The sequence below is a fragment of the Bos indicus x Bos taurus genome, chromosome 20 (assembly GCF_003369695.1).
Source record: "Bos indicus x Bos taurus breed Angus x Brahman F1 hybrid chromosome 20, Bos_hybrid_MaternalHap_v2.0, whole genome shotgun sequence".
NCBI classification, from domain to species: Eukaryota; Metazoa; Chordata; class Mammalia; order Artiodactyla; family Bovidae; genus Bos; species Bos indicus x Bos taurus.
In genome coordinates, this window is record NC_040095.1 from 54,453,498 (window position 1) to 54,525,586 (window position 72,089).

The following is a 72,089-nucleotide window of genomic DNA, read 5'->3' on the forward strand; positions in this document are numbered from 1 at the left end:
CGCATGAGAGTGAAAAGTGGAAGTGAGGTCGCTCAGTCATGTCCAACTCTTAGTGACCCCACGGACTGTAGCCCACGAGGCTCGTCCATCCATGGGATTTTCCAGGCAAGAGTACTGGAGTGGGGTGCCATTGCCTTCTCCGAATTTACTGTGTTACATGATGTTATTAAGCTTCATCTTCCAAGTTGCAGAATCTAAGTATATTTAAAGCATCTAATTTTTTTAAATGGTTGATATTTTCAGCACCAAAAATTTCATTACTTTACTTGGGTGCAAGTATGAAAGAACCCCTTTTTTTTCTGTATAAGTGATAGTGTTAAATCACTCTTTCATTTGCTGTGTTAGGTTCATATGACATACACATACATACATGTACCTCAATACTTGAATGAATATAATCATTGTCTTTAATATTTTTAAATGTTGTTATATCCCTGATGTACTCTTGTATTAACATAAAGCACTTGAAGTAAATGAGTTAAAAATAGAGAAAAATCAGAAATTTATTTTTAATACCTGTCTTTGTTAACTATTCTATAGCTAATGAAAATATGGACATTTGTATAAGGTAAATATTTTCCCATGAAATATTACTTATCTCGAGAATATATTGAAAACAATGAAAAAGGAATAAAAAAGATACTGGAAATCCATTTCTTATAGAGGATTGATCAATTGTATATTTTATGAATCAGAACAATACAGCAGCAATTTCAAGACTACACAGTATTATCCAATATCCTCCAGAATATTATTAAATTCAGTACAAACAGAAAAATGAAGGATAACTAGCTTTCCTAAAAAACATTTATGATCAGGAAAAAATATATAAAAAATATTCTTGTCCTTCATTTTTAAATCATCAAGCTGATTCATTTTAATTTACTAGATCACAGTATCCTTTATTAGTTTGACTCTGAAAATTTTACTCTTTGTTGAATCACTTTACAGAAGACTGATTATCTGGATATTCATCTTAAGCAAAGCTGCCAGATAAGACACAAGACATCCAAGTAAATTTTAATTTCAAATTAAATAACAAAAAGGAACAATATAAAAAGTACAAAAGTATGCCAAATATTGAATTGAATGTACTAATATTGACATTTATTGTTCATCTTAAAAGTAAATGTAACTAGGTATCTCATACTGTTATTTCTTAAATTTGCAGTCCAATCTTAAAAGAATGCTTAGAATTAATAGGTATTTGCTTAGACATTTCCCTATAGATACAATATAACATTTTCATCATGTCTAATTAGAATATTTGATGCTTGCCATAGTATACCTGTTAAGACTTTTTCTCAAGATGCTGTCTCAGATCCAGCCATTCAAGGCAGAGCAAGTTACGTTTTCTTCTGCTGTGACTTTAAAAATGTGCTATGAGATGTTTAAAATTCAGAAATAAGAAAGACAATATTCTCATGAGTATAGGTGTTTGGATCTGTGAGATTATTAGGTTGTACTTTGTCAAAAAAATTGTCAAATAATCTGTCATAAAATAGGGACTAAGAAAATTACAATTTGAAAATAAATAGATGAAGCTGCCAGAGTTCTGGTATTTCAGACATAAAAGATTAATCAAAATGAAGCCTAGTATTCTAATAGCACTGGGGGGAAAGTAGGGAGAGAGGCAAGCAAATGTTTGTGTCTTAATATGTTTAAAATAGGTATCTCACACTGAACTCTCCCTCAGGATATCTCTGCAAGTTCAATGATTCATTCATCTATTCTTTAATATTTTTGAAGTAACTACTCTATTTCAGACTTTGGGTTCGTTTTTTTTTTTTTTTTTTTAAAGAAGACAAGATAGTCCTGGCCCTCCTAGTGTTGCAGGTCAGTTCAGCCTCTCATTCGTGTCCGACTCTTTATGACCCCATGGACTGCAGCACACCAGGCTTCCCAGTCCATCACCAACTCCTGGAGCTTGCTCAAACTCACATCCATCGAGTTGGTGATACCATCCAACCATTTCATCCTCTGTCATCCCCTTCTCCTCCTGCCTTCAATCTTTCCCAGCATCAGGGTCTTTTCCAATCAGTCAGTTCTTCTTATTTATAAGGTGGCCAAAGTATTGGAGTTACAGCTTCAGCATCAGTCCTTCCAAAGAACACCCAGGACTGATTTCCTTTAGAATGGACTGGTTGGATCTCCTTGCAGTCCAAGGGGCTCTCAAGGGTCTTCTCCAACATCACAGTTCAAAAGCATCAATTCTTGGGTGCTCAGCTTTCTTTATAGTCCAACTCTCACATCCATACATGATTACTGGAAAAACCATAGCTTTGACTACACGGACCTTTGTCAGCAAAGTAATGTCTCTGATTTTTAATATGTTGTCTAGGTTGGTCTTATAGGATTTACCATCAGAATTAGAAGAGAGATTACTGAACAAGTAATTATAATAAGAGTATAGAAACAAGTAGACTTTTGTAAAAAGATAATTATTTTAAATTATAAAATCCTACTCTTTTTTGTTATTTTTTTTGCATAATTTCTCTCCCTCCATCTGCTAATTTTCTTTGAAATTACAGTTTAATAAAAGCAAGAAAAGGAAAAAGATAATTGTTATTTCTCTTAATTCACTATAAGATGTGAAAGGAAATGTTTGTTCAGAGAAAAGCAGACTTTCTAAATTTCCATTTTTCCTGATGTATTAAAAGCCATGATGGGTAGTGTCCAAGAAGGCCTTCCTGTTCCCCTCAGACTAAACTATCTATCAGCTTCTTCCTGACAGCAGGTCCTCTGACCTCTCTTTTCTTAGAGCATTTACTTCAAAAAGTATGTAATAAAAATCCCTTTGAGATGTAAATCTTGGTAAAAACCTTCTTGTCAGATTTACAGTCCAGGAGCATCTCTCAAGAGAACTTTCTCTTTAAAATACAATATTCAAGGAAGATAGAGTCTCTGGCTACCAGTGTCTATGGGAAGATAAGAGCTAATGTCTCTGGGTATCTTGCCACAACTTGTAAAGCTACCTCCTGTCATGAAGAAAGTTTTCCTTTTCCTTTTTTTGGAGGAGTGGCAATCAACAAATTAACTGACACTGACGACCTTTGAAGTTTATCATCCCAGCTCTTAAAAACTCTCTAGCCCTTTCTTTCAGACCGAGCTGTTTTGAATCCTGGCCTCTCACTCCTATTGAAATAGTCTTGAATAAACTATTCTGGTATTGTTGCTTTGACAGTGGGCTCAGAAGAGTCACAGAATATGATATGAACAAATATTCCACCAGTAAGAAAGAGAACACACACTTGGAAAGAAAAACATTGAAAGCAGTTGAAAATAAATTGAGAAAAGTTTTATTCAATCACATTGTTGCTAAAAATTAATAGAAAGTTATTGGTGCTCCACTTTCCACTTGGAGTTCTGGTAGAAAGGCGTTTCACTGACTGTCACCATGGGATGAAATGCCAGTGTGCTGTACACAGCAGACCCTTGAAAAACACAGGTTTGAACCGTAAGTCCACTTGTACACAGATTTTTTCATTAAATGCACTTTGTAGTACTACTCTCTTCAAGGTTGGTTGAATCTGTGGGCATAGAACAGCTGATATGATAGCACTAGGATTTGAAGGACTAATAATACTCAGGGCCAAGTATAAGTTGTAAGCAGATTCTCAGTCACACAGGTAATGTCACTTACCTCTGCATTGTTCAATGGCTAACTTTATACGCAGAAAGGGAGCATGAAATAGTTAACCCCTACACATATTATTGCTCCCACAGAGTCAAACTTATCTGTTCTAACAGAAAAGATATCTTAAAAGTTTTATTCTCCTCTCTGAGCTTCCCAGGTGGCTCAGTGGTAAAGAATCCGCCTGCTATGCAGGACACACAGGAAATGTGGGTTCAATCCCTGGGTTGGGAAGATTTCCTGGAAGAAGAGATGGCAACCCACTCCAGTATTCTTTCCTGGAAATTTCCTTGGACAGAGGAGCCTGGTGATCTACAGTCCATGGAGTGGCAGAATTGGACATGACTGAGTGACTGAGCACACAGTACATCTTCTTTCAAGAAATCTAAGTTGGTACTTGAGAACCAGTATGTTGGCTAGGGATACATCACAGAATGGGATGAGAGAATTTGTTGAGTGAGAAAAACGTGTTATTGAGGTCTGAACTTCAGAAGCCAGTAGTGACATAACCTTGATTTACTTTCCTGTTTCCTATGAACAGAAAATGAAAAGCAAATCACACCAGCCCTAATGCTTTAGCAAAATTATACTGAAGCTCAGGACTCCAGACACTGGAGGAGCTGACATTGGATTGAAGTCCCAGATATTTTTGTTATAAAGAAAGGTAAAGTGGATTTCATAGCCAAGTTTGATTTTAAGTAGCTAACTGTGTCTGCACACAGAGAATAAATAGGAGCATAACCAAGTAGAAGATGTGGAGAAAGAAGAGAACACTGCTTAGGGAATATAACAAGGCTATTGCAGCAAAATGAGGGGAGATATTTATGGGTGTCCAGTTCTTGCCTGGAGAATCCCAGGGACGGGGGAGCCTGGTGGGCTGCCGTCTCTGGGGTCGCACAGAGTCGGACACGACTGAAGCGACTTAGCAGTGGTATTTATGGTGGACATAAATGATGTTTACAAGACTCAGTGGCTGATTTTATTGAGCTTGACATGCATGTGTGCTAAGTCATTCAGTCATGTCCAACTCCATAGGATCCTATGGACTGTAGGCCTGCAGGCTCCTCTGTCCAAGAGATTCTCCAGGCAAGACTACTGGAGTGGGTTGTCACACCCTCCTCCAGGGGATCTTCCAGAGCCAAAGAACCTGCATCTCTTAGATTTCCTGTGATGGCAGGTTCTTTACCACCAGCACCTAGGAAGTCTATTGCATATATGAATGTAAAAAGTGAAAGCAAAAGTGTTAGTCCCTCGTCTTAAGGTAAGCTTCAAAAACGAGTTTCAATGCCATTCTCCCAATTCTTCCCACCCTCTCCCTCTCCCACAAAGCTAATACAATTATGTGGAGTTTGAAAATAAAATAAAATTAATTAAAATTTAAAAAAAAAAATGAGTTTCAGGTTCTTGGCATTGGCAACTTATGGAAAGGCAAAAGTTATTCACTAAAACTGGAACACTGAAGATAGTTTTAGTCATGTTCATACTGAAGAATTTGCAAGGCGTGTAAGTAGATACTAATTAGGCATTTGGATACTTGAGTATAACTTATGGCTTGTGGTTTTTTAAAGAAGAAACTACACACATGTTCACTCCAATTTTTTTAAGTTAAATAACCATGATTTTTTTCCAAAGCACAATGCTAAACATGAGGATACCAGAAAATGTATATTTCATATGAGTCAAGGATTTCCAGAGAAAGTAGGAAGTAAAAATTTATATCAGGTATGCCCCTCAATTCACTTATGAAATGAAAATAGTTGACCATTGATATTGTTGAACAACTGTTATTGTTGAAGGCTAAAAATCAATCAAGTTACACAAAGTAAGTTAAAAATTAGAATTAAATGAGTATAAAAATATTAATGCTTAAGGATAAAAAATAGGAGCATGCATATGATACTAAATAAAGGCCAGATATATAAATAGAAAAGTAATATAGTGTCATTGAACCCAAGGAGAGTATTTCAAGAATATAGTCATCAGATGTATCCATATTTTCAATATATCAAGTAGAATAAAACTAATTATAAGTCAATTAACTTTAAATAGGAAGAATTTTAAATATGAAGAATTTATCTGAGATGTCATTCAAAGGAGTTTTATTTCAATAGTAAGCCAGAGATTAATAAACAGCAGAGTGGGTGTAAAAAGTGATGAAATACTTTGTGGTAAACTCATTCAAGAAGAATAGCTTTGGAGCTGAGAAGCAGAAGTTAATAGATGTAATGGATAAGTATCAAATGAATTTAGAGGAGGGTATCAGACAATTGAACAAACCAAAAGCAGAATGAAAAACTACTCCGAGATAAGGATTTGGAAGGTGATTGAGAGAGTGCAGTTTCTGATAGAGCTAATGCCAATGAGATCCAGAATACAAGACAAATTAAATCACCTTGAAGATTTTACAGTTAGTTGACCCAGTTGAAAAGGAGAAATGCAGGAGAAACTGAGCATAAAGAAATCTTTGTTCTCAAGTTGGATGCCAGGAGGTTGAGAACAGTCTCAGCCTATGCCTTCTAATTTCTTTGTGGCTTATCAGACAACATCATTGAAAAAAGAGTTGGTGAGAGAGGAGGATCACTCTATTGTAAAACTTAAGAATGTTTGAGGGCTTCCCTGGTGGCTCAGACAGTAAAGAATCTACCTGCAATACAGGAGACCCAGGTTTGATCCTTGGGCTGGGAAGATCCCCTGGAGAAGGAAATGGCAACTCACTCCAGTATCTTGTCTGGAAAATCGCATGGACAGAGAAGTCTGGTGGGCTACAGTCCAGGGGTTCCCAAGAGCTAGATATGCCTGAGCCACTAAAACACACACAGGCATGTTTGAAATGGCTCATATGGACAAAGGGAGAGAACTCTGCCTATGGAATGTCACAAAGCTATTGGCCATCATTACTCAACTGTGGTTTGTGTGTGTGTGTGTGTGTGTTGTTTTGTGTTTGTCACTCCAATTTTTGAAAATTAAACAACCATGATTTTTTTCAAAGTACAATGCTAAACATAAGTATACCAGAATCTGTAAATTTTGTTATGAGCCAACGATTTCCACTAAGCAGGCCACAGGGCTGGAAAAGGTCAGTTTTCATTCCAATCCCAAAGAAAGGCAATGCCAAAGAATGTTCAGATTCTGCACAATTTCACTCATCTCACATCCTAGCAAAGTAATGCACAAAATTCTCCAAGCCAGGCTTCAATAGTACGTGAACCATGAACGGTGAAATGCCAGATGCTTAAGCTGGATTTAGAAAAGGCAGAGGAACCAGAGATCAAATTGCCAACATCCATTGGATCATTGAAAAGCAAGAGTTCCAGAAAAACAATTACTTCTGCATTTTTGACTATGCCAAAGCCTTTGACTGTGTGGATCACAACAAACTGTGGAAAATTCTGAAAAAGACGGGAATACCAGACCACCTGACCTGCCTCTTGAGAAATCTGTATGCAGATCAGGAAGCAACAGTTAGAACTGGACATGAAACAACAGACTGGTTCCAAATAGGGAAAGGAGTATGTCAAAGCTGTATATTGTCACCCTGCTAACTTGACTTATATGCAGAATACATCCTGCAAAATGTCAGGCTGGATGAAACACAAACTGGAATCAAGATTGTTGGGAGAAATATCAATAACCTCAGATATGCAGATGACACCATCCTTATGGCTGAAACTGAAGAAGAACTAAAGAGCCTCTTGATGAAAGTGAAAGAGGAGAGTGAAAAACTTGGCTTAAAGCTCAACATTCAAAAAACTAAGATCATGGCATCCAGTAGCATCACTTCATGGGAAATAGATGGGGAAACTATGGAAACTTTATTTTTTGGGGCTCCAAAATCACTGAAGATGGTGATTGTAGCCATGAAATTAAAAGACTCTTACTCCTTGGAAGGAAAGTTATGGCCAACCTAGACAGCATATTCAAAAGCAGAAACATTACTTTGTCAACAAAGGTCCATCTAGTCAAGGTTATGATTTTTCCAGTAGTCATGTATGGATGTGAGAGTTGGACTATAAGGAAAGCTGAGCACCAAAGAATTGATGCTTTTGAACTGTGGTGTTGGAGAAGACCCTTGAGAGTCCCTTGGATTGCAAGATCAAACTAGTCAAAATTGTTGCAGGTTTGAGCATTGAGATGATGTTCAAAATTGACTTTTTGAAAATGCGTTTTCAGTTAGGTATCCATCATGGATGCTTGCAATCTTGCTTATGACATGTTCATATACCCCCAAAATGTAGAAGCTATATTAAAGTAATTTTAGTACTGACAAATTAAGATGCTTCAGTTGAAAATTTTAGAAGTTTATGATTAGGGATCATTATTTTAATTGATTTTAATTTACTTAAATAGATTTTGTCAAAAATTTATGAATCTATTACACATTTAGTAATGACAAATTTACGAAAGGCAATTACTCTAACTAAGCTTATTACTATATCATTAAGAAGCTACTTATGAAATCTCATGGTAAAGCCAAGCATGTTAGCATTTAGCCACCTCCTTTGGACGGCTGAGTATATTTGATAACTTGATTTGACACAAACTCAAGACTTGCACTTTATTATTTCAAAGCTACTAGAGTTATTCTGAAAAATACTGATCTTCTGACTATCAACTAATAGGAGTTAAATGAGATTGAATTAATGGCTTTACATAGATTTTAAGCTTTGAAACATCTTCTTTCTCATCTTCTCAACTTAGTATCTTATATCTCAAATTTCACTATGTCAATTATCAAGATATTTGAAATACCTGCTAGCACTACTGTTAAGAAAGGTGGAATATATGAGCATGTGATTTAACTTTTTAAGTACAATTATATATATACATGGATATATTATATACAATATATAAATAAGCATCTGTATATTTTAGCTTAAATTGCTCTACTCCAAATGCCAAGTTAAAAAATATAGTAAAAGGCAATCAATTTTGACCAAATCTTGATGCAATATGATTTAATAATAATGTTTAGAAACATCACAGCCTGAAATAAATTCATGATACATGAAAAAGCTATATAAGAGGAAAAAAAAATCTGTATACATATGCATATCTGTAAGATGCTTGGCGGAGAAGGCAATGGCACCCCACTCCAGTACTCTTGCCTGGAAAATCCCATGGATGGAGGAGCCTGGTAGGCTGTAGTCCATGGGGTCGCTAAGAGTCAGACACGACTGAGTGACTTCACTTTCACTTTTCCCTTTCATGCATTGGAAAAGGAAATGGCAACCCACTCCAGTGTTCTTGCCTGGAGAATCCCAGGGACAGGGGAGCCTGATGGGCTGCCGTCTCTGGGGTCGCACAGAGTCAGACACGACTGAAGCGACTTAGCAGCAAGATGCTTGGAAAATGAGGGGAATTTATATAACACTGAAATGACCACCCTGTTCCAAGTAGCATCAGTGACTCACAGCCTTGCTTTCAGAATGACAAACTTATCTGATGTCATAGGCATCCTCATTTTGCAACTGATAAAACTCATTTAGCTTTAAAAAAAGCTTCCAATTTTTTTTTTTTTTTTCAGATCCAGAAATCAGACCCTCAGTCATGTCTGACTCTTTGTGACTCCATGGACTGTGTATTCATGGCCTGAATTGATTCTTGTAATAACCCTGACAACAAAAGTTCTTAAAGTCTGATTTTCTAGATAAAGAAAGCGAGCCTGCACAGCGAATGACTTCTGTAAGATCAAAATCATTGCATTCTTTTTCTTTTCTGAGATTCAACTTATGCTAATATTTACAGATTCTAACTTAATTTTCCAGTTATTTTAAGTGTACATTGCTGTGTTAAATAAATAATGTAATGACTTTACAAAAAAAAACATGTATTTTGTTAGGTGAAGATACGGAGGTTTAAGAGATACAATTTTTTTTTTTAATTTACATGCATTTCTGAAATCTGGATGCATAAATGTGTGACACTCTGCTTAAAATCTGGAGACACATGACTGTATGACTCTTCATCATTGTCGGAATACTACCTTATAATTGTATTAAATTTGATTGACTTAAATTTCCCCAATCTATTATGCCAAGTTGCTCCTGTAAGTGCCAACAGAGAACTATATAACAAGATTCAAAATTTTCTTGTCTCTATTAGTGAGTATGTAGCTTTGTTTACCGGAGAAGGCAATGGCACCCAGCTCCAGTACTCTTGCCTGGAAAATCCCATGGATGGAGGAGCCTGGTGGGCTGCAGTCCATGTTGTCGCTAAGAGTCGGACACGACTGAGTGACTTCACTTTCACTTTTCCCTTTCACGCGTTGGAGAAGGAAATGGCAACCCACTCCAGTGTTCTTGCCTGGAGAATCCCAGGCACGGGGCTGTGTGATGGGTTGTGATCTATGGGGTCGCACAGAGCCAGACACGACTGAAGTGACTTAGCAGCAGCAGCAGCTTTGTTTACAATTGCTATTATTTGTCATATGGATTTCTTCCATTGTGGAAATTTTCCCAGTGACAGGGCATGTGTATTCACTCTTGAAAATTATCTAGACGATCAAGTTCATACAATTTGTTTAAGAATATTTAGCTGAAAGTGAATAAGGCTTGAGTTTCAAACCCAGTGCTAGGATTCTTGATACTCAGTCTCATCAAATCCACTGGGTAGAACCCTATCAAATTCTTTACAGTGTCCCTCATTATTTCCAAGGTCATTCATGCTTATCTAACAGACATGCAGCCTGATAACAGACCAACGGGATATATGAGACTGAAAACAAGAAAAGAGCTGTATTAGCAGATATTTAAGATACAGGCATTGATCCCAAATGTAAAACATTTTCCATGTATAAAAGGCAGCGCTGATCCAGGGCCTTCTCTGGTGAGCTCTGAAGTTGGTTAATCACACTAATTGGGTGCCACTTGATGACATTCATTTCTGATCACCATCATGAGCACCGTCATAAGCGGAATTTTATAAAGCTCACTAGTGAATGCCTGTGTCATCACATCTTAGGAGGCTTTATTTCCTTGTATTCTTTTGGTTTGATGATATGTTGTTCCTTATACTGAAAGAAAACCTTTCAAGAATAACTATGCTGCAAGCTAAGGTGTTCTTAAAGTCATTAGTGTCTTACAATTTTTTTTTTTTTCTATTCCAAAATAGCAATTTGATTTCCCAGGGAGCAGTATATTTTTTTTTCTTTTTCTTCTTTGGTGTTTCCTTTCGGACTGCTATTCAAATATTATGCTCCCATTAAGGACGATTTCCTAAGGACAACAATTAGAGTTATATTATATTCTCTATTAGAGACATAGATAATACTTCATATATCAGATTACTTGGAGAACCTTTAAAACATATATTCAGATGCCTTTTTTAATGTGACTAAAAATGAGCCTTTGAAAATATGTATGTTTCTTCAAAATTCAAAATATGTAACCTCCTACATAATGATATGACTGGGCATCTTTTCTGTCTTATTGTTTAAGGAATTTAATATGTCCAGAAATATCTGTTTTAGACTGTCTATTTTCTGTGTTTTTGGGATATTTTAGACAATGATCTGCCCTCAATGAACTTAAATTCCAATAGAAAAAAACATAAAACCATGGAAGCAAACCATATAAATATTGCAATAAATGTGACCTTCTCCTTAAGAAAATACATAGCAGTAAGAAAAGCAATTTCAAACTTGCAAAACTTCACTGGCACATCCACACATAAGATTTATTATGAAATGCATTCAAAAAACACTTCAAGCAAGCAAGAAGTTTGCTGGAAGGTAGAGACATCCTTACAGAGAAAGAAGCTAATAGGAAAATCCAGATCAGACTTGAAGAGATTAGAACCCTGTTGTTATGATATGAACTCCTAAAATCCCACCATATTCACCAAATCTGTAAATTAAAAAATGGTGTATCATTTGTTTGTTTATACTACTCTGAATTAAGTTTGAATTACATGTGAATGAAATGACCCTGACAAAACTTGATTATTAATTATTTTAGATCTTTGAATATTTTATTTTTGAACACATAATTCTTATGTGTTCATAAGAATATGAACTATACATATTAAGATCAATTAACTTCTCAACTACTAATTGAATGTCAAATTAACATCCTGATTTAAAGAATAAGCAAACTGAAGCATATACTCATAGAGTAGGTCATTTTCTGTGTAATCACATTAACACACAGGGTTTTCTTTGTCTAGAAGTTCAGTTCAGTTTAAACCTTAGTCTTATTCAACTGAAATTACTTCAATTTCATACATAAAATTATGCGAAATAACATTTAATAAATAAAGTATAAAATGTAAATATACCCATAGCTTCCTTATTTACTCAGCACTGAGAATATTCTGCTGAAAATGTCATGTATTCAGTTCAATTTCCAAGTTCAGAGCATGTGAATCTGGTTGTTTTGTACAAGAAAACATCACAGTCAATACCATGTAACTTCTCTTTAAGACTTAAAGGAGAATTCTAAAACTCAGCCCAGTGTGTCTTGGAAGACAACTAAAGTAGTCATTTTCTGAGCAGAAAAGTTCAAATGATCTCATAAAAATTCTTATTAAGCCTTTTTTTCTTACAGATGCAAACACCTTTTTTTGCTTCTGATCTTTTTTTTTTTTCCCACAATAGATACAATCTCAGGGCAGTATTGGTGTTATTTCCATCTCAGTGTATAGAGAAGGAAAACAATGGAACAACCTATTTTTTCTCCAGCAGGGAAGAAAATGACAGTGGTCTGGATAGAAGCTATCCTGTGAGGAAGGATATTTAAAGTGGTTCGAGAAGGTTCACAGAAACTATTTGCCAAGAAACTACACAATTAAATCTCACATCAAATATTGCCAACTATATGCTAAGTCTTTACTCCGCTCTAATGCAAGGGTTTTTAGGTTTCCCAAAAAATTTCTTAAAAAGATCACCATAATCTTGTTATAAATTCATGTTTAGTTCAGTCATGCTTAGATGGAGAGTATAGGTCCAGGGAGACAACTAGGCAGACTACTATTTGAAACTCAAATGCTCCTATAGCTTAGTAAACATTCGGAGGGACACAATTAATGTGACCTCAATACTATTCATATTATTGATTGAATTGATTTACCAAGTGTATTTTTTTGAATTAATTTAAGAGAATTTCTACATCTGAGAAATAATATCAGATAAATGACTTTATAAGATATGTGTGTGTGTGCTCAGTTGTGTCTGACTCTTTGCAACCCCATGACTATAGCTAGCCAGGCTCCTCTGTCCATGGGATTTCTGAGGCAAGACCATGGGAGTGGGTTGCCAGTACGTACTCCAGGGAATCTTTGTGATCCAGGGATCAAACACCGGTTTCCTGCATTGGCAGGCACTTTACCACTGGCGCGATTGGGGAAGCCCTTTGTATAATATATGAGCATTTGATTATTTAAGAAAATAGCAACTGGAAACCAAGGTTAACATGAGGAAAGTCAGTTGCTCAGAGGAATATGCTTCTATAATGGAGTTAACCAGAAGAAATAAAAGTGACTTCCAAGTCCACAAAAATGTTCCTTTTGGCCTAAACACTTATGGTCCCAACGGGCTTCCCTTCAGTTCAGTTCATTTCAGTCCAGTCACTCAGTCATGTCTGACTCTTTGCAAACCCATGAACTGGAGCATGCCAGGCTTCCCTGTCCATCACCAACTCCCGGAGTTTACTCAAACTCATGTCCATTGAGTCAGTGATGCCATCCAACCGTCTCATCCTCTGTCCTCCCCTTCTACTCCCACCTTCAATCTTTCCCAGCATCAGGGTCTTTTCAAATGAGTCAGTTCTTCACAGCAGGTGGCCAAAGTATTGGAGTTTCACCTTCAGCATCAGTCCTTCCAATGAATGTTCAGGACTGATTTCCTTTGGGATGGACTGGTTGGATATCCTTGCTGTCCAAGGGACTCTAAAGAGTCTTCTCCAACACCACAGTACAAAAGCATCAATTCTTCAGTGCTCAGCTTTCATTATAGTCCAACTTTCACATCCATACATGACTACTGGAAAAACCATAGCTTTGACTAGAGGGATCTCTTTGTTGGCAAAGTCATGTCTCTGCTTTTTAATATGCTGTCTAAGATGGTCATAACTTTTCTTCCAATGAGTAAGCGTCTTTTTTTCATGGCTGCAGTCACCATCTGCAGTGATTTTAGAGCCCAAGAAAATAAGGTCTGCCACTGTTTCCACTGTTTCCCCATCTACTTGCTATGAAGTGATGGGACCAAATGCCATGATCTTTGTTTTCTGAATGTCTAGTTTTAAGCCAATTTTTTCACTCTCCTCTTTCACTTTCATCAAGAGCCTCTTTAATTCTTCTTCACTTTCTGCCATAAGTGTGTTGTCATCTGCATATTTGAGTTTATTAATATTTCCCCAGCAATCTTGATTCAAGCTTGTGCTTCATCCAGCCCAGCATTTCACATGATGTACTCTGCATATGAGTTAAATAAGCAGGATGACGATATACAGCCTTGACATTCTCCTTTTCCTATTTGGAACCAGTCTGTTGTTCCCTGTCCAGTTCTATCTTTGCTTCTTGACCTGCATACAGATTTCTCATGAGGCAGGTCAGGTGGTCTGATATTCCCATCTCTTTAAGAATTTTCCACAGTTTGTCATGATCCACACAGTCAAAGGTTTTGGCATAGTCAATAAAGCAGAAATAGATGTTTTTCTGGAATTATCTTGCTTTTTCAATGATCCAGTGGATGTTGGCAATTTAATCTCTGGTTCTTCTGCCTTTTCTAAATCCAGCTTGAACATCTGGAAGTTCATGGTTCATGTACTGCTGAAGCCTGGCTTCGAGAATTGTCAGCATTACTTTGCTATCGTGTGAAATGAGTGCAATTGTGAGGTAGTTTGAACATTCTTTGGCATTGCCTTTCTTAGGGACTGGAATGAAAACTGACCTTTTCCAGTCTTGTGGCCATCGCTGAGTTTTCCAAATTTGCTGGCATATTGAGTACAGCACTTTCACAGCATTATCTTTTAGGACTTGAAATAGCTCAACTGGAATTCCATCATCTCCACTAGCTTCGTTTGTATTGATGCTTCCTAAGGCCCACTTGACTTCACATTCCAGGATGTGTGGCTCTTGCTGAGTGATCACACCATCATGGTTATCTGGGTCATGAAGATCTTTTTTGTATAGTTCTTCTGTGTATTCTTGCCACTTCTTCTTAATGTCTTCTGCTTCTGTTAGATCCCTACCATTTATGTTCTTTATTGAGCCCATCTTTGCATGAAATGTTCCCTTGGTATCTCTAATTTTCTTGAAGAGATCTCTAGTCTTTCCCATTCTATTGTTTTCCTCTATTTCTTTGCATTGATCACTGAGGAATGTTTTCTTATCTCTCCTTGCTATTCTATGGAACTCTGAATTCAAATGGGAACATCTTTCCTTTTCTCCTTTACCTTTAGCTTGTCTTTTTTCGCAGCAACTGTAAGGCCTCCAATTGCTTCCAATTGTGGTAGTGACATCTGTCTGCCAGAAGTGTATAAAAACAGTCAAGCTATTTTTATGTGAGTTCCTGTCAGGATGAAATGGTCATTAAGGAGCTGTCTATCTATCTCATGACCCAGCATTGTGTGCTCATCTTAGAAACTAGTGTGCAACTCAATGTGAATCATGAGTCATGACTGAGTTTCTGTTCTAATCATCTGAAATTATTCAATTTTGTTCACATTCCAAAATGAAACCAGTTTCATTTTAAAAAATTATTTACTGGAGTACAGTTGATTTTAATGTTGTTCTAGTTTCTGCTGAACAGCAAAGTTATTCAGCTATGCATATATATATATATATATATATATTCCTTTTCATATTCTTTTCCATCATATATATATATATATATACACACACATTCCTTTTCATATTCTTTTCCATTATGATTTATCACAGGATACTGAATATAGCTTCTTGTGCTATACAGCAGGACTTTGTTGCTTATCTATTCTATGTTGTTATTCAGTTATTAAGTCATGTCCAATTCTTTGCAGCATGCCAGGGCTGCAGCATGCCAGTCTTCCCTGAATCTCCCAGAGTTTGCCCAAACTCTTGTCCAGTGAGTTGGTGATGCCATCCAACCATCTCATCCTCTGTCACTCCCTTCTCTTCCTGCCCTCAATCTTTCCTAGAATCCGGGTCTTTTGCAATGAATTGGCTCCTCCCACGAGGTGGCCAAAGTATTGGAGTATCAGCTTCAGTATCAGTCCTTTCAAAGAATATTCAGGACTGATTTATTTAGTGTTGACTGATTTGACCACAGTGCAGCCCAAGGGACTCTCAAGAGTCTTCTCTAGCACCACAATTTGAGAGCATTCTATATATAATGAAATAATTTTCCTTTGTATGTGTGGATGGTGTGTGAGGAAGGAATAGCAAAATACAGATTTCATGTGTTCCATTATTTCTCATAAGTGCCTCTTGAGTTCATTTCTTTATTTCATTTATTAACTTGTTCAATTAATGAGTACTTGAGTGTCTACTATTTGAAAGGCATGGCTCCAGTTCCTGTGGATAGAGCTGAAAAAAAAAAAGAGATGATAGAGCTTTTCTCATAGAGCCAACTAGCTATTTTCCATCAAACCTATCTTAGAGGTTGTGAATTCTATGTCCTTAAATAATTCATTAGAGGAAGAGAATTTTTGAAATCTAAATTTTATCGTGATTTATCACAGATATTTTGTTCTCATTATTTTTTGTCAAGTCTTTTAATTTTTGCAGAGCCAGAATATTCAATCCCTGGGTTGGGAAGATCCCCTGGAAGACAGCATAGCAACCCACTCCAGTATTCTTGCCTGGAGAGTTCCAGGGACAGGGGAGCCTGGCAGGCTACAGTCCGTGGGGTAGCAAAGATTCGGACATGACTGAAGCAATTAAGCACACATAGCTTATGCATCAGTCATTTAAAACTCTCTCGAGGTGATTGCTTTATAAATTTTAAACAACAGAATTTGATAGAAATGATGACAAAAATGTATTGGCATGTATTTCGAATAACTATTGTTAAGAGAAATGTGTAGATATTTGGATCCATGATTCAGTGCTTACTAAGTGGGTTTATAATAAATCATCATTTCAGGTAAAAATTTTGGCATATTGTCTTAAAATAAGACAGATTTCTTGTACATTCTGACATTTGAGAAGACAATTTGAGTAAAACAGCATTATATACATACCTTTTAGTATTTACAAATTAATTAATAAATAAGTCCTAAAAGCTTTAAAGTTATAATATCAAAAATTTATTTTAAAATTATTGAAGAGAAAGATTGCTTTACCATTGACTCCCAGGATGCTTAAACAATACTCATTTCCTTATGGGATTGTTATTACACCAAAATTATACTAAAATTATTCCAATGGAATAATTGCATTAGTTCACATTTTACATTTTGTGATTATGCAAAACTAATGGAAACTTTTTACATAATCTTACATATGATTTTATAAAAGTCATAGTATTTTTACCTAATCGTATAATCTCATTGTGTTATAAAATTAATAACCATCTATCTATTCCTCAGTCAATACAATAATTACCTGTCTGTAATAGGTCACCATTTTATCTGTTTAACTTCAAAAGGAATTATCCACACAAGAAATATGTTTTGTTTTAGTAAATGATGAAATCATTATATTTTATGGAATTAACCACAAATAAAATAGATTAGCAAACCATGATCCTAAATTCTATTGTCATGCTCACTACACATGACCTTTTATAAGTGTTACTTGTGAAAAAAGCATATCTCGATAAATAGTTATAAAAGTTATATATATATAGTTCATTCTTTTACATGCGTAATCTAACTGTAGAGAAAATGAGATACAAATTAAAATAGAAAATTCACATATGATGAGCACAAAAGAATCTCTTTCCATCTGGATATTTCTGAAAGGGAAAAACTTTTAAAGTTATGAATGCTTTAGTCACATGTTAGGAACACTTGCATGGTTTATCCCCTTGCAATAAAATCATACTGTATTCATCTCAAATTTTTGTATTGCCAAAGGTAGAAGGATCCTTTGAATTTTTAGAACAATGCTTTAGAGAATTACTTTTGCAACTATGTACCTTGGTTTTGCAATGTGGAGTTTCATTTCTGGAATCTACCTTTTGATGCTGCACCTTGAAACTCAGTGTGTTGTGAAAACGTTTAGCTGATTTGCTAAAGACAACTTTCTACATTGCACACTCCAGCCACACAGTTCTGAATTTTTATTTTTATTTTTCCTTATGCCTTGAAAGAACTCATTCTGAATAAAACTAGTAAACATACTTTTCTTGGTATCAAATTGGAAAAGTAATGGAACGAGCTGAACATACTCAAATTTTATTACATTTTATTCTCAGCAATCTGGTTGGATGTTTTGTTGCGTGTCTACACACTAGTGGTAGCTGACTGTGTTTTGCTGACTGGGATGGGAACTAGGGGATTCATTTCTACTATTCTAAGCAAGTGCACATATCTTGAGTGGGTGCTGTTAGTTACTCACTACCCATGCATGTTGTTAACCCTCAAGTCCTCTTGATCTATTTCCCACAAACAAACCTCTTCTAGGAAACACACTGTACACTCATATCAGATATTTAATGACAGCACTGCAAAAGTTCGTGTTGAGACCCCACAATACTGCCATAGAGTTTTCATATTCCAAAAAAAAAAAAAAAAATAGTAGTCATGTTAAGAAATATCTCCTTCTCACACAAATGGAGAGAAACTTCTTCTCTCTCACCTAGTTTCTAAAGCTTACATTCTGGCAGAACTCTACTTGAATCCTAAGCAGAAGAGCTCTGAATATAGAAAACCTGAGACTAAAATTCATCAGGCCTGTCTTCTCCCATGTAAGAAGTATATTTGTGCAACTAGGGATAAGGATAATGTTGACCCACTGAAGTAGTCTTCTGAGACTCGATCTACAATCACATGTGCTCTATTTCTTAGACACGTTTGACATTAGGTGGGAGTGGGAGAAAAAAATAGAACTAGAGCAAGAATAAATGCTTTAACCTTGCAAATATCTCAGAAGTGAATCTAATGGAAAATCATTTTTCTGATTCCTTATCACATGGGTACAGATTTTGGTCTGTAAAATACACCAAATATCTTTGAGTTGATTAAAGATTGTATCTAACACTTCTGATCTTCATTTTTACAATACGCCTTTTACAGCATCGTATTATATTTTTTCTAACCTAAGATTGTATTCATTTTTTATTCAGCCAGTCCTCAAATACCATCAACAGCCTCAAAGACACATATGTGCACATAATAGAATTGTCACTGAATTCTCAGCTCACGTTCACTTAACCTACAGGCCATGTTCTCTTTAAGACATGTGTTTGTGGAGTAGTATCCTACAAACCAGTCAAAGTGAAACTTCACGGGATTCCAAGATACTAATAACTAATCATTTACTTTTCCACACTGATCATCTCAAAACGGAGAGAGATTTCTTATGTACTTATTTCTGAGTCATTAGAGTTGGAAAATCCAGAAATATATTTTGAAGAAATTTTTCTTGCTTCCCACATGCAATTTTTCAGGTTGCAGCCATAAAAGTAGCAGAGGCTTTATTTTAGATATCTTAGTTCAACTCCATTGGGTAGCACTGAAAATTACTTCTGCAGACTTGATGTTACAAGTGTATCAATTTTACTTTAATTGACATGGGAGATTTTGGCATTCAGATATATACGTTAAATGCATGGCATAAATAGCAAGCATTTTTTTTTTAAATTCTCTACCCAATTTTTAAAAATGGAGGATAAACAAAGGCAATATGAAACAAAAATCATCTTCTCTTAAACAGTAAGTCATTGACATTCTCCACAGATTTAAAATATTCATAGAAGATGTACCTATTTAAAGGCAGGGTGAAAGGATTACCAGGAGTCAGTATGTATCTATTAATATTATCTATCTATCTATGTATCTTGGAGAAGGCAATGGCACCCCACTCCAGTACTCTTGCCTGGAAAATCCCATGGACAGAGGAGCCTGGTAGACTGCAGACCATGGGGTCGTGAAGAGTCGGACACGACTGAGCGACTTCACTTTCACTTTTCCCTTTCATGCATTGGAGAAGGAAATGGCAACCCACTCCAGTGTTCTTCCCTGGAGAATCCCAGGGATGGGGGAGCCTGGTGGGCCGCCGTCTATGGGGTCACACAGAGTCGGACACGACCGAAGCGACTTGGCAGCATCTATGTATCTATCCTATCTCCTCTGTTTATCTGTCTATATATTTTATTCATGATTTAGGTAGGTAGATTATGTACTCTTTTGGGGGTTAGGGTTAGAGTTAGGATTAGGCTTAATTTCTGAGTTAAAGCAAGGCTAGTGAAAGAAATGGCAACCCACTCCAGTGTTCTTGCCTGGAGAATCCCAGGGATAGGAGAGCCTGGTGGGCTGCTATCTCTGGGGTCGCACAGAGTCGGACATGACTGAAGCGACTTACCAGCAGCAGCAGCAGCAGTGAAAGAATTTGATCATTGATAGATGAAATATATTGATCAATGAGTGAGTGCAGTTAGTTACTCACTACCCTCAAGTCTTCTTGGCTTATTTCCCACAAACCAAACCTCTTCTCACTGTTATGGATAGTAAACTTATTAAATGGTCACACTTATAGATGGTCAACTTATTAAATCAATTATTAATTTCAATATTTGGTAGACAATCCCAAATCTGCATAATTATACACCCATGGTCATATACATTCATGTAGAATGTTCACTTACATACATCTAATCATCGACTGAGTTTTTTTTTTTTTAACTGAGATGTTTAACATTTGCTTTTTATATTATTGATGTGTAATTGAGTATGGGTACTTTTTTTGCCCTCATTAATCCTATTTGGAATGAGATTAGTTCTTTCAAAATTTTTTTCACGTCTTCAATTCTATGAAATTTATTTTTATTTTTAGTTTGCTTTTGTTCTTTCACTTGAATTGGCACATCTCTGTTCATGGAGCCTGTTAACCTCATCTCTTGAGTTTCTCAACACCCAGAACATTACCCAAAACCATTTACCTTTTTAATGACGCCTACCGCATTCTGCTATTTAAAATAAAAACTATCCTCTCTTTTCTTATCCTCAAACTCCTTTCAGCTGTTCTACTTCCTCTCCATCCTCTGACCTTTTTATAGTTTATTACTTCATGTGCCTATTGTTAATTGACCACTCACATTATTTCATAAGCTCCTTGAAAATAAGCCCAGGGTCTTTGTATGCATTGAAACAATTTCTGGCACCTAACAGGTGTTTCATAAACATCTGTTAAATGGATGAAAAGACACTGAAATTATTATGTCTTTGCTCTTGAGTCTTTACTTTTCTCATGTATTGCCTTTGCATTATGTTGCAAGACTATCTTTTTGACCTTTTGCTACCCTATTTTTATTATAGTTTGTTTCACAATTAGATGTTCAAAATGACATTGTTAGATTCCAAGAATTCTGTTTCTCATGACAGCTTTTCATTAGTCAGAGACATAGTGTGATTTCAAATCTCTCTATTCATATGATTTATATTGCTCTTAAATGTACTTCTGTTTTGCAAGTGTGTGCATGCATGCTCGTTCATGTCTGACTCTTTGCAACCCTGTGGACTTTAGACCACCAGGCTCCTCTGTCCATGGGTTTTTCCAGGCAAGAATACTGGATCGGGTTGCTATTTACTTCTCCAGGGAATCTTCCTGATCCAGGGATTGAACCCACCTCTCTTGCACCTCCTGAACTGGCAGGTGGGTTTTTTACCACTGGTGCCACTTGGGAAGCTTACCTCATTATTTCTCTGAATTTACTTATCTGCTTGATGTGTTGTTCTTATTTCTTTGTGGGATTTTTTTTCTTTTACCTTGTTCAAGTATTTTTTTAGTATTTGTTCAACTTGGTTATCTGTCCATTTTCAGTGACGTGAAGCAGATGAACAAAGATAGAAGCTATGGGAAATGTTTACAGCCCACCAGGGGATTCGGGTTTGACAGTGAATATAGATTCTGCTGACAGCACGCCTGGAGGAAGGGAGTACAGCCAGGTATAGAGTGTGCAAATTGCTACTCTCTACTTGAGAGTATCTCTGCTCCGTACATGACTATAAGAATCCTTGGATACTGATCCATTCTCTGGTAGCAAGATTCTCTATTCATCATGAAGAACAAAAAGTGTTCCTGGCTCAGTTTATCATACATTTAAAAAGTCCATTAAATATCTGTTGAATTAGTTCTTCATGCATTAATTTTCCAAATATGAGTTGTCCAGCTACTGATACGACACCCTCCTGACTGACAGTAATATCAGTAATATTCTATGAACTGATGTTCCTATAGATTCAAAAAGAAGCATTTATCAGTTATTACTGATGCTGAAGCTGAAACTCCAATACCTCGGCCTCCTGATGCAAAGAACTGACCCATTGGAAAAGACCCTGATGCTGGGAGAGATTCAAGGCAGGAGGAGAAGAGGACGACAGAGGATGAGATGGTTGGATGGCATCACTGACTCAATGGATATGAGTTTGAGTAAATTCTGGGAGTTGCTGATAGACAGGGAAGCTTGAAGTGCTACAGTCTATGGGGTCACAATAAGTTCAACATGACAGAGCAACTGAACTGAACTGAAGATTTTAACATTTATTGCTTAAGGCCGAATCAGTTCACCCGGGTCTGACTTTGCTGTTCCTGAAATGATTTTTTAAATAAGCATGTAAAAAACCATAAAACGACCTGACATGAAGATTCATCTTTTGTTTTGTGAGAGATCTAGTTAATCATGTAGTACATTATATTCAGGAAAATATAAATTATGGAAATGTGAAATTCTCACCTGTGAACTTTAATCACTGAATTCATTAGACTGAAGCGATGACAAAATCTTTTAAGCAAAAGAACTTTGATTCCCATTAGGATTTGATCCTACTTTTTGTTAAGGGAAACTCTACCCTAACTGCTATGAACTGAAAGATCCTCTCTCTTCCTGTCAATGATATTACTGTTTCCTTGACTGGTTACTGGATTGTTACCTCAGAGCCTGGGTTGTTACCATGTGTGTTAGTCTTCTAGTGAAGTGAAGTGAAAGTCACTCAGTTGTGTCCAACTCTTTGTGACCCCATGAACTGTAGACTATCAGGCTCCTCTGTCCATGGGGTTTCCCAGGCAATAATACTAGAGTGGGTTGCCATTTCCTTCTCCAGGGGATCTTTCTAACTCAGGTATTGAACACAGGTCTCCTGCACTGCAAGCGTATTCTTTACCATCTGATCCACCAGGGAAGTCCATGACTTGACCTTAAAGATGGCCTGGTGGTTTAGTCGCTGAGTTGTGTTCAACACTATAAACCCCATGGACTATAGCCCACCAGGCTCCTCTGTCCGTGGGACTTTCCAGATAAGAATACTGGAGTGGAATCTCCAGGGAATCTCCCAGACCCAGGAATCAAACCCAGGTCTCCTGTATTGCAGGTAGACTCTTTACCGACTGAGCTATCAGAGAAGCCCTAGTTTTCTAGAGCTGCTGTAATAAAGCACCACAAACTCAACAATTTAAACAACATAAATTTTTGACCTCACAGTTTTGAAATCTAAAAAAAAAAAAAAAAATGAGGTATTATTTGGGTTGCTTTCTTCTGAGAATTACGAGGGAGGTTCTATTCCAGGCCTCTCTCCTTGGTTTGGGACAGATGTCTTCTCCCTCTGCCTTGAAACCTGCTTCTTTTATGCACGTCTCTCTCTATGTCTACATTCCCCCTTTATGTAAAGATACCAATGGCATTAAGCTACGACCTAACCTAATGATCTCAGCTTAACTGATTGTATCTTCAAAGACCAAATTTCTAACTAAGGTTATATTCTGAGATTCAAGAATTCAGTATTTCAACACACAAACTTTGAGGTAATATAATGCAGCCCATAATATGAATGAAAATATAGATCTAGCCCTCAAATACTCTAGAATGTAGCTTTATCATCCTCCTAACTCCCTCATTTGTGAGTAAGATACGTGCTGGGCACATATTCAGTCTACACTAACCCGAGTTGAGTTTTAACATTTTTGAAAATTTATACTTTGAGGAAAAAAACTCTCTGAAATTATTCATAATTTTCAGATGTATCTTTGTATATGGTAGGAGGCAGGTCTCCCAGTCTTATAAAAAGCCTCTTTTTATTCTGCTCAATAGACAATTTCTAGAACAAAGTCATACCCTCTCTTCCTACCTCCACTCAGGTTGCCATAGAAATGGAGCACTTCTCTTGCTGGGAGATAGTGGTTAAGTGCAAAGTGACCAGAAGGGAAGGACATTCTGACTTTTCTTGACATGTCTCTGCTTTGTTCAGTCACAATCAACAAAGGAGGAGAAGTCACTTGATCTCATCAGTGAGTTCAAGGAAAGGAAGAAAACAACTCAGCCTAGTGTTTCTGGCACTCTTTTAAATCTTTCTGCCTGCAGAGAAAGGGTTTTGTTTCGTTTTGCTTTTTCTGTTCACAGCCATGTGACATGGTTACACAAGCAGTATTTACACAAGCAGTATTCCTCAAGAAAAGGTCTATGAACACCCAGGTTTTTTCTGTGACTGAGTAAGGAAGTTAATTCTGGATGAAGTAACAAGTCCTCCACTGTGACTGCCCTAATTCAGCAACAGATTCCAGCCCAGCCTTCCCTAGTAGTACAGTAGGCATTTTTCTCTAACATTCTGATTTCTGTGATTTAATCTCTCAGTTGGTTTAAAGGCAAAAGTGGAAGAAAGTGTGCAATTGTTATCAATCTAATTCAGTATCAATCATCTAACAAGTCAGATTTGTTCCTTTATTTTCTATTGTGATTACATTTATTCTATTTCACATATAATATACATTATTGCTGTTGTTTAGTCATTATGTTGTGTCTGACTCTTTGCCAACCCCATGGACTATAGCCCATCAAGCTCTTCTGTCCATGGGATTTCCCAGGCAAAAATACTGGGGGGGGTGTCCATTTCCTTTTCCAATAACATACATTAATCCAGTGCCTATCAGACCATGGTTAATATATCTGCACCCCCCCCCCCCCCCCGCCTTTTAATCACTTCCTACCTGAATCCTCAACTCACTGTCATTGAACTTTACTTACATTTTATGTTCTGCTTCTTCTGCCATCTCTATGAGAAGCTCATTCACCTCATTGCTTTTGAGGAGAGAGTAATTACCAGCTGAGTACCACTAGGAAGATTCTCCTCCTAATAGGAAAAGACATCTTTTTTTAAAGAACTGAAGATGCTTGGGGAATTTAACTGTTCAGTCCCTGGTGGTGGTTTAGTCACTAAGTCATGTCCAACTCTTGTGACCCCACAGACTGTAGCCTGCCAGGCTCCCCTGTCCATGGAATTCTCCAGGCAAGAATACTGGAGTGGGTTGCATGCCTTCTCCAGGGGTTCTTCCTGACCCAGGAATCGAACCCAGGTCTCCTGCATCACAAGCAGACTCTTTACCGAATGAGATATAAGGGAAGATGAGTGTTATACTTTATACCTCTCATCTTATAGGGAATCATGACATTGATTAAAATAGCAGTAGTTTTAAGAGAACTTTCAATGAAGAAACCAATCTAATGTTACTAAATCTAGACATTTACAAATATTTTTCACACTGGGAAATTCTGTGTTTGTTTATTTCCCCCTGAAACTTTATTCTGTCCTACCTCAAGGATTTTGCTCTGATTTATCCTGGCTCTATTCTTCATTGTAGCAGTTATCAATTTATTGTTACTTTTATTTTAGCAACCTTTCTCACTACTCTGTAAATTCTACAAAATCAGATTCTACAAAAACTCTACATTAATGATCTTTTTGTCTTATCACCAATATTTAGAAATTTGTTTTTCTATAGCAAATACTAAAATGAAAGAATAAATCTTAAAGAATGAGTATTTCATGGAAAATTCATTACCTAATGTTTCTCTGTCCTCTTTATATTCTAAACCACTACTGTATGGTATCTGATTAAGTATTTAAAACCATATTTCAGCACTATTTAAAGTTCTCTTACAGAGAAAAGTCTATTTCTTATTTTATTTTCTATGCCTCATTTTCTACCAATATGTATGGGTATCATGCACCCTTATAACAAGATCTATAGTTATAATGTCAGAGGGTTCCTATTATATAATGTATACTAAGAAAATTGATTAAGCTTTTTTTTCACTTTGTTTTTTAGTCTTTTTATCCCTTTCTTCTTTGTCAGTATCATTTTAAGATGTTCTAGCAGAAACTTCAACCATTCTATGTCATGAAACTTGCCAAATTCTCATCCAGTCTGAATAAAATTTTCTAAATTAGATTAAGTTTCATTTTTAATATTGGATGGTGGGCTTAAACTAGGAATGGAATGACTGTGCCACCTGTACATGTTATGAGATCTGGCTCTATTCAAAAATGTTGTCCTCCCTTGGTTTGCTTCTACATGTCATGTGCCAGACAGTTAAATGACTTTCAGCTGAGCAATCTATAAGCCCTCTTTGCTATAAAATGTCATACTTCACATCTGAGCACAACCAGCCCTAGAAGTGTAACCAGTTCTTACTCTTCTTGATTAAGACTCTGCTATTATTCTATAATAGTATAGCTTCTGATTCCATTCTGATTCATTTTCTCCAGAAAATTCCATGTTCATGCTAATCATAAAACTTTATTTCTACCTAGGAGAAAGGCAAATCTTGCAAGTTTTTCCTCTCTATGTATTTAATGACTCCTTTAAAAATCTTCCTTTTCACACATGAATGGAAATAGAGATACTTTGTAGATTGCTTTCAAAGTAAATGCCACTATATTTAAGGTGGTTAACAAGCCTCATTCTTCCAACATTTTCCATAGTCCTTTTTTGCATATGAATATATTTCTGTTTTTGTCCATTATCGATTGCAAAACTTCAAGTCATAGCAGGAGGGCAATTTGGATATAGAGGAAGAATGTGGTGCTTTGATCTACTTCATAGAACTTTTATTTTTTTAACCTCATTTGGATGGCTTTTGTTTTATTGTGCAAAACACTCTTCCATCACAAGTGTGTGAAAGTTATCCCATTTACAAAAATAAATAGAAAGAAAAGAAAGAGTGAAATATTTTCTTCTACTAAGAATAGAGTGTTTGGGGGCTTTCATTTATCTCCTTACTAGAAGTTCCTTTTTAAAAATTATTTATCTGAGAAAGTTAATGTGCTCTGAGCAAAGATAAATCAGTTCAATTTAAAGGGAAAGTATTAAAGTTTTGATATATTGTTTGCAAGATACTTTCTCATAATTAGTGTTACTTGAGATGGAATTTTAGCAGAAGTAAAGATTAATACTGGAATAATTCTCTCAATGAATTTCTCATATATCTGCCTCTAACATGCTTTTAGACTATTCATTTCAGAAATAAGCCCTGATGCACATTTGTACAAGAGCTCTTTTCAGTCCTTCATCTGATTTCTGTTATCAGGACTTAATAAATGCTCTTGAGATTCTTGAGATCACATAATGCAGTCTTTTCTGTGTATTTGTCTGTAAAGCAGTCTTGTTTTTTGTAATGGAAAAAAAATGGGAGAGTTGGTACAAATTAGAAGGTTGTAATTCATATGATGCATGAGAAAGTAGCTCTACCTACCAGAGAAATTTACAATTTATTTGTAGGTATAATAAGTTCTAAACCATAACACAATATATATGTCTGCAAAGGATATCATAACAACGTACCATAGATTGGGTGTTTTAAACAACAGAAATTCATTTTTCATACTTCTGAAAACTAGGAATTCCAAGGTCAAGCCACTGGCAAGGTAGCTTTTATTCTTAAGCCTCTTTTCTTAGCTTATAGGCAGGTACCAGCTTACTCTTGCTCATGTGGGAGGCAAGAACTAGCTTTCTGGTGTCTTTTCTTGTAAAGACACTAATCCCATCAGACCAGGGTGCTAACTGCATGATCTCATTTAAACATAAGCACCTTTCAAAGGCCCCTTTTCTAAATACTATCACACTGGAGGTGAGGGCTTCAACTCATGAATATTGGAGGGCACAAACATTCAGTCCAGAACACACAATATCAATATTTTAAGACTTTATTAAGTCAAATCTTAAGACCTTTATTTCCTGTAGATTATTATTTTGGTGAATGCATGTGTCAGCTGGATGCTCTTGGAAGAAACACAGAAATAGCATTGAGTCCACACAGTTTACCAGGGGTTAACTTAAGTGAGAGTTAAAAGAAGGAAAGAGAACAGGGCAGGGAAATCCTTCTAACCAAGATGCCTACCTGACACTTGAGAAAAGAGTGAAGTATGACAGCTTGGGCAGATAGAATATCAGACTGCAATCTAGATCTGACAGGGTCATTCCAATGAGGAGGTCTAGTGGAAAGATTGTCTGTCAAATGAGCCCTGTGTCAGTCAGAAATAGCCAGTTCATAGTATACTAGCCATTGTCACTTATTGGCTCAAGCTTTCTGAAAAGGGCATGTCTTTTCAAAAGCTAAGGAAGATCCTGAAGGACTGAGGCTGGAGGTTGTCAGTTAACTGCACTACTTTGATGAGAACCCAAGTGGTACATCCCCACGGTTGCCAAAGTCTCCCTCTTACGCCATGTGGACCAACTTCTACAAACATGTTGAAGGATCAACTCCTGCCAAGTTCTGACAGGCTTTTCCTTCTCAAGAAAATGTAGAAGAGGGAGATTAACAGGATAAATTTATCTCTGATTGTTCTTGGTTTCCCACTGGTAGTCATTATCCACTATCTATTCTAAGTCTGTGGACCTCAGGTAGAACCTCTATTGGGTCCACTGGCTTACTTGATGGTAATATTCAAACTCACCTTCCTGAACGAACAGAGTCTCTGAAAAACATACCTTTCTTGGACCGTTCATGCTGCATTCATCCATTCGCAGTCCTAATTAGTAAATGGAGAACAAGACACTCCCCGGTGGATGATCTAAATTCCAGACATTTTTTTCCCTGCTCACAGTGAATAACAGCAGCCATACCTCTCCTAGTTGATCAGGGTAAAATACTTGAGCCAAAACAGCCTCTTCCACTTGTGTGATTCTTTGAACATAAAGAGTACAATGTGCCCAATTGGCAGCACAAGTTTGCAGTCCAATATAGCACTTTCTGTCATCTGGCAAGAATGCATAACCCTCAGGGATTAAATCTTATAACCAGAAAGGGCCCATATTTTCAGGTAAGGGAATGACAGCAAACAAGACCACTCTTCCTACCAATCATTGGTTACCAGTCTCCTGTGCTCTTTGTGTTAGGAACACAGCTCCGCACAGATCTCTGATTTAGTATTTACACAGAATTCTGGATACTAGTACCTCATCTTCATGCCAGTGGTTTAGTTGTGGCTTTAGGCCATTTCAACAGTCTCTAAAAGCCAGCTGCATCCAGATGGAGCATTACAAGGTATAATCAATACATCCATTGTCATGGACCACACCCTGTACATACTCTGCTATAAAGAAGTTTTTTTTTAGTTGGACACCATTTTGTGTGGAATATCAACTTTTTTTTTCCAATTAAGCATTCATTACTGTGGATGTTAGTGCTGGTTTTCCTGTCCATGGGCAGGAAAAGCAAACCTATACTCAAGATAATGGTTTATTCTTATGAAAATAATTTAGTGTTCTTCAAGGAGAGAATTTCAGTATGGCTGATTGGACTCCTCAAGGAATAATGCCATGATAGTGGTTTAGAGTTCATCTCTCCTGCTGACAAGTTAGACATTCAGAAGAGACAGCAGCCAGATTCATCTGATATTTGGAGTCTATGTTGTTGGACCCACATATGGTCTCCAAGCTATCACTGTGGCCACTCCAGTCAGGTCCATATCATGCAATTTCTGGAGTGGGTGAAGACAAAAATGGGAAAATATAAGTCATTTAGTCTCCTTGGTTATTTAACCTCTCTTCCATTATGAGTGATTTCTACTCTTTGTGCTCTCTCCTAGATATCCACACAATGGTTCTATCTGACAGCTCTTTGTCTCTGACCCACCAGTCCTTTTTATTCCAGGTCATCATGGAGTTGGTCACCTCACTTGCTATTGCCCATGAGTAAATGTATACTATACTTATCCTGAGTGATCATCATGTCCTGGTGTAATATGTTTGTGTGTGTGTGTGTGTGTGTGACTGATATTGACTTAGTTTTGAACCCTGGCTAGAGGCCAATTAGTTCCTTTTCTTAAGAAGCTCATTAAGCCCATGTGAAAGTGAAAGTGTTAGTGTCTCAGTTTTGTCTGACTTTTTGCAACTCCATGGATTATGGTTCACTAAGCTCTTCTGACCATGGAATTCTCCAGGCAAGAATACTGGAATGGCTTGCCATCCCCTTCTCAAGGGGCTCTTCCCAACCCAGGGATTGAACCTGGGTCTCCTACATTGCATACAGATTCTCTGCCATCTGAGCCACTAGGGAAACCAATTAATTAATTATGCCCATACTTCAATTAATTTTCTCTCTGATTCTTATACTGGGAGAAATTATACACCTCCATAATACCCCCAGGGCCAGGTACCTGGCAACCACGGATAGCTCCTATGCCCTAAAGTCCACTGCAGTTTTTAGCATTATCTAATCCTAAGCTTGCTTTCCTTATTTTAACCTTTTCGTTCCACAGAAAACACCATAAAGGCAATTTCCCACAACCTCTGCATCCCCCCACCCCTTGTGATAGACTCTAACATTTCCCCTGAGTGTTCTACATGACATTCTATACTCTCTCCATAGGACCATAAGTATAAAACAAACTGTAAACTCTTTATAGTTTCTCTCTCTTACCTTTCTTATCTGGCCTCATCATACCTTACTTAAGGTAATATGGTTAAAATATATGGATGAAGTTGATCAATGTGATGTTTTGGGCAATCCAAATGATTCAGATATTTTTTAAAGCTGTATTACAACAGAAAGTGCAAAGTTCAGTCGCTCAGTCATGTCTGACTCTTTGTGACCCCGTGGACTGTAGCCCTACCAGGCTCCTCCCTCCATGGGATTCTCCAGGCAAGAGCACTGGAGTGGGTTGCCATTTCCTTCTCCAATTACAACAGAAGGAATAACAATTCATAGACTCTTGGGGCCTGGGGAAAAACCAAATATGTATATTCTAGTCTATTTCATGTTAACAAAAACACTTTTTGACCACTCTAAATTAAACACATATTTACTAAATTGATGGTCACTTTCAGTATAACTTCAGATGTATTTTGGAGAAGGCAATGGCACCCCACTCTAGTACTCTTGCCTGGAAAATCCCATGGACAGAGGAGCCTGGTAGGCTGCAGTCCATGAGGTCGCTAAGAGTCAAACATGACTGAGCGACTTCACTTTCACTTTTCACTTTCATGCATTGGAGAAGGAAATGGCAACCCACTCCAGTGTTCTTACCTGGAGAATCCCAGGGACAGAGGAGCCTGGTAGGAGGCCATCTCTGGGGTCGAACAGAGTCGGACACGACTGAAGAGACTTAGCAGCAGCAGCAGCAGCAGCAGATGTATTTATCCACTTAAGGTTGTTCATCATGGCATCTAAGTTTAAGAATACCACTTTATTGAAACTCTGGTATTATGCATTCATTCTCCAGGATCCCTCAAATTTCTGCAAGGGCCACGCTGGCAAGTTAAACAATCATAAGAATTACCTCTATGCATTATTTAAATTTTTTAATATAAATTTATTTATTTTAATTGGAGGCTAATTACTTTACAATATTGTATTGGTTTTGCCATACATCAAAAGGTGACACAAATTTCTTCCACCCTGGAGATACACTCCAGGTTTTGATTCACTATCAAGGAAAAGGTATGGGCAGTTTCAGATGCTTAACTACCACAGTCATAATAGATCTTATCCCTCAGATCAATGACCTAGTATCAGATGTATTTCAGCTACCAGTGACTTCAACTTCAATTATACATTCAAGACTAGAGGGATTTAACTATTGGTTCCACAACTAGATTTTGACCACAACTTCAGTAACTACTTGTCTCCTGTCTGCAACTATTTTAATAGTGAAGCCACAATGATTTTCTGTTCTTCAAGTATCAAAGCTCACTCAGATCTTGTGTTCAGTTGTTCCTAAAATGCTGGGGGATCCGCATTTCCTAGTGTATCATCCAAGTAAGCATCTGAATGTTCCTTTTGGGAAGGGCTGAAGGAATCTCTTCCCTGTTTAATTATTATGAATCTTCCCACTTGGGGATCTAGCTACTTCAATCAGTGCACTCTGGGTTCAAGAACTAACTCAGTTCTGGAAATTGAGTAAGAATTACAATTCTATTGGAGGGACTTCCCTTAGTCTCCTGCTCATTCAATCTTTCTTTTTTTCGTTTATGTATATTTAGTGAAACATTGTTGTCTTTACACATTTTGTTCTCAGATCCACTATGTTCTGTTAGCCATCTTTTCAATTTTCTATGTGTCAGTCCTGAGTGGCTTGACTGCCACTCTGATTCCCCACTTATTATAGTAATGGGTATCACCTCTGCCCCTGCTTTGGGCTATTAAGATTTGCCACTGGGCTTCTATTGTTTTGATGCACTGTCCCCATAGCTATCGATATGTTGAGCTGCATAGCAAATTCTCCTACAGTGACCCCTGGCCAGGACTTCTGAGTAATGCTGGGGTCCCTCTCATGAGAACATTCCCAATATCCTTCATAATGTGTCTTCTGAGCCTTCCCTTGGAACATATACTGGTTCTAGCATGACCACTTTCCCGAGACCTTTATTTCTTCTGTTGTTTGTCACAACAATTCTGGTATTTCAACTTAGCTCAGCACAGGATATTGCTTTCTCTAGGCTTCTATGAGATGTCCTGTCATCAATTTAGATAGCTATCCTACTCATCAGTATTAGATGAATCTCACACCGTGCAAAAACAGCCTGGTCCTGGTCCCTCTACCATGGTGCATTCCTGGAAGAAAGATATTCAGGAGGATCATGACCTCTGCTTAAGACTCAGTTAGATCTAGCAAGTGATGCAGCTGGAGGTTGTGAGCTATCTGTACTCTTGCATCCATACAACAATGATGCTCTTGAAGAGATATCTGACTGGCACGCGTTCAGGGCTGCCTCAAGATGTGGTGATAAAAATATAGAATTAATAAAGGGAATAGAACTTCCAAGCTAAAACTTTTAGAATGATTTATTTTGGCATAGTTTTCAGAAAATGATTACTGGAAAGTCAAAAAGTTTAGTTATATGACCCAACATGAGAAAAGTAATTTGCTTGCTTTGATGATTTCAAAATTTCAACTCTTTTCCATCCTGCTAAGAGTGTGACATTAAACTTGTTATGAATGTACTATTAATGTGGAATTATTACAATTTATTTAATAATGCACATGTGTTTGAGATTTTAAATATTAATATTGAGTAATGCTTAGAGTTTTACCCTAATGATCCAGAATAAAATATGCCTCTCATTATCCGTTATTCCATGGAGGCCACTTCCACATCAAATTCAAGATATTGGCTAATATAAGGCACTGGGTTTGCCTTCATACAATGTTGCCATAAGATCTCCAGGCTGTGGAGAATCTTCAAGATTAAAGTTCCCAGCAATCCAGCTGTTTCCTTTGAATTCAACCTCCAGCACATCTGTCAGCTGGCTGTAACTGCCTGAATGAGACCTAGTGATGCAAAGTGATTCCTGAAGCACTGATCAGGCATTTCATAGAATTGTGAGAAAGAGCACATTTCTTTTAAGACATTAAATGTTTTGGTGCTTTGTTATGCAACAATAAAGGATGTGAGGTCCTTTTGAAATCATTGGAGTGTCATCCATCAATCATATTTTCAGAAATAAAAACTGAAATGTCAACTCCTTGAAGTAACAAGTATTGTCTGAGAAAAAGAAGTTTCACAACCTATGTTTAAAGAGAGACTCAAAATTATTCTTAGGAAAAATTGCTGTAAAATATACGTTTTCCCTTCTGATAGAATATAAACATTTGATAGAATATAAACATTTACCCTGTACTAATGAAAATATTGCTTTCAAAAATTCTATGTAATGAATTAGTTGTTTGTAACATATCGTCTTTAATAAAATTTCAATGCACACATTCATAATACCCTAGAAATTCAGTAATGGATAAGACATGTAAATACAAGCAGAGTTTATGGATGTTAAAATCTCTACTCAGAAATCTGTTTACCATGTTTTGTTTTCACTGTATCTTTCATTTATTTTACTTGTTTATTAAATACCTCATATCTGCCAGTCACTATGTTAAACATTTAATATAGAAAGTTGAATAAGAAATATCCTCAAATTCCCCCAGAGGAAGAAGTAGACAGCGATACAATAATAGTAGGGGACTTTAATATCCACTTTCATCAATGGATAGATCATCCTGACAGAAAATCAATAAGGAAACATTGCCTGAAATGACAAGCTATACCAGATGGATTTAACAGAGATATTCTTCTTTAAAAGAATCAGCAGATATGTTAGCTAACAATTATAATACAAGGTTGCTCTAGGAACCATAAAAGAGAAATGAGTTGACAGGATAAAAGATACAGAGGTGAGATTTAAAGATAAATTGGCTAGCCTGTATAGGAGCTATAACTGTAGAATTGAATATGCTTGAGAAAGTGTTTTGAAATCTCAGAGGATAGTTCAATAGAGATATTATTTGTCTAAAAATAGTGTTACTTATTGATATTCTAATCTGAATTCTCATCCTCATGGCCTCTCTACTGACAAGCTGGATGACTAAATCAAGCCACCACAAAATAAGACTACACTTTAATTCTCATAGTAATAGTATTTCCTCACATTTGGAAGAATGAGATAATGACTGTGAACCAGTTCTGAAAACTGAAATACTATAAAACTTGAATATTTGGATTTCTGTTATTTTTTTCTTTATTTTGTTAACCATAGATGACTAAACAGACTTGCAAAGCTTTTAAATTGTACCTTAATATTTAAACATCATCTGTTGATTTTAAAAGGCATAAGCTGATTACTAAGGCCATATTCCCTAAGTGTTTCGGAAATTTGAAGTTAATATTTATTAAAAAAAGAACTAAATTACACAATTTTCTCATTCACCAAATTTTAATGCTGTAACTTTATTTTTATTTATTTATTTACTTTAATTGGAGGCTAATTACTTTACAATATTGCAGTGGTTTTGTCATACATTGACATGAATCAGCCATGGGTATACATGTGTTCCCCATCCTGAACCTCTCTCCCACCTCCCTCCCCATCCCATCCCTCTGGATCATCCAGCACACCAGCCCTGAGCACCCTGTATCATGCATCGAACCTGGACTGGCGATCTGTTTCACATATGATAATATACATGCTGTAACTTTATAAAAGAAAAATATTTATGTCCTTTTCAAATATAACTTTTTAAAGCTATTTTTGTTTTAAAATATTTTAATTATCCTAGCATAACGTTTCATCAAGCTCTCAAAATGATGTTTCTGTTAATCAGAAAGATGATTTACTACCTGAATGTGATAGACAACATGACAGTTTTAAAAACTGGGAGAAGCAGAAATAACCCAAAACATTTGCTTCAAATGTACTTTGAAAATACCTATTTATAATTTGGTGATTAGCAATCAGGTTTGATCTAAATATATTATATTGATTTTGACATAAATATACTGACATATCAAACAAGTGCAGTTTATATTTTCTAAACATTATATTTGACATATTGGATGTGACATATTAATTACAATATCTGACTTAAGCTTTAAATTGCCTTTAAGGAGCATAATATACTTGGTCATATTCCCTTGCATAGACCTTTGAAATGAGTGTTACACATAAACATAAGTTCAGCTGAACAATAAAGTATGGAACTATCAGTATTTTTGCCTTTAGGGTTCTATTGCTATTCTAAAGATACTGAATATTTTTGTTGTTTAAGATATAAAAAAACTTGAGGTAACCTTGATTTAATCCGCTTAGCTCAGCAAAAAACAATAAAGAAATCGCCACATGCCAGCAATTATTTCTCAAATCCTCACTACAATAAGAAAGATTATAGACTTTAAGTGGCCCCCTGGGATTGCTGAACAGTGTACCTTGGAACATAGCAGGTTGATCTGATCCAGTTCTATCACCTCCCATTGTAAACTCTGTCAGCCTCATTCTTCTAAAAATACACCGGAGTGCAGTTTAATCTTGCCAAAGGCTGCAATGTAGAAATGCCAACCATTCTACTGGACTAGCATCGATGTATCATTTTTCTCCTTTTGCTTCCACAATTTCCTTTTTACATTAATTACATGCCAGAGGTAAATCTATTTGATAGTCTAAATTTGTTTGGAAAACCAAAAGAAATTAATTGATCTATGTCATTTAATATGTGCAAACAGTTCCATTTCAGCTACATTCTCTGAATTTATGGAGTTTCAAACTGATGCTCAAAATGTTCATTCTTTTTATTCTCCACTGTTTTGAGCTACTAAAAACCTCCACTGAATTGCTAATATGCTAATTGGGGAACAGGTAAAATCAGCATCTGTTAGCATATCAGACTGTATTTGTTTAAGAAATAAGACATTATAGAGATTAAAGAAGAATGGAAGATAATTGTGCACACATACTGGTATGTACACACACACATACACACACACATATATGTCAAATTGCAGCTAGAAGAGAGAAAGAACAAGTCCCTGAATATGTTTTCACATATGCCTTAGCATTTTGCTATTACAAACCCAGTGTTAACAATTGCCTCTTTTATTTTGATAAATGGTTTTATCCTGAATTATAGTTTGGATTATACTAATATTGTAATGCCCTTATTTGAATTTTGTTTGAGCTTGCCTGAAGGAAGTTTGATTTTTAAGTCTTCCTTCTTTGAGTCTTTTTTATTTGAGATTCCATCTCTTAAGTAGTGCATAGTTGAACTTCTTGTCTAGATATAAATTGGTAGTCTGAGGTTTAACACATTTTACTCTGTTAACATATCTGAAATGCTAGGTGGTTTCTCCATAATATTTTGCTTCCTTTAAATTTTTTGTAAATTAATTTATTTTTGGAATATTTGAATATTTTTATTTTTCAGTGGTCTACTAAGAGGGGGAAAAGAAAAGGTGTTAAATATCTTGGCTAAAGGGCTTATTTTGGGTTTATGACAAGTGTCATTTATAGTATGTTTTATCTTTTTTATTAATACCTATTTAAGTTTGACTCATATTTTAGCATATATTAATTGTTAAGGTATAATGATAATTGTTTTAAAGAAAGCTGTAATAATCCATAAACAAGAAAATATCTATTTGTTGAAATTCATGGTAGAAAACCTGGGCTTCCCTGGTGACTCTGACAGTAAAGAATCTATCTGCAATGCAGGAGACTCAGTTCAATCTCTGGATCAGGAAGATCCCCTGGAGAAGGGAATGGCTCCTCACTCCAGTATTCTTGCCTGGAAAATTTCAAGGACAGAGGAGCCTGGTAGGCTATAGTCCATGGCATCACAAAGAGTCAGACACGACTGAGCAGCTAACACTTTGAACTTCTTCATGGTAGAAAGCCCGCCCAATGTCTTTGCACACTTTCTCCTATCTATTAGAGTAAGAATGTTTATTTAAACAAACTGACCTTTAGAACCAGTGGAATAATAAGAGATTACATACTGAGTGGTAATAAAGTCAGAAACAACAAGCAAATGATTATTAAGAAGAGTTTTGAGAAACATGATTAGTGAAGGCAAATGGACAACTCCCATTTTTTAGTCTTGATAGGAACAGGAGTTATCAAAATAATACGTTTGAGAGAACAAACAAAACCCCATTATGTTGCAGTAACTAGGGAGAGTACTACCCAAGATCTTAAACAGAGATGGATGATTATAGACTTAATACATTAAGAGAGTCTGGTAAAGGACAGAGGATCAGTGTTAACAGTTCTTAGTGCTATGACAATGAATTTGTGGGTGTGAGATAGGAGGACAATCTGGAAGAAATCACCCAGCCCCATGGTTTCCAGGAATAAAGAAAAAAAAAAAGCTCAGTAATTACTAAGATACTTAATAAACTCAGAATGTCTTAACCTCTCTAAACATGCATGATGTTATTTCTAAATTAAAAAAAAGAAAATGAAAACAAGTACAGCCACTACAAACAAAACCTTTGTAGGAAAATGGAACTTTCTGTGCAGATTTTCCTGATACAGTATCTGGCTTTCTTAACCCAATGAGTTGTTGAATAAAAAGATGTCAAGTTTAGCCATACTGTGCCTGAAGAGGAAGGTGGTGTGAAAATTAAAAGCAAATATAGAAATCTAGTTTCTAGCTGAGCTGTTGTTATTTAATTAACCCAGAAAAAAATATGTTATGCAGATCGAATTTTCTAATTCCTCAGAATTTCACCTAGGACGGTTTGACCTTGGACTGAAACTACATGTTGCATAATCCATCCATCTAACCTAGTGTTATATTGTCTATGGATTAATTTATTTTAAACACACTCCAGTATAAACAGTTTTATATTGTGCATAAGTGGACTCTAATCTACAATGCAGTAAAGGGTGGTTTGAAGCAACTCAAAGCAGAAAAGCACGCTCCAGACTTGGGTCTCTTAAAACACTTCAAATATCATTATCAATTTTTCCATCACACAGTTTGCTAACTAGTATGAGAAGTATTAAAGAAAATTTAGAGAAATAAGTGTTATTCAAAATAGGTGAGCTGGTAGAAAGTCTTTGCACGAAAGAAGGAAAACTATCTGGCAAAATCAACCACAACTACCTTTGAACTTGCATTCCCAATTAAAAAAAAAAAAAAAAAAGGTACTCCCTGATGGCTTAGACAGTAAAAAGTCTGCCTGTAATGCAGGAGACCCGGGTTTGATCCCTGGTTCAGGAAGATTCCCTGGAGAAGGAAATGGCAACCCATTCCAGTATTTTTGCCTGGAAAATCCCATAGATGGAGGAGCCTGGCCAACTACAGGCCATGGGTCACAAAGAGTTGGATATAACTGAGTGACTTCATTTTTTCCCAATATGGGGCTCCAATGGTTTCTGTGTTCACCATCTGCTGATCCAGCTTTAATTTTTAGCCAGTATGCTACTATTGCTGAATTGGAATTGCCTTTCATATAAGATAATTGATAGCATTTTTCTTTAAAAAAGAGTAAAATTTCCCTGAGCCTAGAAATAAATGAGTTTTTGAATTATTTTTATCTGCTTTCCAATACATCTGCTTTCCAAATTCTGAAGAATTTGGTCTAAAAAAGACCATGGGAAAAATAATCTAATAGTGAAATTATGGGAAAATGCCTGTATACCACTCCCCATGCTGCATGCTCAGTCACTTCAGTCATGTCCAACTCTTTGTAACCCTATGGACTGTAGCTCACCAGGCTCCTCTGTTCATAGAATTCTCCAGTTAAGAATACAAGAGTGGGTTACCATGCCCTCCTCCAGGGGATCTTCCTGACCCAGAGATCAACCCCACCTCTCGTATGTATCCTGCATTGTCATGTGGGTTCTTTACCACTACTGCCATCTTGGAAGCCCATACCACTTCCCATCTGCTTCTAATTTTCAAAGGTATCAATATTTAATAAAAGTTCCTAATGAATGTTGAATGACTAAATTGTTTCATATGAGTTCACAGCATACATCTCACAGTATTATTTTTTTTTCCCTATCCATAACCAGTTGAGCAATGAGGGAGAGAGCAGAATAATTCAACCACAGTTTTGTGCTTTTATCTGAACTAAAGAAAAAAAAATACTCAAACATGTACGTACATATATTACACATACATGCACACACACACACACACACAGAACAACGAATATTAGGAAAATATTCTGAAATGTAAAAGATAAGACACAAACTAAACCACAAAAAAAGGAGATAAAGAGCATAGTAATAGCCAAAATGATTGTTAAAAGGAAATGAAAAAAAAAAAATAAGAATCTTCTGTTTTGCATTTTTTCCATTGAGGAAAGTACTTAGGATATTAAGCATCATTTTCTAAGATGTTTGAAGTGCCAGATAAGCTAGCAGCATAAAAGTTTGTTTACTGTTTATGTTTTTCTTTCAAATCATTTTACCCCAATCCTAGGGCATTAGGTGTGAGCAGGTAAGCCGTGATAAAACTCACCCATCTTTAGTCACCATGATTGATCCAGAGGTGAAGATATCCATAAAGCTGGAACTACAGAGAGTCTTCATTGGGTTTGTTCTTGCAGGAGCCGACTGTGAAATGCCTGCTTTCAGTTCTTGGATGCCTGAGGCTCCATGGACATGAGCCTAGAACTCTGTTGTTGTGGATTCAATCTCTCCTGAGCAGCTGGCTTGAGATAATCAAGCCAACAGTAAGAGAGAAACATATAAAAGAAAGAGTGAGTGAGTCAAGTCAGTCAGTCGTGTCCAACTCTTTGTGACCCCGTGGACTGCAGCCTACCAGGATTCTCCGTCCATGGGATTTTCCAGGTGAGAGTACTGGAGTGGGTTGCCATTTCCTTCTCCAGGAGATCTTCCCAACCCAGAGATTGAACCTGGGTCTCCTGTAAAGTCTCAATAATTTTCAAGTGCTTTATGATCCTCAAAGCCAGTTCCATCCTCTATGTAATTCAGTAACAAAACTGAATACAAATGCCAGCATTCTTTATATTCACATGTAAGGTTTCTGTCCATTGGAATCTTGATTAATACGTTCAGGAAGATGGATGGAATGTTGCTAAAAGCAGACCACAAAATGGGAAATAGGCTATATCAAGAGGCTAGGATACAGTCCTTTTCACATAACCAAGGTGGTGTTATGGGGTGAATTGCGTCTCCCCCAAAATTATATGCTGATGTTCTAATCCCTCTAAATTCAGAGTGTGAGTTTATTTGGAAATAAGGTCATTGCTGATGTCATAAATTATTTAACTTAAAGTGAGGTCATTAGGGTGGACCCTAATCCAACATGACTAGTGTTATTATAAGAAGGGAAAATTTGACTACAGACACTCATAAAGGAAAGACAATGTACAGAGACACAGAGAGAAGATGGTCATCTACAAGCCAAGGAAAGAGGCCTGAGATAGATTCTTCCTCACAGATCCTCAAAAGGAATAAATCCTGCCGATACCTTGACCTCAGATTTCTAGCCTCTAGAACTGTGAGTATTTCATTTTTACCATTTCAGCCACAGTTTATGGTATTTTGTTATGACACTCCTGGCAAACAAACACAGATGGTAACCATCCAAGTCCATAGGCAGTAATCAGCTATTAAAATACATCTATGATATCCTGGTTCTTGGACACTGTATAAGCTGAGTCTCTTTAGCTGACTTGGGGGGGGGGGGGAAAGATACAGGATATTTAAGAGAATTGCTCATGTCTTTCTCTTTTGAGTAAACATTTCTACAAGCTAGAAAAAAAAGTTGAAATAAAATATAGCCTGTCAAGAGACAAAGAAGACAATGCAAGACAGATCTGAAGCATTGTTGAGGCAGGACATTTCTCTCTGTAATACACTGAGTCCGGGAGGAATAGCCAAATCCTCTGGCCAGCTAACTAATGACATTACTAGCATCTACAAATACTGGGTAGGCTTTGATGTGAAGTTGTGAAGCTTACATTCAGTCAATTAATATTTTAAGGTTTTTGGATTTCTGAAGAAATATCTTGAGATTCTTCAACAGCTGAAGAAATTCTCAGACCCTCCACCTACTCAATCATAGAGGTGAGGCCAAAACTTGTCAGTCTAACAGGGCAATTTTCTCTCAACTAATGTAGGGATGCTTTTAGCTGGACTCCTATTGATTAATAATTTAACCTGGGATTAATGTCATAATGCTTTGAGTTATATAAGCAATGGGAACAATCAGTCAAGAAGTAGGAGGTCTGGGGCATTGTACATGACTCCCAGGTCCTTCGTTTTCATGTTGGACAAAAACTCTTTGGCCTAGATCATACGTTTAAATTCTAAAAAGATGTGTGGGTTATTGCATCACACAGCAGGGAACATTTATGTTACAAAAAAATCATTTTATACCGAGGTAATCACCTAGCATGTGTGATAGTTCTCTGAAGCCATGTACCAGAAAGCTGTAAATTCTAGCATAGTTTGTCATGTGTGATGGTGTTCAGTCATGTCTGACTTTTTGCAACCACATGGACTATGGCCTACCAGGCTCCTCTGTCCATGCGATTTTCCAGATAAGAATACTGGAGTGGGTTGCCATTCCCTTCTCCAAAGGATCTTCCTGACCTAGGGATCAAACCCTCATCTCTTGTGTCTCCTGCATTGGCAGGTGGATTCTTTACCACTAGCACCACCTGGGAAGCCCTGTAGTTTATCATAACCAATAGTGAATCAAGGACATTCTGCAGCAACACTTCATAGATAATGAAACTCTTACTATAAATGTCCTTAATCTTAGGAACTTCCCTGGTGGTCTGGTGGCTAAGACTCTGCACTCCCATTGCAGGGGCCCCAGGCTCAATCCCTAGTCAGGGAACTGGACCCCACATGCCAGACCTGGCATCGTCAAATAAATTAATTTATTTTAAAAATCATATTAAAAATAATCCAAATTTAATAAGATAGATACAGAATAAGACCACCCAAAGAAAGTGAAAACAAATAGTATTTTTACAAAACATATGTAAGTTTTAAATGTATAAGAAAAAGCAAAAGGATAATAAATACAGCATTCTAAAATGATCAGCCCTAGCACTGAAGATCTATGGTATGGCATGGTGACTGTAGTTGATAATTCTGTATTGTATACTTGAAATATGCTGAAGATTGAATCTTAAGTGTTATCACTAAAGATAAAGAAGAAAGAAAGAAAAAAAAATAAAAGTAATAAATGCCATCAGTCTATTTACCAAAGAGCAAATGTTTCCAAAGGGATTAAAGTAGATTATCTCCTTTCTTTTTTTCAATGTGGGTATCCCTCTGCTTCAAGGGTGCTTAACCAGGAGAGGAATACATTCAAAGCCTGTTGCATTACTATGATGCTCCTTTACCCCAAAGATCGTCTTTGGTGGGCAGAAGACAAGGAAGAAAGGGAATATTTTCAGGTGGTAGAATCTGGGGCAGTTTGGAATAATAATTCGTTTAATAATTCCATTCTCTTTAAGGAAGTGCTTTAGTTCCTTTTATACTCTTCCTGTTGGAAGATGAAAGTTTCAAGTGGTGACTATTATGTGCTATTTTCACTTCTTTTCTGATCGGTTGTTGTTTGAGAGTTACCCAGGTTTCCATACGTAAATAAACACTGGCTACATACAAGGTTGTGCTTAGTCACTCTGTCATGACCAACTCTTTGTGACCCCATAGACTGCAGCCCACCAGGCTCCTCTGTCCATGGGGATTCTCCAGGCAAGAATACTGGAGTGGGTTGCCATGCCCTTCTCCAGGAGATCTCCCCCACCCCGCAGGGATTGAACCCAGGTCTCCCACATTACAGGCAGATTCTTTACCATCTGAGCCACCAAGGAAGCCTGGTGGCTACATACAAAGGTAGTTTATCGCATTCTCCAGAATTTTCATGATTACATATCTAAGCCTAAATGAAAAGATTGCAGATAGCGTGGGCCCCCTGGCCTTGGATGGGAATGAAAAGCGATGGATCTGGCTTAGAAATTTCTTCTTTTGTGAGTGTGTTTTGTGTTGCATGTGGAGTGATAGTATCACATAGGGAAAAGTTTAGAATTCTGTGCATTATAAGGTATGTGTGCGTGTATGTGTGTGTGAGTGTGTGTGCATGCACATACATACATGTTAGAAAGTAGAAAATTATGGCTATTATCAGCATTTGATTTATTGTTCCTCAGCTTTTTTTTTTTTTTTGGAAACATTCTTTTTTCCCTGAACATAAGGTTAATCAGTAGCTTGTTCTGTAGTTGTGACAGGCATGACCAATCATAATGCTCAGAGTTGCCAGAATGACCAAGACATGGATGAATGGCTGAATACAAGCTCCTGCACATCTTTTTTCCAGCAAGTAGGAGACTCCTTACTTTCTAACTAATTATGAAAAATGTTAAGGAACATTTTGCTTCAAGAAGTAGAAATCCAACCCATAATGGCTTAAACAATAGTTAACACTTTTGATAGCACTTAATACATGCCAGACAGTGATAAATGCTTTATTTTATGCTAGGACATTTTATTCTCATAACACTCCATGGGACTTCTGATAATTGTTATCATCTTTTGATTAGTCAATTTTCCTAGGCTCTAGTCTCCAGGTACCCAGTAAAACCCTAATTTAGGTATTGTTATGATGGTACTTTGTAGATTCGATTGAAGTTCATAAAGAATATTTGAGAATATTATCCTATATAATTTGTATGGACCTGATGCAATCAACTTAAAAGTCAAAAATGAAACCAAGTTCTCATAAGAAGAAAACTTTTTTTTTTTTTTAATCTGTGGAAGAAAGAATTTTAAATATGAGTTTCCTAATTTGGGTTCTGATTTTCCAGAAATGATTCTCTAATCTTAGAGATTGGATTCAGAGAAACTAAAGATTTTATTGCCAATGTTGAAGAGGTCACTAGTAGCACATGTCATGATGTGGCAATCGAGATACACAAAATATTGCCATGTGGATATGCCTAACCAAATATCAGTAAGAAGTGAGGTTCTGGGTGACCATGTATTTATCACCTTAGAACATTTTAGTCAGGTTGAGGAGTAATCATAGGATTGGCTGATTATTCCTAACTGTGCTATAGAATGGAGGGAAAGAAAATGATGAGCTTAGAGCTTAAATTCTCAACTCAAATCAGGCATAAATGATTAAAAGCTTCTATTACTTCCCTGAAATAATGTATTTTCTCTTGTTGTTAATGGGATCAAGGTGACTTCTGTAACAAAGAAAAACAAGCCAGAGTCTCATCCTGTGAGTGACTGAATTACTGCACAAATTAATTCTCAACTTTACAGAATGTGTTCTATCAAAGTTAGGTCGTTGGAAGGAATGTGAACCTGAAATTTGAAGTGGGTGCATATGGTCAGGTTCCAGTGAAACTGGGGACATTGAATCTTTAAATTCTGATTGGCCTTCTTAGCCAGTAGACATAGTCTTCTTACCTGAAGAGGTTAAGCCCACCTTTGCCTAAAGCATTTGTAATGGCTTCCCCTGAAGTATTTTCCTTTCAGAGCCCTGCTGATTATCTTCAGGGCCTAACCCTACTATCCCTCTTTGCCTTTTGACATATAAAGACTCAAGTTCTGGCAGGCTCCAAAAAGTGAGGTACAAAGTATAACTTATGAAGTGTTTCCTGTGTATTGCACAAAAACTGCATGGTTTTTCTAACCTTTTTTTCTTGTATAGACATAAGAGAAATACATGTGGTAATGGATATTAATGATGTGGTATCATGGTAATAAGAATATTTAGTTGAATCAGTCCAAGATTATTGGATGAGCCCATTAAGCATAGATTCAGATGTTTAATTGATTGCCAGAAACATGGACCCAAAGATAGCCTATAACTAAAAGAAGTTGAAATGCTCACATGTCTTGCATACTGTAGAGAAAGGCATCTCAAAGTTTAGGGAAATTGGAATATTAGAGAGCATTTTCCATGTAGGATTTCCTCACCCATCCTGGGAAGTCTCAGAGGACACAACATAATTAAACCATGACTATATATTTAAAAAAAAAAGTCTCAGGGAAGACCCAGTATTCTTAAAAGGTTTCATGGTTGTTATTCTCACTAGGTCAAATATTTACAGGGGAAATTCTACCATCAAATTGAATCCCTTAATGCAATGGGAGTAATGGAAACTCAGGGTTGTAAGACTCAAGTAATGTCACTCAAGTACCAAAGATAAGGTGGGTGTGGCTACCAAAATGAATAGTGGAGCCAAAGCAGTAATCAGAATAGCCTAACTCAGAGACCCATGACACTGGCAAGTTGAGCATGGTTTCCCTAAAACTGAAATGGATGGACAGGATACTATTATTACTTCACCTGTGTAAGTGCCACCACCTGTTACTCTTGATTCACTAACAAAACATTTGCTTTCACTAGTATATACAACAGTTATTACACTGAACTTGAAAGTAAGACAGCACCCTGGCCACTTGGACTCCTCATGCTTCTAAAGGAACAAAGATGAGTGTTACACTACTGGCTGGAGTGAATACCAGGAGTAAATCCAGCTTCCCTGGAGGCACAGTGTAAGTAAAGAAGAGTTTGGAAAATAGGACATCTCATATCCTGTGCTCTTGCCTGGAAAATCCCATGGACGGAGGAGCCTGGTGGGCTGCCGTCCATGGGGTCGCTAGAGTAGGACACGACTGATCAACTTCACTTTCACTTTTCCCTTTCATGCATTGGATAAGGAAACGGCAATCCACTCCAGTGTTCTTGCCTGGATAATCCCAGGGATGGGGGAGCCTGGTGGGCTGCCATCCATGGGGTCGCACAGAGTCAGACACGACTGAAGCAACTTAGAAGCAGCAGCAGCATATCCTGTGAGTAAAGCTAACGGAAAACTACAATAATCGCATTTGGGCAGGATTGCTAATGGCTCAGACAACTCAGGAGTGAAAGTCTGGGTCACGCTATCAGGCGAAGACCCACATAAACAGAGGTGTTTAATAAGTTCGAAAGGACTACAGAGAATGTTACAGTACGTGTTTTTTTAAAGTTTATTTTTTTATATACCTTCAAATTCACTTTGAAAATAAAGACAGCTTGAGTCAAAAAACTCAAGTCATTGGCTAAAAATCCTATTACTAGTAATTAGCAGATTGTAGAATATATACCATGATTCCACAATTTCAAAATGTCTCACTTACCTTAAACTGAAATAAAATAATAAATATAATAACATAGTAAAATAAACCAGAAGTTTAAGATTCATGGCACATTAAAAAATAAGGTGATAAGCAGAAAAAACATTGTGCGGGGGGAAGAAAAGAAGCATTTTACATGAGTCGATATTGCTATTGGCTGAGTATTAGCAGCTGGAACTGACCAATCATGAATGAAAAAGTGAATGGAAGGCACTACAGGTAATTCAATTCTCCCAGTGGTTTGTCATAATAATCAAAGCATGGGTTTCTATGATGGCTGAATTTAAGAATGAGGACAAACACCAAATTAAAGGAGGCCCCTGTAGGGACTAGAGTCAGACACCTAAATTTCACACATTGCTGATTATATGAACAACATATAGCAAAAGATATTTAGAAGAGAAATGGTAAAACTTCTTAAAGTCAAAGCAGCCTGCAGGCTGCTCCAATTACACTCCAGGATTCAAAACCAAGTACAGTCTTTAAGGTTAAGTCTTTAAGAATTAGGGGCAACAGTGTAGTTATATTATTCAAAGGCAGTAGTGTAAGATTATCAAGAAATTAGCAAGGAGTGGAATTCATATATTTTTAACTACTCATGAAGAAAAGTTAGTGAAAGAAAGTTTATAAATCTATAGAAAAATAAAGGTCTGGAATAGTGTTTTACACTTAGCATTAAGTAGTATTCAACTGTACAAGCCCCTAACCAAACTACTCTCTGACCTTGCAAGACCAACTGAATGCAGGTCATGGTTATGTTATTAAAGTCCCCTGGTCAAAAGGTTTCCAAGGAACTTGAAAGACTGCTGCTGCTGCTGCTGCTGCTAAGTCGCTTCAGTCATGTCTGACTCTGTGCAACCCCATAGACGGCAGCCCACCAGGCTTCCCCGTCCCTGGGTTTTCCCAGCAAGAACACCGGAGTGGGTTGCCATTTCCTTCTCCAATGCGTGAAAGTGAATTCGCTCAGTCGTGTCCGACTCTAGCGACCCCATGGACTGCAGCCTACCAGGCTCCATCCTCCATGGCATTTTCCAGGCAAGAGTACTGGAGTGGGGTGCCATTGCCTTCTCGGTGAAAGACTGCAGGAAGCTACAATTATGAAATACTATATATTCATATGGGGTTTCCCTGGTGGCTTAGTCGGTAAAGAATCCAAAGTTTCCAAGGAACTTGAAAAACTGCTGCTGTTGCTGCTGCTGCTGCTGCAAAGTCGCTTCAATCGTGTCCGACTCTGTGCGACCCCATAGACAGAAGCCCACCAGGCTCCCCCGTCCCTGGGATTCTCCAGGCAAGAACACTGGAGTGGGTTGCCATTTCCTTCTCCAATGCATGAAAGTGAAAATGAAGTCGCTCAGTCGTGTCCGACTCTGCAACCCCATGGACTGCAGCCCACCAGGCTCCTCTGTCCATGCAGGAAGCTACAATTATGAAGTACCATGTATTCATATGGGCTTCCCTGGTGGCTTAGTCGGTAAAGAATCTGCCTGCAATGCGGGCGACCTGGGTTCAATCCCTGGGTTGGGAAGATCCCCTGTATCCCCATGGCAACCCACTCCAGTATTCTTGCTTGGAGAATCCCCATGGACAGAGAAGCCTGGCAGTCTACAATCCATAGAGCTGCAAAGATTCAGATATAACTGAGCAACTAACCAAACATATGTATTCTCTCCAGTTGCTTGGATACAAATGTTTCTTTGAAATGTTTGCTGACTGCTTCTCTGTGATTTTAGCATACAACAAAATCCATTATCCACATAGTATTCATTTCCCAGTAAATTGCTATCTTTATACTTTTTTAAACATATTTTTCTAACAGATATGCTATTGAAAGCAATGACAAAACAATTAAAAAAGAGCTTGTATATTAAGAATCAAAGCTTCAAGGATTTTAAGTTTATAAATTATTTTACCTTTCATAACATTTTAATAAGGTAACCACAATCATATTTCCATTTAAAATAACTCTAAGTAACTTTCCTAAGATCACAAGCTAATGTGGCAGAACCAGAATCTTAAAGCCACATGCTCTGAGTTCCAAAGGTTCTGTTTTTCAACTTTATCGCACCAGTAATCATTTTTCAAACAAGATATTAATAATACTGTTAAGATTAAGGCATTCATGAAAAGATTTTATTAAAGCTGATAATCTTATTCAGGAAGCATAAACGGACATTTACATGAGAGCTTTGTTTTATTGAATAGCCATGTACCATTATGGAAAATCCAAAGATGACACTCCAGCTCCTAGGTTCCCGTCAGTGACTTAAACACAAATATCTCATTTTGTTTGTATTAACTAAAATAAAGGGACATTATTTACCCCTGATAATACTGAGAAAATGAATGGTGAGTGTCTCAGTGGAAGATCATTTGGATACAATAAATGAAACAATCAGGCTGACTTAATAAAAGCATTTCCTTCTGAAAAACACAAGGACATATATTACAAGCAAGATTCTTCAGGCTGAGAATAAAAATAAAAGCAGCCTTCAAGTCATAGAGCATCTTTTCCTCATTTTCACCTTCTGACTTTTCATTTATGATCGTCCTCTGCCTTTTAGTTTCATTTTTCTTTTCTCCATGGCACCAGCTTTTTCCACTTTGCTGGGCACATAGTAGAAGACATATGTCGCTCATCTTGGGGTCAAACATCCCTAACTTAAGGAATTAGCAAAGACTGATACAATTGCAAGTATCCAAAAAAAGAGGTTTTTGTTGTTGGTTTTGCTTGGTTTGGAGTCTTCTATAAGACATATGTTTTTTTTGTCAGTGTCTATCTCTTATCCAGTCAGTTACAACTGGGCAAATAGAGTTTCATGGTAAAAACATGGCTCCCTAGAATCACTCGAAAGGGCTAAGACAAAGAATGGTTAAGCCTGGAAAATAATTGGATGTTAGTGATTTATTTCAAAATTAATTCTTTTTTTTACATTTATTTATTTATTTATTTTTTTACTTTACAATATTGTATTGGTTTTGCCATACATCAACATGCATCCGCCGCAGGTGTACATGTGTTCCCCATCCTGAACTCCCCTCCCACCTCCCTCCCCATCCTTCTGGCTCATCCCAGTGCACCAGCCCCAAGCTTCCTGTATCCTGCTTCGAACCTGGACTGGCGATTCGTTTCTTATATGATATTATACATGTTTCAATGACATTCTCCCAAATCATCCCCTCCCGCCTCTCTCCCACAGCGTCCAAAGACTATTCTATACAGCTGTGTATCTTTTGCTGTCTCGCATACAGGGTTGTCGTTACCATCTTTCTAAACTCCATATATATGCATTAGTATACTGTATTGGTGTTTTTCTTTCTGGCTTACTTCACTCTGTATAATAGGCTCCAGTTTCATCCACCTCATTAGAACTGATTCAAATGTATTCTTCTTAATGGCTGAGTAATACTCCATTGTGTATATGTACCACAGCTTTCTTATCCATTCATCTGCTGATGGGCATCTAGATTGCTTCCATGTCCTGGCTATTATAAACAGTGCTGCAATGAACATTGGGGTACACGTGTCTCTTTCAATTCTGGTTTCCTCGGTGTGTATGCCCAGCAGTGGGATTGCTGGGTAGATGCTGAAATTGTATACAAATTCAGAACTCTCTATGTAAACTAATCTACTACCTTGTTGAAGATATATGACAAAAAATAAGGTATATGATGATATTCATCTTAAAGAAACAAACAAATTTTAAAGTACTTCACAGCTGTTATTATATTTCCTTCTTTTAAATATATCCAGAAGTCTGTGAAATTAATCTGAGGGGATATTTAAGAAATATTTCCCACTGTGTACCAAAGTTTCCCATTGTACTTTAATGTACATTTTCTTACTCCTTACCAGTTGTAATACAATTAGTGCTTTCAGGGACCAAGAATACAAGATAAATAATTGAATCAGTCTGTTGTAACACAACTAGGAATACCCCCAAGCTTATTACAATTCCAATTAAATTCACTAAAATGTATTTTATCTATACAGTCAATTAAATAGGAGAGAAAGAAAGGTAGGAATGTAATTAAACATAAAAATAATATTGTAAAGCAAGATAGATGCATGAACATCCAATGCTGACATATATGTTCTAAGTTTCTATCAATCTAAAATAAAAAAAGATAAGTTGAAGTCATAGAAATGGACAACAGAATATCAGTAGTGTTTACCAGGGGTTCAGAGTGAGGGTAGAAGATGGGGAGATGGGAAAGGCTGGTCAAAGATTTCAAGTTATAAGATGAATGCATTTTGGGAATCCAATGTTCAGCCTAATGACTATACTTAATAATATCATGCTGTGTAGTTGAACTTTTCTGAGAGTAAAACTCAAGTTTTCTCATCATTACAAAAAAAAATTTTTTTTGAAAAGAAGTAATCACATGAGATAATGAATTTGTTAATTAACCTGATTGTGCTACTCACTTCACAAAGTATACATATGTCAAATCATCATGGTGTTACACTTTAAATATATACAAATTTATTTGTAACTTACATCTCACCTAAAATAAATGTTATATAAATTTTAAAATAGTATAACAGCCTGACAGGAAAATATTATTTTATTTTCCATGTTTATGAAATGAATATGTTCAAGGTGAGAAAGAGACATATACACCTATAGCTTTATTTTTTTTTTCCTCAGAATCACACAAGCACATTATATGGCAAAAGAAACAAAAGGCACTGTGGAAAAATTAGATCCCAGGGCTAGAACAGCCTTATGGTAAATATAATGAACAATACAGTAAATTGCATTAAATTATTTATTTATTTCAGTATAATGGAAGGGATGTAATTTGAAAGAGGTATATAGCTATGACCCTTCAACAGCATTTTTTTTTAATGATATAAACGTGGTTCAGTTAGATTTGATAAAGACTGGTGGAAGCACACAGTTCTCATGTTTTAACTTTTCTGGAAATGGAAATATTTAATAATTTATAGATGAAGTAAAAACCATTAAATTCATACAATATTTATGGCATAATGATTTTCAATATAATTTTTGTCATATTTATTTATATAGTTTCAACTTCATGTTTATTTGATAGACTAAAATGAAACTGAGAAAACCATTTAATGACTTAATGAATCTGTCAATTAATCTTCTGACCTTCTTTTATTCCTCATAAAACTGCTCATTTCAGTTAGTTACCAACTTGATCTAGAGTCTACCCATCATTTTTCTCCCTTTCTGCTGAATTTTCTTTTTATTTATAGCAGTTTTACATAGATGGAGAAAAAGTGATCTAAACATATTCATATCCAATCCATCTTTATTGAGTGCTCAAAATGGCATATTGTGTTTGGTGATTCTGCATGAAACTTCACACATGTTTTCAAAAGCCAGTGAAAGATGATAAAAAAAAATCATATGCAAGTATCAATATGTAATATTTCCAATAATAAATCATTCACTAGTCCTATAGGGCTATTTTTGCATATGTAGTCTACAAGAGCAATTATGAGAAATGAATTCTGGCTTGGTGTGTGCAGATTACATGGGAAAGACTAGAAACAGTATCAAAAAATTATGTAATAATATTTTCCTCTTTAAAATGGCAGGACGTCAAAGGGAAAGTTTAAACACATTTGAATAAATAGTAAAAGGAGCTTATAATATGTTACAGAGCTAAATTTAATTCTACTAATTTGAAATATTGCTTTGAATGATGAACTAAGAAGACCTCTCACTGGCCGTTTAAAAGAAGTGAAGTGAAGTGAAATGGAAATCGCTCAGTTGTGTTCGACTCTTTGAGACCCCATAGACTATACAGTCCATGGAATTCTCTAGGCCAGAACACTGGAGTGGGTAGCATTTCCCTTCTCCAGGGGATCTTCCCAACCCAAGGACTGAACCCAGGTCTCCTGCATCACAGGCGGATTCTTTACCAGCTGAGCCACATTTAGCTGGTGTGTATCAAAAATTTAATGTTAACAGACAAGACCTTTATATTTTCAGAACTTTTAGTGAACTCCAGAAGTTCCTATAACCATCTTTCCTCTATTTAAATGCAATTGCCCCATTTCATATTGAGATGTCAGGGGCCCACTCATTAAATACATTGTACACTGCTAATAGGCTCCTTTTTAATTAAGGTTTCTCTGCATTGGAAGATTAAGAGTTCATGGAGAGCATACCCAGGGGAAATTGTCTGATTGTGTTATCTAGCACCAAAATTCAACACTTTTTTTAATAGAGTGAATAAAAAAAGAACCATGATCTTAAAAAATTCAACTTAACCCATTAATATTACTGTATCTTCTGTAATTTTTCTTCCTTGCAATTACCTAGTCCTGGTAAATTACATATTATCTCCAAACTTCTTATTACAGAAAAAGGCTCTGTGGTTTCTTGCTTTGATTTACCTAAACATTTCAATTACTGTCTGGAAAAAAATGAGAAACACAAAGGGAATCTAAATTATTTTAATATTTAGGAACAATAGGGATTTTATAATAATTACAACAGAAATAATATTCCTAGCTGGTGCTAAAAGTTAATGAGAACTTTTTATCAATCAGTGAGCTAGTTGCTTTGCATTTTTGACTGACTTAATCCTTATAAAAATCTTATTCACTTGAAGTAGCTATTACACATATTTTATATAGAAAGATACACTGCTCTTAAGTGTGGAGCTAAAAATGAAATCCATACATTTTGTCTTCTAGGGCTGCATTCTTATTTTACTGTTATATCTTACTCTTTTCTTCAGTCCATTCAAATTTTGGTGAGCCTGTTACTAAACCAACACTTGGGTCCACTCACTGGCCCATGTGCACAGTAAAGCCAACCTACGGACACCAGGTTGTGGTGAAGGAGAATTCAGCAACTATTGTAAAGTGCCATACAAGGAGTCCTGGACAGCTAGTGCTCATAAAACCGAAATTCCCATGATGAGTTTCAGCAAAGCATTTGTAAGAGCCAGGTGAGGGAAGGAAGTCCCAAGGTATATGACCAGCTTGTGCACAATTCTCTGATTGGTTAATGGTGAGATAATAGGTCAATGTTACAGTTCAGTTCAGTTCAGTCCCTTAGTCGTGTCCGACTCTTTGTGACCCCCATGGACTGCAGCATGCCAGGCCTCCCTGTCCATCACCAACTCCCAGAGTTTACTCAAACTCATGTCCATTGAGTCAGTAATGCCATCCACCCAGTGTCACAGGAGTTAACATTATCAACCCTTAGACTCCAATAGGTCTGGAGTCTACATGCTCACGGTCATCACCTAGTTAATTTCTTCCATTTGGCGGCAGTTTTAGCATCTATAAAACAAGTCAGGAAATGTGCATCAGATAACATTACCTAGGTCCTTGAAAATGGAGCTATACCAGAGGATGGAAGAGGGGTCTCTCATGGGAAGGTCCCATAGGGTTCAACTTAGTTACAAACTGAAAGTCAAACCTACATTATCGAGGCTTCCCCAATTGCTCAGGAGTAAGGAATCCACCTGCAATGCAGGAGACACAGGTTCAATCCCTGGGTCAGGAAGATCCCTTGAAGGAAGAAATGGGAACCCACTCTGATATTCGTGCCTCAAAAATCCCATGGACAAAAGAGCCTGGAAGGCTAGAATCCATGGGGTGACAAAGAGTGAGACAGGACTGAGCAGGATCACTACCCTGGTCTTGATAAAGGCAAAAATCTCATGGCAGTGGAGGGGTGGACTTATTTTCTCCATACAGATTGTTTTACAGTTGCAAGATTTAGGTTAGAATAGGGATATGTGGTGCAAAATGGTGGTTACAGGAAGTGGTGGCCGAAGAACCACATGGAGGGCAAACGGAGGAAAGGAAAAAGCCTGCGAAAAGAGAGACTGCAGGCCCAGAGTGAGACCCTTCCTCAGGAAAGTACACCTGACATGTCCCTTTCCCTGATTAGCTTCGGGCATATGTCCTATTTACATTCCCTTCTCTGATTAGCCCAGGGTACAAGCTCTACTTATAGGGAAAGTAGCCAATTAAGCCCTAGGAACTGCCAAGAGAAAAAGAGAAAAAGTATAAAGTGGGAAGGCATAACAGATCTCTCCACTCCTACAGGGGCTGGTCCACTCTCACATCTCGAGAGTGTATTGTCTGCTTCCTGCTTAATAAATCATGCCTGCGACTTCACTTTCACTTTTCACTTTCATGCATTGGAGAAGGAAATGGCAACCCACTCCAGTGTTCTTGCCTGGAGAATCCCAGGGACAGGGGAGCCTGGTGGGCTGCCGTCTATGGGGTCGCACAGAGTCGGACACGACTGAAGTGACTTAGCTGCAGCAGCTTGAGCTGTACTGGTCCATCATTTAGATTTCAATTCTTTACTACAATGAGACAAAAATCAAGGAAGAAAAACCAACCAGACACAAGGAGAAATCACAGTCTAACAATGGAGAAGTTAAAGATACCTTGAAAGTGAAAGTGAAGTTGCTCAGTCGTGCCTGACTCTTTGCGACCCCATGGACTGTAGCCTACCAGGCTTCTCCGTTCATGGGATTTTCCAGGTAAGAATACTGGAGTGGGTTGCCATTTCCAGGTCTCCTGCATTGTAGGCAGACACTTTACCCTCTGAGCCACCAGTGAAAGATACCTTCACCAGATGACCAAAATGAATGTCAGCAAAAGAACAGATAAACATTATTGCTTCTGAATGTCTTACCCCGAGAATGACATAATGATATGTATGAAGCATTTTGTTTGAGGATAGAAAACCTGAAGAAAATAAGTAGAATTTATGAACAAACACAAAATGAGACACATTTAATGCAAAAAGAAGATGGGTTTATTATTTTTAAAAGTTAATCTCAAACAAGACCAAGAAGACTAATAGACTATTTTGAATTTAAGGAAAATAAAGAGAATTAAAGAGAAAAGACTGTATTTGATTTTAGACTTTATCCTCTAATGAAGGAAAATAATTAGAAAATATTACTTGAATAATTGACAAAAAATGGAATAGGGACAACTGATTAGGTAAAAGTAACCAGGAGACAGACTAACTAAAATCGGTCACATGGGTGTCCAATGCCTAAGTAACTGATCCCCCAAGGAAGACACTTTGCTTTTCCAATTGCATCTTAGAACTAGTTTCTCAATTTCTAAAAATAAAACTTGGTAAGATTTTGATACTGCATTATCCTATTACTATGTTGCTCAATTCAATTTGCTAATATTTTATTAAAAACATTTGCATTTATATCTATAATACATAGGATGTTGGTTGTAGATTTCTGTTGTGCTTTATTCTCACAATTTTTTGTTTATTTATTTGTTTTGGTATAGGGTAACACTGGCCTAATAAAATGAGTTAAGAAGTACTTTTTCTCATTTTCTGAAGGAATTCATAAAGAATATTTTTCTTTCTTAAATGTTTAGTAAAATTAATCAGTTAAACTTTCAGGACATAGAGTTTTCTTTAAGGAAAACTTATTACAAATAATAATTAAATTTATATGTATAGCTTTTCAAGTCACTAATTTTTGTTGAGCTGAGGTTTTTGGAAGAATTTGTCTAATACATTTAAATTATCAATTTTATTAATACGTGAACTGTGAACTTCCAGATGTTCAAGCTGGTTTTAGAAAAGGCAGAGGAACCAGAGATCAAATTGCAAACATCCGCTGGATCATGGAAAAAGCAAGAGAGTTCCAGAAAAAAACATCTATTTCTGCTTTATTGACTATGCCAAAGCCTTTGACTGTGTGGATCACAACAAACTGTGGAAACTTCTGAAAGAGATGGGAATACCAGACCACCTGACCTGCCTCTTGAGAAATCTGTATGCAGGTCAGGAAACAGCAGTTAGAACTGGACACGGAACAACAGACTGGTTCCAAATAGGAAAAGGAGTACGTCAAGGCTGTATATTGTCACCCTGCTTATTTAACTTATATGAAGAGTACATCATGAGAAACGCTGGGCTGGAAGAAGCACAAGCTGGAATCAAGATTGCTGGGAGAAATATCAGTAACCTCAGATATGCAGATGACACCACCGTCATGGCAGAAAGTGAAGAGGAGAGTGAAAAAGTTGACTTAAAACTCAACATTCAGAAAACTAAGATCATGATATCTGGTCCCATCATTTCATGGAAAATAGATGTGGAAACAGTGAAAGACTTTATTTTGGGGGAGGCTCCAGAATCACTGCAGATGGTGACTGCAGCCATGAAATTAAAAGACGCTTGCTCCTTGGAAGAAAAGCTATGACAAACCTAGACATATTAAAAAGCAGAGACATTACTTTGCCAACAAATATATGTCTAGTCAAAGCTATGATTTTTCCAGTAGTCATGTATGGATATAAGAGTTGGACATAAAGAAAACTGAGCACCAAGAATTGATGCTTTTGAACTGTGGTATTGGAGAGACTCTTGAGAGTCCTTTGGACAGCAAGGAGATACAACCAGTCCACCCTAAAGGAAATCAGTCCTCAATATTCATTGGAAGGACTGATGCTGAAGCTGAAACTCCAATACTTTGGCCACCTGAGGCAAAAAAATGACTCATTGGAAAAGACTCTTATACTAGGAAAGATTGAAGGCTGGAGAAGGGGATGACAGAGGATGAAGTGGTTGGATGGCATTATCAGCTCAATGAACATGAGTTTGAGTAAACTCTGGGAGTTGGTGATGGACAGGGAAACCTGGCATGCTGCAGTCCATGGGGCACAAAGAGTAGCACGCGACTGATTAACTGAACTGAACTGAACTGAGGAGCTTCCATGCCATAGTGTTTTTCACAGCATCTGCTGCTGCTGCTGCTAAGTCGCTTCAGTCGTGTCCGACTCTGTGTGACCCCATAGACGGCAGCCCACCAGGCTTCCTGTCCCTGGGATTCTCCAGGCAAGAACACTGGACTGGGTTGCCATTTCCTTCTCCAATGCATGAAAGTGAGAAGTGAAAGGGAAGTCGCTCAGTCGTGTCCGACTCTTAGGGATCCCATGGACTGCAGCCTACCAGGGTCATCAGTCCATAGGACTTTCCAGGCAAGAGTACTGGAGTGGGTTGCCATTGCCTTCTCCTATATCACCTTAAATTTCTGGGAAGAGTCTATAAGGTTTCAAATTTTTCTTGATTCTCATCAATACTTGTTATTTTCTGCTGTTGTTATTTTATAGTAACTGTTTAGCAGGTTTCAGGTAGTATTTCTTCACAGTTTTTAATGGGTTTTTCTAATATCTCTACATGTGTCTATTGATAATGCAAACATCTTTAATGAAATGCTTATTCAAGTTATTTGCTCATTCTAGAGTCAGATTATTTTCTTGTTGTTGAGTTTTAAATGTGGTTTGTACATTCTGGATATAGTCCCTTATCAGTTACATGGTATACAAATATTTTCTCACATTCTGAAGACTCTACATAATGCACAAAAGCTTTTCTTTTTTTTAATTTTTATGAAGCTAAATTTGTCCATTTTCTCTTTTGTCATCTCTGTCTTTGTTGTCATATCCAAGAAATCATTGTGAAATCAATGTAGTGAATCTTTTGCCTTATGTTCTATGCTAAATGTTTTATAGTTCTTATCTCTTAACTTTAAACCTTCCATCCATTATGAGTCAACTTTTTCATATTGTGCTTAGTACAAGTCCAACTTCATTCTTTTGTATGTGAATATCCTGTTTTCCCAGAACTTTATGTTGAAGAGACTGTCCTTTCTCCATTGAATTATCTTGACATCCTTATTGAAATCTTTTGACCATATATGTGAATTTTCTAAGTATCTCATGATCTATGAACAAAGATTTATCTACATGTTCCTTCCCATTTTGGATTTTTTTTTTCCATTATCTTTCGTCCCTAATTTTTTTTCTCTCATAACTGCTTAGTTGTTATTGATTTTTTAAAATTTATTTTGTTTGTCTGTTTTACCTTGGCTGGCTTATAACACCTTCAAGGAGTCTGTGGGTTAAACACATCCTCCAGCCCCTTCCCTGCAGCTTCCTTAATCCCCATGGTGTAACATCTGATATTGGTGTTTAGTAGCTGAACCATTTCAAGCTTGTAAATTCCAGTCCTCATTTTTTAAATAAAATTCAGTCAATTTTGCTTATTTCTGTTTCTGTTTTCCTCATGTTTCCATCATGTATAAATTATGATACACTCAATTCTGGTGTTTTGCTTTGTTCTTTTTTCTTCCTTACCAAGTATTCTCTTATAATATTATTTACATAAAATAAGTTTAATTTGTTCTTTAAAAATCCTAGATATTTAAATCAGTTATATTCTACTTGACTTTTAGAATTATTTTTGCCCAAATCAATATATTAGTAATATCCCACAAAGCTTAAACTTAGTTTAAACATTTAAAACATTGTCACTATAATGAATTTATTTTTATATTCTTAAAATAGGTGAAAACTATAAAAACTGGTCTAGAATCAGCAAAGAAATAGAAAAGACAAGGAAAAAACATAGAAAGAAACATCAAAAGAGGCTGGAAATTTACATTAGATTTTTCAGTGTACCTTTTTTTCCCACACACAAAAAATTGTTATTTGCTTTTGATCCATCCATTTATTTAAAAAAAAGTTATTGAGTATCTTTCATGTGTGATATTCTAAATATTGGGAATGGCATGGCAAACAATACAATCAGATCACTTCTCACATACTTGCTTTATGTGCTAGCAGAGGAAGCAATTAAAAACCAATTAAACATGTAAATATAAAGATTTCCATTTAAATTCTATAAATAAAATTAAACAAGTGAGAGTTCAAGATGGAGAACACATGTATACCTGTGGTGAATTCATTTCGATATATGGCGAAACCAATACAATATTGTAAAGTTAAAAATAAAATAAAATTTAAAGCCATGTTAAAAAAAATAATAATAAAGACAATTTCTGATTAAAAAAAACAAGTGAATGGAATAAATCAGCAGAGGTGGGAAAGATCATCTTATTAAAGCTAAAATATAGCAAATTGGCATTTCTGTGAGGAATTCAGATAGCCACCACATGACTAGAAGTCAAATATCAAGTTATTCAAAGATTCAAGGGAAAAAACCTCACAGCTCAGTCAGTAAGTACAAAGGTTCTGAGGTAGGACTGTGCTTTCTATAGTCAAGGAACTGAAAGAAAAAAATGTTGCTTAAATATAATTAAAGTGAAAAGAATGTAATTAAGTGAAATTAGAGTACTGAAGACTGATAGGAATATCTTAATTTTCTGAAGGTCATTTTAAAGAAACAGAAGTCATTGGAAGAATTTTAGACAGATAGGATGTGATTTGATTTCCAATTAAATAAGGTTATTCTGATCTCTAGATAGTCATTAGAAAGCAAAAGTGCAAAGAGAATAACTTTTGACAAAATAATGTTATGTTGGTGGGATAACAAAGTAGGTTTAGGTGAGAAAGAAAGAAAAACAGCTGGTTGTTGATAAAAGCAAAATAAGTCAAGTAAACAGTTTACTGTCATATGTTATAAAAGAGGGCAGTTTTACAACTATTAGCCACAAATTTTCTGGTAACCATCAAGTTACATAGATAAATCTGAGATTTGAAAGAAAATTATTGAGTCAGACTTATATGTTGTAACATTACCAATAAATATTTCATATCATTCCATTATTTTGTACATATTCAAAGACTTGAAATGTTCTAAATATTAATTTTTCCATAGCATTTTAATTATATAATTTTGTAAACATGTGTCTTCTCACAAAACATATAAGGAATTATAATATTCAATTATTTAAAAGTTATCTGTGTTAATAGGAGGTATTTTTATATTAATATTATGATGACCTAAAATGGGCTTTTATAAAATATTTTGAAATTTGTTATTTCCTTCAATTCCCATCAATTTCTCACCAAATTAGCTATACAAATGCCATTTAATGCAACTCTATTTTATCCTTAATTTTCTGATACTGGTCAGTTTGGGGACATATTGGCAAACAGTTTTGAGAATCCAGGATTAATGTTCATCAAATGATATATTATTCAAATAATAAAGGAAGATCTTAAGTTATGAGATTTCAAATAAGTTCTTAAGGACATATGATACCAAACCTATGTAGAATTAATGAGTTCCCTAAGGCCAGGATCATTTTATCTATTTCCCAAGTCCTAAATCCCTTAAATTTGAAACGCTTTATCTTTCAAAAGTTATGACACCCATTTTTTTCCCACTATTACAAGATATTCACATTTTACTATCATTTTCATGAAACAAGTTTGAAAAGTCTTTGTGATAAAAAGTAACAATTTTTCAAAAAAATATCCCTGAGTTCTTTGAAAACAATCTATTTATTATTAGAATTGACACAGTTGCTTCTTAGATTGGTATTCAGAGTGCAGTTGAGTCTGGATGAATTGGGACATTGCCAGTTTGTCAGTGGAAGTAATATGAATTGTTCATGGAAATAAGTCAGCAGCATATGATCAATGGAAATCTCAAAGCACTTGATTTTATCATTAAATACTTTCACTTAATAAAATGCTCATTGGAATGAAATAAATAACACTATTTTGTGGAAGATAATGTTCATTGTCAAGACATAATGGATAGAACTCAAATATATGCGTTGTGAACAGGTTTTTCCTGTTCAGAAAGCAAAATAGAATGGAAGAATATGTGGAAGATTAAAAGACTGTAGCTATTGTAGCAAAATTGAAAGATAATTTAAGATAACACTGACTCATATATTAACCATTTCAATTCTTAGTAGTAAATAAAAGTAAATTACAGGATTGAAAGTTGAAAACTAGAGGAACGTTTCACTATTTTAGAAGAGTCCAAGAAGGAGAATCTTAGAATTAATCTTTGAAATGTGTCTGTATATGGTTCATTTGTGTGCATATGTATAAAATTAATCAATTACTGTATGTAATAATTGTTATTCTCCCTGGAAAACATTGTATAATAAGCTCTTTCTTTTTCCAAATTATTGCCATTAATTCTTCCTATTATTTCAATGCATTATTTCACCCATGTATTATAAACACATATAGACTGGAAACAGACATTTATATTAATATAATTCAATATTTCCCCTATTAGCTTTTTTTATTCACTCAAGTTTATTATGTATGATTCAGCTAACTATTCTCCAGGCTATTTATGTCAGTGAGTCACTTATATCTTCCCTTTAGGCTCCTTTTCTTATCTGTATTTGAGTGAGAGTCCTTCTAAATGGAATTCTAGAGGCATAATTCTAAAAATAAACTAAAGAACCATCTCTGAAGCATTTTGGACAAAGGAGCATGTTTCTTATTTTAAAAGACCTTCAGAATCTTCTCTCGAATTTTTTGCTAACTTATGAAAGCATTCGTATTGTTTCCATTCCATTCAGACTAGGCAAACTTTCAAAAACATCATAAGCATATATGTAAAATGCATCCATGTTAACATCATAAGTGAATTTAGTCCTTGAATACATGTATTTTTGTACAGCTTTCCTCAAACTAGATTCTTGATAAAAATCTATATCGCTGACAGCTTTTTTAATAACTGTTAAATAACAAAATGTATGACTCTAGCCTACATGAAATTAATTCAAATTCAAAAATACAACTTTTCAAAGTGTAACTTACAAAATTAGATTAAAATAAATTACAAAAAAGTTCTTGATAAGAAAAAAAATTAAACTGAAAGCTCTTTCTATATAATTCAAATAATTAAACCATTTTAGGCAATGAAAGTCAGTATCCTTTCAATGATTTCGAACAACCACTTAGACATCTAGGCAATCTGTGTAACCCATGGGGCTCTTCTGTCGGTAGCATTATCCTAGCAAAAATAATGGAGTGGCTTGCCATTTCCTCCTCCAGGGGACCCATTTTCCTGACACAAGTTTCAAACCATGTCTCCTGCATTACAGACAGATTCTTTACCTGCTGAGCAATCCGGGAAACCCATATATATGGAAACTACACACACACACATCAGATCAGATCAGTCGCTCAGTCCTGTCCAACTCTTTGCGACCCCATGAATCGCAGCACGCCAGGCCTCCCTGTCCCTCACCAACTCCCGGAGTTCACTGAGACTCATGTCCATCGAGTCAGTGATGCCATCCAGCCATCTCATCCTCTGTCGTCTCCTTCTCCTCCTGCCCCCAATCCCTCCCAGCATCACAGTCTTTTCCAATGAGTCAACTCTTTGCATGAGGTGGCCAAAGTACTGGAGTTTCAGCTTTAGCATCATTCCTTCCAAAGTAATCCCAGGGCTGATCTCCTTCAAAATGGACTGGTTGGATCTCCTTGCAGTCCAAGGGACTCTCAAGAGTCTTCTCTAACACCACAGTTCAAAAGCATCAATTCTTCCGTGCTCAGCCTTCTTCACAGTCCAACTCTCACATCCATACATGACCACTGGAAAAACCATAGCCTTGACTAGACGAACCTTTGTTGGCAAAGTAATGTCTCTGCTTTTGAATATGCTATCTAGGTTGGTCATAACTTTCCTTCCAAGGAGTAAGTGTCTTTTAATTTCATGGCCGCAGTCACCATCTGCAGTGATTTTGGAGCCCCAAAAAATAAAGTCTGACACTGTTTCCACTGTTTCCCCATCTATTTACCATGAAGTGATGGGACCAGATGACATGACCTTCGTTTTCTGAATGTTGAGCTTTAAGCCAACTTTTTCACTCTCCACTTTCACCTTCATCAAGAGGCTTTTTAGTTCCTCTTCACTTTCTGCCATAAGGGTGGTGTCATCTGCATATCTGAGGTTATTGATATTTCTCCCAGCAATCTTGATTCCAGCTTATGTTTCTTCCAGTCCAGCATTTCTCATGATGTACTCTGCATATAAGTTAAATAAGCAGGGTGACAATATACAGCCTTGACGTATTCCTTTTCCTATTTGGAACCAGTCTGTTGTTCCATGTCCAGTTCTAACTGTTGCTTCCTGACCTGCATACAAATTTCTCAAGAGGCAGATCAGGTGGTCTGGTATTCCCATCGCTTTCAGAATTTTCCACAGTTTATTGTGATCCACACAGTCAAAGGCTTTGGCATAGTCAATAAAGCAGAAATAGATGTTTTTCTGGAACTCTCTTGCTTTTTCCATGATCCAGCGGATGTTGGCAATTTGAACGCTGGTTCCTCTACCTTTTCTAAAACCAGCTTGAACATCAGGAAGTTCACGGTTCACATATTGCTGAAGCCTGGCTTAGAGAATTTTAAGCATTACTTTACTAGCGTGTGAGATGAGTGCAATTGTTTGGTAGTTTGAGCATTCTTTGGCATTGCCTTTCTTTGGGATTGGAATGAAAACTGACCTTTTCCAGTCCTGTGGCTACTGCTGAGTTTTCCAAATTTGCTGGCATATTGAGTGCAGCACTTTCACAGCATCATCTTTCAGGGTTTGGAATAGCTCAAGTGGAATTGCATCACCTCCACTAGCTTTGTTCGTAGTGATGCTTTCTAAGGCCCACTTGACTTCACATTCCAGGATGTCTGGCTCTAGGTCAGTCATCACACCATCATGATTATCTGGGTCATGAAGATCTTTTTTGTACAGTTCTTCTGTGTATTCATGCCATCTCTTCTTAATATCTTCTGCTTCTGTTAGGTCCATAGCATTTCTGTCCTTTATCGAGCCCATCTTTGCATGAAATGTTCCTTTGGTATTTCTGATTTTCTTGAAGAGATCTCTAGTCTTTCCCATTCTGTTGTTTTCCTCTATTTCTTTGCATTGATCACTGAGGAAGGTTTTCTTATCTCTTCTTGCTATTCTTTGGAACTCTGCATTCAGATGCTTATATTTTTCCTTTTCTCCTCTGCCTTTCACTTCTCTTCTTTTCACAGCTATTTGTAAGGCCTCCCCAGACAGCCACTTTGCTTTTTTGCATTTCTTTTCCATGGGGATGGTCTTGATCCCTGTCTCCTGTACAGTGTCACGAACCTCATTCCATAGTTCATCAGGCACTCTATCTATCAGATCTAGGCCCTTAAATCTATTTCTCACTTCCACTGTATAATCATAAGGGATTTGATTTAGGTCATACCTGAATGGTCTAGTGGTTTTCCCTACTGTCTTCAATTTAATTCTGAATTTGGTAATAAGGAGTTCATGGTCTGAGCCACAGTCAGCTCCTGGTCTTGTTTTTGTTGACTGTATAGAGCGTCTCCATCTTTGGCTGCAAAGAATATAATCAATCTGATTTCGGTGTTGACCATCTGGTGATGTCCATGTATAGAGTCTGCTCTTGTGTTGTTGGAAGAGGGTGTTTGTTATGACCAGTGCAGTTTCTTGGCAAAACTCTATTAGTCTTTGCCCTGCTTCATTCCCTATTCCATTGCCAAATTTGCCTGTTACTCTAGGTGTTTCTTGACTTCCTACTTTTGCATTCCAGTCACCTATAATGAAAAGGACATCTTTTTTGCGTGTTAGTTCTAAAAGGTCTTGTAGGTCTTCATGGAACCGTTCAACTTCAGCTTCTTCAGCATTACTGGTTGGGGCATAAACTTGGATTACTGTGATATTGAATGGTTTGCCTTGGAAACAAACAGAGTTCATTCTGTCATTTTTGTGATTGCATCCAAGTACTGCATTTCAGAGTCTTTTGTTGACCATGATGACCACTCCATTTCTTCTGAGGGATTCCTGCCCGCAGTAGTAGATATAATGGTCATATGAGTTAAATTCACCCATTCCAGTCCATTTCAGTTCCCTGATTCCTAGAATGTCGACATTCACTCTTGCCATCTCTTGTTTGACCACTTGCAATTTGCCTTGATTCATGGACCTGACATTCCAGGTTCCTATGCAATATTGCTCTTTATAGCACTGGACCTTGCCTCTATCACCAGTCACATCCACAGCTGGGTATTCTTTTTGCTTTGGCTCCATCCCTTCATTCTTTCTGGAGTTATTTCTCCACTGATCTCCAGTAGCATATTGGGCACCTACTGACCTTGAGAACCCCATGAACACACACACATAAACACACACATATATATACAAAAACTGGGATATGTAAACCTCTATTTTAGTTCATTAGAGAATTATTGTTCTTTGCTTTGGTAGTATATATTAACTTCAAAAGAGAATATTTTTAAAATGAATTATCCTAAATAAACCTAGGAGGCAATAATAAAGCAGAAAGCATTAACTTGGGATCAAATAATTGCAATTAAGGTTATACAGATTTGAATGCCAACCTAAACAGTGTCCCAATAAGGACCAAAAGTCAGGGGCTTTTAAAGACAAAGCAGGGAGATTTTCAGTACAAAAATTTTAATTGGAGTTTGTGGGCAGAAGCTAGTCATGACTCACCAGGATTGAGTGAGGAAGGAAAAGTCCACTGCTCTGACAATTTGCAAGTGTTCTTTCAGAGTTCTTCGAATATTTGTGGTTTGGACTAGTTCAAAAGTTCATGTTTCCACCAGGTGAAGACATGCTTTCATACCTCTTTAATGGCAGTTCAACTGGTGAAGAATCTGCCTGAAAGGCAGGCGACCTGGATTTGATCCCACGGTTGGGAAGATTCCCTGAAGTAGGGAAAGGCTACCCACTCCAATATTCTGGCTTTGAGAATTCCATGGACTGTATAGTCCATGGGGTCGCAAAGAGTCAGACAGGACTGAATGACTTTCACTTTCAGTTCTGATGGCCTCTTGGATCCATTTAAAATTATCCATTAAAAAACCCCTTGATATAAGTGATTTCATTTTATTTCACAAAGGAGGTACCTTACTGAATAAAATCATTTACTGATAATAAAGGCAATAGCATGCTTTTTCTTGATCTAAAACAATTTCCATTTTAAAGACTTAATTAAGAAACTTCTTTTAGATCTCAAAAATGGGAAAAAAAATATATGTATATATAACATATATATACATATATATATATATGCATTTCCCTTGTTGCTATTTTAAGTAAATTAACACATTTTTAAATATGCATTTTTGTTTGCATTTTACCAGAAAACTTAAAGCTGAATATGCTACTCTTGCTAAAGCAAATGGTATTGCCTGAAAAATCCCTTGGACAGAGAAGCCTGGCAGGTTACAATCCATAGAGTGGCAAAACAGTCAGACAAAGCTTAGTGACTAAACAATAATGCATTTTTCACACTAAATTTTATTCTTCAGTTTATCTTTTTTTTTTTTATTTTTACTGTTCTTTTTCCCACATTCAGGTTTTCTCTTGTTATAATGTGTGGTGCAGATTACTATAGGCAGACTTCTATTTTCCTTTTTGTTACTTTATATACTTTATTATATAGTTTAACAAAATATTAATTAGATTAAAATTTTTCAAAAATATGTTGGATGTATTCAACTCTTTTTGGCTTATGCACTTCAGACTTTAAACTATAAAATTTTCTTTCAGGGATGAATGTTACTGTGCACATTTCCAGAATCTTTTTGAAGCTGCAATGTGATGTGGAAACCTAAATGGTAACAAAATATCTACCATTGCTGGAGCACTTATTCTAAACCAGGAACTATTATAGAATTTATATGATATGCATTTGTCTTATTTTATAAACACTGTAAATTTTATAAACATCTGCTGCTTTCAAAATTTTGATGCTGATAAATGAATAATGTAAGATCACAAAAGTGACCTCAAAATTATATAAAATGAATGTAAAATCAGTGTTCTACGGTTCCCTTTCCACTTTCTTGCTGCTTCAGTGAGGCAGTGAGTGCTTTATAATTGAACTGCTTCATGCTTGTTCTGTATCCAATTTGGTTAGCTCATGAAAAATTGCTTCCTAAATGTCACTCCTTTTAAAATTGTGAAGCAAAACATGAGCCCCAAAATGTCACTTATTAGATTGCTTACCGTGAGGTATGTTCTGTGTAAAGTTCCAAGGCAAAGGAACAATCGTTTCCACCTTAAAATCCAAAGGAAAAAAGTACCACCTTTAGTGTTTTGTATGTCTGTTTGATTTCAAATTTGTTCAGTGAATGTGAAGACAGGGAATCCAATTTCAATAAAGAATATCTACATTACTCTTTATGAGATTACTGGGAAACACTTACTACCATTATAAGCCTAAATTGCAATCAGTTCAAGGTTTTCCCTTGCCTGCTTCTAATTTATGATTATCTTTTGCAAGGAACAATTTCAAAAATTATTATCACATGCATTAGTATCTACTCTCATACTTCTTGTCAACACAATTCAGTTTCCCAATTAAATTATCTATGGCATCTGATTTTTGGTACTATTTTTATTAAAACATTAAAGTCATAAAAATGCTTCTATTTTGCTATGATATTTATACAAAAAAAAAAAACTAAAGATGGCCAAACATCGATGTTCTTGCTTGAATGCTGATTGAAGATGCAATTCTTATAAAAGAAGTTGTAATTATTGACTTCAATATAAATATTTCCTATCAGCTATAATCTTTCCTGTCAGAATCAGTATTTCCTCAATTAATTTCTTTCCTTATGATTGTTGACAAGAAATACACTTGCTTATGATAAGAATGCATTAAATTTCTCACCTTATGTTTATTAAAGTGATATGCTCATTACTGTATACATAATATAAAGATATGGACACTGGAGGGTTTCCCAAGTTGTGCTAGTGGTAGAGAACCCACCTGCCAATGCAGGAGACAGAAGAGATGTGGGTTCGATCCTTGGGTCAGGAAGATTCTCTGGAGCAGTGAAAGTCGCTCGGTCATGTCAGACTCTTTGCAACCCCATGGTCTTTCCCATCTCCAGGAAGGAGAGAAAGGAAAGCATTTCCCTTCTCCTGAAGGAGGAAATGGCAATCCACTCCAGTTTTCTTGCCTGGAGAATCCCATGGACAGAGGAGCCTGGTGGGCTGCAGTCCATAGCGTTGCAAAGAGTTGGACACGACTGTAGTGACTTAGCTCACACGAGTGTGCGCACACTGCAAAGGTAAATACAGTATTTAAAAACAAACAAGCAAACAAACAAAAAAAAAGAACTATTCTTTCTGATAGAAAGAAAAAGAAATAGATATCATTTTCTTTGAACATTTACCTTGGAAAACTTGCAATTTTAAGCTCTTCCTCTGGTTCTCTGAGATGTATTTAAACATTTTTGCCAGCTAAACAAACCTCTTAGTTTTACAACCTACCAGTGTTTCTTCAAGGGCCGAGGAACCATCTCTTTGAAATGTTATCATCAAGAAAAAGGGTGCCCCTATCTCCCAGTTTCTTTGGTAAAGTAGGAGGCTAATTTGGGTGGGTGCCTGTCTTTAAATTCTGGCATAAAGATATGAGAAGTTTATTTTCCCTTTGGAAAAAGCCAATTAGTTGATACAAATGGTCATCCTAATTACCAGGTGAACTGGGGATACACCACGTGACAAGTGGTGCTGTTATTTCCTTTCACTGGAGGATTAGCCATCATTCATTTGTGAATCTGTGTTTAACGGCTTGTGTCTGCTTGGCTGTATAAAACGGCAAGATTCCTTTCTGACTTCTCAGTCTCTTTGGAGGATTGCCTGTGATTTCACATCAAATCCTGATTTAAAGCTTATTTAATAATGAAACTTTTATTTTTCTTCTCCCTTTGCAGAGGTTTTTCTGACTTGGTAGGAGACTTTGTTTTTAATTACCCTTCTGCCCCCTTCTGATGCCTATGTCAGAAGCTTTCTCTATCTCCTTTATACTTTAATAAAACTTTATTACACACACACAAAAAAATACTCTACATAATTCCCTATTTCAACACTTCGGCCTGGTTGAGATCTTTAACCATAGGAATAATATACATTTAAATTATTTTTCCTGAAACAGGAATTTCCAGGTCTTAGAAGATTGAAACTCTCCATCTTTTTAATATAAAATTTAATAAATGAATGTTATAATCATACAAGAGGAAAACTTCACACAGGCATTATTAAATATAGTATGTCTGCATTGTGTGGAGACATGTACACTGTGGTATCTACCCCTAGAAGTGATTTTTTTCCTTAACTGCATATAAGTTCATGCATGTAAAATATCAAGCAAGTTCTTAGCAGACATTAGGATCCAGCTAGAACAACCAAAAGCAGTTTTTGTCTTTGTTTTTGTGCCACCAGAAATACTCCATTCCAAACATCTGGAGATTGAAACCAAATTTCCAAATACAGTTCAAGAAGTGGGATTTTAGTGATGTTTGTTTTGCTTGGACTATAGGGTATAATATTGGAGTAGGCAATGGCACCCCACTCCAGTACTCCTGCCTGGAAAATCCCATGGATGGAGGAGTCTGGTGGGCTGCAGTCCATGGGGTCGCTAAGAGTCGGACACAACTGGGCGACTTCACTTTACTTTTCACTTTCATGCATTGGAGAAGGAAATGGCAACCCACTCCAGTGTTCCTGCCTGGAGAATCTCAGGGACGGGGGAGCCTGGTGGGCTGCCGTCTACGGGGTCACACAGAGTCGGACACGACTGAAGTGACTTAGCAGCAGCACAGGGTATAATATGGCTTCCCAGGTGGTACAGTGGTAAAGAATCTTCTTGCCATCGCAGAGATGTCAGACATCTGAGTTTGATCCCTGAGTGGGGAATATCCTCTGGAGTAGTAAATGGCAACCCACTCTAGTATTCTTGCCTAGAAGATTCCATGGACAGAAGAACCTCGTGAGCTACACTCCATGGAGTTGCAGAGTTGGACACGGCTGAGCACATATAGGGTGTAATATAAATCAATTTTGGAAAGGATTTAGACCTTAGAGAGTCCTCTAGAATCATCTGAAATAGGAGACATTCAGCTTCTTTTCTGAATAAACCTTCAAGATACTGGATTTTTTTCTATTAATAATAAAAGTTGTAAATAAAAAAATAAACTAATTTTTGCTTGCTGCACCTTAATTTATACATAGACTCTGCCCTTCAAGGTAAAATCTGCTGGCTATGTGAAATCTTTTATCTATGATTTCTGTCTGTGTGGCTTATGGTATTTGAAAGTCAAAATCTTGTTAAACTTAGGTATACAGTAAAATGTGCTAAAATTCTTAGCAGACTGTGGTTCTTGCTCTCATTTCATCCCACTCTCAGCATCCATAGTTCTCGTACAGTTATATTTGTTTACTCCATACCCTGTTCCTCATTAGTGACAGCACTCCGCATTCAATCTCTGGGTCAGGAAGATACCCTGGAGAAGGAAATGGCAATCCTCTCCAGTATTCTTGCCTGGAGAATCCCATGGACAGAGGAGCCGTCCATGGGATTGCAAAGAATCAGACACGACTAAGTGACTAACACGTTTGCTTTCTATGTCATATTAACCATGTGTCCTGGAATCATTTTAGTAGCATTAGCTGTATTTTCCTGCTTGTTTAGATTATTTGCTGTTAATTTTTTTAACATTTCCTTTAAATACAGATCAATAAGTTTTAAACTAACACTGACTTTGATTATTTGTCACAAATATTTCTTTTTTTAATATAAATTTATTTATTTTAATTGGAGGTTAATTACTTTACAACATTGTATTGGTTTTGCCATACATCAACATCAATCTGCAGGTATACACGTGTTCCCCATCCCAAAACCCCCTCCCTCTTTCCTCCCCATACCATCCCTCTGGGTCGTCCCAGTGCACCAGCCCCAAGCATCCAGTATCGTGCATCAAACTTGGACTGGCGATTCATTTCATATATGATATACATGTTTCAATGCCATTCTCCCAAATCATCCCACCTGTTTCCTTCTACTAAAATATAAACTTTATGAGGACAGATGTTTTGTCCAATTTTCTCACTACCATATGTGTTTGGCACATAAGATCAGATCAGATCAGTCCCTCAGTCATGTCCTACTCTTTGTGACCCCATGAATCACAGCACGCCAGGCCTCCCTGTCCCTCACCAACTCCCGGAGTTCACTCAGACTCACATCCATCGAGTCAGTGATGCCATCCAGCCATCTCATCCTCTGTCGTCCCCTTCTCCTCCTGCCCCCAATCCCTCCCAGCATCAAGGTCTTTTCCAATGAGTCAACTTTTTGCATGAGGTGGTCAAAGTACTGGAGTTTCATAAACTGGGATCATAAATGTTTATGGAATACATTTTTAAAATACTATGAGTTTAAGAAATAATAAGTGAGTTTGTTAATTCACTATATATATATATATATATATACATACATACATATCAGACTATTACATTGTACCCCCTAAATGTGTAAAATTTTACTTGCAATTACACCCCAACAAAGCTGGAAAAAAATAAATTTCTTGTAGAAAAAGAGTATGTTAATATTTTGATAAATTTTAATAGTAGAGAAAAACATGGTAATAGAGGTTATTACTGCATGAACTGTATGAAAATGTGTATATAAATTATACATATGTATCATTTATGTAAAACCGTATGTGAAATGTATTTGCATTTTATACTAAAATCATCATTTATATGTAATAATAAGTAATGCTCATCTTTGTGTGTCAATAAATGTAAGAACACATTTGAAATCATCATTTTTATTCTTAATTGCATTGCAAAACTGAATATGTGAAAATGTGTTATTATTAGCATATTGTAAGACATTTGGATTATTTTTCTTTTGAGGGTATTACAAAACAAATCTCAGTAAGAATTCTCTATAATCTGGTATTGATATGATTGATGGATTGCCTAAAGATTAATTCATATAATTGGAATAGCTCAGTCACAAATTAGTACTAAGTTTTGTTAAATAACTATCCAGAAATATTTTACCAAGCTATCCTGTAAAACTGTAGCAGTGTACAAACATCCACTTTTCCAAAGCCAAATCTTCTTATTTAAAACAATATTTGACAAGCTACTGAATGAAAAATAGCATTGTATT